The sequence below is a fragment of the Myotis daubentonii genome, chromosome 15 (genome assembly GCF_963259705.1).
Source record: "Myotis daubentonii chromosome 15, mMyoDau2.1, whole genome shotgun sequence".
NCBI lineage: Eukaryota > Metazoa > Chordata > Mammalia > Chiroptera > Vespertilionidae > Myotis > Myotis daubentonii.
In genome coordinates, this window is record NC_081854.1 from 52,329,591 (window position 1) to 52,399,570 (window position 69,980).

A 69,980-nucleotide genomic window follows, 5' to 3' on the forward strand; every position below is an offset into this window, starting at 1 on the left:
TTCCAAGTCACAGCCCCAACTTCCTACAAGCGGTAACCCGTTTTCCTGCTACACAGTATAACCATGGATTGTCTTTACCGATGGTCGCAGCCGCAGACAGGACAGGCTCATGCGGCCCATCAGCTAAAACCCAGTCTTCTCATGGCTCACAGGCCGACATGACCTGCCTGGGCCTCATCTCCTGCCACTCTCCCTACACCCACCGAGCCCCGGCCCCGGCCCCTCTCCTCCTCAGGTGCAGTCAAGGTCATTCCAGCCGCAGGACCTTCACCTTGGCAGCGTCCTCCGTCTGGACCACCGTTCACTCAGATCTTGCTTTTCATGTCTCAGCTCACATGTCTACCTCTTCACAGACACCTGCCAGCCCCTACTCCCTGCCCTGTTTGCTTCTTTCATGGAATCAGCAACATTTGCAATATTTCTTTTTAAAAAATATGTTTTTATTGGTTTTACAGAGAGAGAGGGGAAGGGAGAGGGAGAGAGAGATAGAGACACTGATGAGAGAGGAACATCAGCATCAATCAGCTGCCTCATGCACACCTCCTCCTGGGGATCGAGCCCACAACCTGGGAATTGAACCGTGACCTCCTGGTTCATAGGTCCATGCTCAACCACTGAGCCACGCCAGCTGGGCGGCAATATTTCTTTACTCCTCCTTAATCTGGTTTACTTCTGTCCCCTCCGTTGAATAGAAGCTCCAGGAGGGCAGGCCCCGTGCCTGTCTTGCTCAATGGGCCAAGGCTGGCACGCTGTTGGGCGCGGAGGAAGAGCTCGAGAAATACTGTGGATGATCAAGTTAGGCTCCCACCCCTTTGCTGAACATCCCTCTACCCCACCGCCCGTCTAGGTCCTGTCGCCTCAGCGTCCCTCTCTCCCGGGCCTCTGTCCCTCTTGTCCTCCTCCCCGAGATCTCTGTCTCCCCTCCAGGGTCCCACCTCAGTTCAGGGGGCCAGCTCACCCCCAGTCAGTCACCCCTCAGTCCTCCATCCTTCCTCAAGGCCTGGCCCTGGGGCCACAGCGGTTTGGGCAGAGCCCACGCAGGAGCTGCTGGGGCCCCGCCCCGCCCCAGCTGCCCGGGATTCGAGGGTTCGGGACCAGAGAGAATCCGCCTGAGTTCGGCCTTGGCGCTGGGGGGCTGGGGTGTACGACGGCCACTGATGACCGAGAGTGGGCAAGCCCCTGCCACTTGGAGGAGTCTCCCAGGATCACCCGGGAACCCCAAGCGGTCATTCTCTGACCAGCCACTCTGCAGCTTGGCCAAGGTATGTGGGGAGCCAGGCCCCTGGGCCCCCCGAGGCTCCCAAATCTGCGCCCCCCCCCCCTCCCCCAGACTCCTTGCTGGACTCCCTGAGCATCAGCCTCCTCCCCACCCCCATTTGGCACCTGCTAATCCTTTGCACACGGCCCTGTGCTGTGCTGTCAATTAAGGGGCCGCCTGCCCGGTGCTGTCAATTAATCCCTGTGTCTGAGAGGGCAGCTGTGAGTGGTGGGGAGAAGGCACTTCCTGGCTGGTGGCCGGCCGCAGGGCAGGTAAGTGGGGATGAGGTGGTGGTGGGCCTGCTGATGGGATCCCCATGCTCTCCTGCTCGCGAGGCCTTTAGACACGGAGAACCGCTGAGCACCCAGGGCTTCCCTCCCCCGGCCCTCCCCGCGCGGCTCAAACCTTAGCGTGCATCCGACTCCCAGGGCAGCTTGTGAAATGCAGATTCTAGGCCCGCAGAGGGCTTGGGGGCCTGGGAATCAACATTTTCACCAGCTCCTCAAAAGATTCTGAAAGGCTGGTCGGAAGGGGGCCCTGAGAGGGACAGCTAGGACCACAGCGGTGCCTGGGCCCCCAGCCACGGTCTATACCCCACCCAGCAGGGACATGGATGCCTGGAGGGGTCATGTCTGGCCCAAGTTCACTTTTTTGGAGGCTGAGCCCCTCATAGGGGAGGCTGGCTGCTGAGGCCGAGTGGGGACAGAAGTCAGAGCTGTGAGCAGAAGGAGGCAGCATGGCATGGGCTTTAGGGAGCAGGGCCCCGGGGCAGGGATCCTGGGCCCGGGCCTGCCCTTTCAGCGGGCGGCTGGGGTCCTTGGTGGCGCAGGGACAGAGGAGGCTGCCCAGGCTGGGGCGGGCATGGCCCGGAAGGGACCATTCAGGGCTGGGAGTTTGCACAGCCTCACCTGTGTGGTGCCGCTAGGGTAGGCCCTCCTGCGGGGATCTGATCACGAGGGAGGGGGCTCCCTGTTCCCCCCGAAGGTAAATGATACCAGAAACTGAACCCATACAGGGCAGGGCTGACCTATCCCAGTAAACCATGCACAAGGGGCTTCCCTGTCATTTTACTTTAAAACGTTGAAATCATGAAAATAGGTTAATTTTGTCTGTATTCAAACAGATTTCCCACTTACCTATTAGAATGCTTTTATAAAAACTTGCAAGGGGGTTATGCTGAACATGATATTCCACAACAAGCATTTTTACTCCAAATAACAGTCACAGCCGTTGATCAAGCTTCCAGTGTGTGCAACTCACTGTTCTAACCAGTTTATTTCATCCTTCCAGTCACCCCCACAAAGTAGGCACTTATACCCCATTTTACAGACAGGCAAACTGAGGGACTCTGAGTCTAACTGATTTGCTCATGACTAGAGCATGTAAAACTTCCCATGTTAGTGCAGACAGATCCACAATATTCCGTTACTGCATGGAGTGTAATTTATCCAACAGGTGAACATTGAGGTGTTTTCCAATAACCAGTCTCCTGCTGAGGGATATGTGAATTTTTTCATCTGCTGCTGTAACACTGATGTGATCAGTCTCTTTCTACACATGTGTTTGTGGGCCTGACTAGTGCTACTTGGAGATATAATTGCAAACATATATTTTTTTAAATATTTTTTTTATTGATTGTTTTACAGAGAGGAAGGGAGAGAGATAGAGAGTTAGAAACATCGATGAGAGAGAAACATTGATCAGCTGCCTCCTGCACATCTCCCACTGGGGATGTGCCCGCAACCCAGGTACATGCCCTTGACCGGAATCAAACCCGGGACCCTTCAGTCCGCAGGCCGACGCTCTATCCACTGAGCCAAACCGGTTTCGGCCTGCAAACATATTTCAAGAGGAGAGGAAAGGGAAATGTGTAATCCACCAAAGCGGCCCCCACTTGGTGGGGAGGCCTGAGGACTCTGTGCTCTCCAGGTGTCAGGATGTTGGGCTGGGTCCAGAGGGTGCTGCCTCAGCCTCCAGGGACCCCACAGAAGACCAGGATGGAGGAGGAGGAGGGGGCCGAACCAGAGCCGGAGCCGGACCTGGAGGCGGAGCTGGAACCAGCGCCAGAGCCTGACACAGCCCCCCGGGAGGCCAAGCTAGAAGGCGAGTGGCTGGTAAGAAGGGAAGGCGAGGGAGGACATGCTCCTCAGTGAAGATTTCAGGCTTCGCGGGTCATGCCATCTCTGGTCATTACTTAACGCTGCCATTGACGTGTGAAAACAGCCATCGGCAATACGTCAACGAATGAGCAGGGCTGTGTTCCAATAAAACTTTATTTACAAAATGCGCAGCAGGCTGAGTTTGGCCTACGGGGCGTTGTTTGGCAGCCTCGAGAGTCTAGAATAGAGCTGCCCAAGTAGCCAGGGCATGGGCTGTTTGCTACAGTCCACCCTGAGACTGGGAGCTTCTGGAATGAGTCTACTGCGTCACTGAGCGTGCTGCTTAGTTCAGTTGGTATTTGTTTGGTGGTAAGACTGTCTCAGTGGGGGGTGTGATAGGCCTGGGGACCACTGGGGGTGTGTGAGGGCCCCGCCCTGGATGGGGGGCCCTTAGGGCTGGGAGGAAGGGCGTGTCCCAGGGGGAAGGTGAGGCCGCCAGGATTTACAGAGACGATTATGAGGGTAGAGTTGTTTGGTCCCCTGGGAGGTGGAAGGGTCCCTTACGGGTGGGTCAGGGGCTGCCCCTGCCGGAACCAGACTGGCCTCTCGAGGGCTTACATGGTCCTCTCTGAACCCTCCAGCCTCCCGAGGAGCCATTGGAAGTGGAGGAAGGAGCTGTGGCTGCCCCCGGCCCGCAGGGTGAGTGCTGATGCCCAGGATGGCAGGGCCCAGCTGGGACGGGCTGTGTTCTCCCCTCAGCCTGTAGAGGAGCCACAGGCTGGCATGCACAAGGGTAGAGACAAGATAGATAGGAGCTGGGGAAACATTGCTGGGCTCCTGGGCACTTTGAGGCTGAGCTGAGCTGGAATCCCAGCCTCCTGACCTGCTTGGGGTTCCCCTGCCTCTGACTTGACCTCCCAAACAGGGTAGAAATGGGCTCTCCAAGGCTCCAGATCTTAAAGTGTGGGGGACTTGCCTGGCTGGTGTGGCACAGTGGTTGGGCACCGACCTATGAACCAGGAGGTCACGGTTCAATTCCCGGTCAGGGCACAGGCCCGGGTTGTGGGCTCGATCCCCAGTGTGGGGTGTGCAGGAGGCAGCTGATCGATGATTCTCTCTCACTATGGATGTTTCTATCTCTCTCTCTCCTTCTCCCTCTCCTTTCCTCTCTGAAATCAATAAAAAGTATATTTAAAAAATGAATATGAAGTGGGGGGGCCTCTTTTTCCAGAGACCCAGAAAGCCGCCTCTACTCCGCCCTCATCCCTCCAGGCCCAGCTTGCTGTGGACCCTGGAATGAACAGGTGCTGTACCCCTCCCCCTCCTGAGGGCCCACCCCCTGTCCAGCTAGGGAGCCATTGGAGTGGGGCCCACACTGTTCTCAGAGCCACGGTCACTTCCAGGACAAATGTGGGACATTTGGGGAATTAGCTGAAGAAAGCCTCAGGAGTGGGGGGCTGTCTCTAACCACATGGGCCACGCGACCAGGAGAAGTGAGGGTGGGATTCTCAGTGCCGGAGTGAAATGGCCAGCGCGGCCAGAAACTCCGACTTTTACATGAAATCTCTGCTCACAAGTTACCCAAGTGAGCACGTCTGCGGCTGGGGCTGGCCCAGGCAGTGAGCCCAGAACCCTCATATCTAGGATGACCAGTCTCGGCCACAAGGAAACCGCCGCCCCCCCTCCCGCCCACCAGAAACCCTCCACCCTCTAGAGCAGCGGTTCTCAACCTGTGGGTCACGACCCCTTCGGGGGTCGAACGACCCTTTCACAGGGGTCGCTTAAGACCATCGGAAAACACATATATAATTACATATTGTTTTTGTGATTAATCACTATGCTTTAATTATGTTCAATTTGTAACAATGAAATTGGGGGTCACCACAACACAAGGAACTGTATTAAAGGGTCGCGGCATTAGGAAGGTTGAGAACCACTGCTCTAGAGCATGGGATGTGTGCCAAGCGCAGGGTGGGGACCCTTGAGCCAGATGAGGGGGAGGCAGGATGATGGTGAGAGCTGGCTGCTCTTAAGCATGGGCTCAGGATGGCACCGGGCACACCCAACTCACAGAGACTTGGTGCCCCCACTTCCCAGGGAGGGAAGACAGCATGTCTGAAGTCTCCCGGGGGGAGATAGAGGTTTGCAATTCCAACCAATTGCTTTAGGTTGGAAAACCCAGGATCTTTATTTAGTTGTACGTCCACTCGGACCAGGCTGGGGCTGGGGAGGTTGAAGGTGGGCGTGTACCTCTGTCCCCCACAGTCCCAGCGCCTGGGTGCTGACCTGGCTGAGGAAGGGCGTGGTGAAGATCATCCCACAGCCCGTCCATAGCACTGCAGTCGGCTTCGAGGGCCCCGGTCAGGTACTGTGGGACTGGGAGGGTCGGGTACGGAGGGGGCCCTGGGAGGCTGGCGCACCTGGGCTCTCTGCCCACAGCTGTCCGTCTGTCCGTCCCCACAGGCAGGAGCTCAGATCCTTGGGCACTGCAGCACTGGGGCCTCAGGTAAGGCCAGGAGGGAGGATGGCTTTACAGAGGGGGGGCTGAGGGGCCATTAGCGTGGGCCTGGCCCTGGCTTCAAACCTGGTTTTGAGTTGGGGTGACCGGGGGGCTCTGGGCAGGCCTCTTGTTGCTGACCGCCATGCCTTCTTCTGCAGATGGATCCAACGAGGCCTCCAGGGCAAAGGACACTGGGTGAGTCCCCGGCTCTGAGCGCTGGTTTGGGTGCCCCTGAGCCTCATCTGTAGTGTGTGTGTGTGTGTGTGTGTGTGTGTGTGTGAGGGGGGCGGTATTGAGGGGGATGGGAGAGGGGAGCCAGTGTGTACAGAGCCCAGGGTCTTGTGTTTAAGAGCAGGGTCCACCACCACCTCAGTGTGTGACCTTGGACATGCGGTTGGTCTCTTCTGGGCCTCAGTTTTCTCATCCACAGAATGGGGCTATGGGTCCTGTGCTGCCCATGGCTTGTTGTGTTGATTCTTGTGAGATCCCCAGGCAGGGACACCTTCTGAGGATGGGAAGAGGTGTGGGTGAGCTCCTCACAAGGTGGGCTTCGTGTAGGCCAGTGGTCAGCAAACTTATTAGTCAACAGACCCAAATATCAACAGTACAATGATTGAAATTTCTTTTGAGAGCCACATTTTTTAAACTTAAACTATATAGGTAGGTACATTGCTATTAACTTAATTAGGATACTCCTAAGGCTTAGGAAGAGCCACACTCGAGGGGCCAAAGAGCCGCATGTGGCTTGTGAGCCGCAGTTTGCCGACCACGGGTGTAGGCGATGCCATGTGGAGCCCAGAGGCAGAGCCTGGGCCACCATGGGGGACATGGGGGCACCTAGGTTGGCCTCATAGTTGTCAACAGTGTGGAACTTGTCAGAGGTGGTTGAAGGGGTGGCTGCCTTGTCATCAGGGGGACAGGCTGGGTGAGGAGCCTGTGTCCTTCTCCAGGGAGGGGCCTGCTCAGTTCCAGGTGCCTCTGCCCTGTAGGAGTGCGGGCCCAGGGAGGCCAGATCCTCCAGTTTTTCAAGAGAAGCTAGAAAATACAAGTGCCATATGGTTTCCCTTAGATGTGGAATCAGAATCCTATCTAATAAAAGAGAAACATGGTAATTAGCGTACATCCGCTACCCTTCCCATTGGCTAATCCAGGTGATATGCAAATTAACTGCCAGCCAAGATGGCAGACGGCAGCCAGGCAGCTTGAAGCTAACATGAGGCTTGCTTGCTTCAGTGACAGAGGAAACCAACGTTCCCCGCCTGCCTTGCCGGCCTCTGAGCTTGCAGTTTGAAACATAGTTACAAATATAGAAGCTAAACAAAACCCCAGAAACCTGCTTTCAGCTGGCCCGGGATCTCAGAGCTGGAGTTATACATTGTTTCGATTATAGAACACAAACAAACCAGATACCTGCTTTCAGCAGCAGAGGCCTCAGAGCTGGAGTCAGAGCTAAAGCTGGCCCAGAATAAAAAAGAAAAAGAAAAAAAAGGAGCAGTTGGGAGCTTCAGTCACCCGCCAGCCTGAAAACAGCCCTCAGCCCCTCACCCAGACTGGCCAGGCACCCCAGTGGGGACCCCCACCATGAAAGGTGTGTGACCAGCTGCAAACAGCCATCATCCCCTCATCCAGGCTGGCCAGGCACCCCAGTGGGGACCCCCATCCTGATCCAGGACACCCTTCAGGGCAAACCAGCTGGCCCCCACCCATGCACCAGGCCTCTATCCTATATAGTAAAAGGGTAATATGCCTCCCAGCACTGGGATCAGCGGAGCCGCGAGGCCTCCTGGCACCAGGATCAGCGTGACAGGGGGCAGTGCCCAAACCCCCTGATCGCCCTGTGGCTCTGTGTGTGACAGGGTGCGGTGCCCCAAACGCCCCCCTTCCCCCCCCATGGGCCCTGCTCTGTGTGTGAGGGGGTAGAGCCATAACCTCCCCATCGGCCCTGCCCTGAGTGTGACAGTGGCGGCGCCCCAACCCCCTGATCCGCCCTGCTCTGTGTGTGACAGGGGGCAGTGCCCCAACTCCCCTATCGGCCCTACTCTGTGAGTGACAGGGGGGAGCTCCCCAACCCCCTGATTGACCCTGCTCTGTGCGTGACAGGGGGCAGCGCCCCAACCCCCTGATTGGCCCTGCTCTGTGCGTGACAGGGGGTGGCGCTGCAACCTCCCCATCGACCCTGCCTTGAGTGTGACGGGGGCAGTGCCCCAACCCCCCAATCGGCCCTACCCTGAGCGTGACTGAGGGTGGCATCACAACCTCCCAATCTGCCCTGCTCTGTGCATGACAGGGGGCGGCGCCCCAACCCCCCAATCAGCCCTGCTCTGAGCCCGACCAGGGGCTGCACCTAGGGATTGGGCCTGCCCTCTGCCACCCGGGAGCAGGCCTAAGCCAGCAGGTCGTTATCTCCCGAGGGGTCCCAGTCTGCGAGAGGGCACAGGCTGGGCTGAGGGACACCACCCCCCCCCACCTTGAGTGCACAAATTTTTGTGCACCGGGCCTCTAGTAACAATATAAGTGAACAACCAAAACAGAAACAGACTCATAGACACAGAGAACAGACTGTTGGTGGCCAGCGGGGAGGAGGGCTGGGGGACTGGGTGGAAAAGGGGGGGGGTTGGGAAGTATAGTTTGGTAGTTACAGAGTAGTCGGGGGCCAGCCCAGGGGAGGTAGGCAGTAGTATTGTAATAACCATGTATGGTGGCAGGTGGTACGGGGGGTTTGGGGGGAGCACTGGGTAAAGCACATTACGCTGTACACCCGAAACGAATACAAATAATATTGGGTGTAAACTGTAATTGCAAAAAAGGGGAGATGCTGGAAATGTAGGCTTTAATGTCAAACTGCCAAGTCATTGAAAAGTTGTCAGAACAGCGTGGGCTCCCCAAATAAGCCTGACGCCTCCAGTTCGCAATCTCTACGGGAAATCCAGTTATGGGTTCCTCTCCATTTACCCGTTCGTTCAGCCCTTCCCTCATTCATTCTTTTAAAAATATATACATATATATTTATTGATTTCAGAGAGGAAGAGAGAGGGAGAGAGAGGGATAGAAACATCAGTGATGAAAGAGAATCACTGATCGATTGGCTGTCTCCTGCATAACCCCCACTGGGGATTGAGCCGGCCACCTGGGCTTGTGCCCTCTGTGGGAATCGAACCGTGACCTCCTGGTTCCTGGGCTGATGCTCAACCACTGAGCCACACGGGCCAGGCCTGAGGTCCTTTGAGAATATTCAGTACAAGGCTCCCACTGGGCAGAATGGGAGCCGAGGGCTGGGAGGGGCTGGGTGAGGCGGTCAGGACAGCGTGGCTGGCCACTCCTCGGGCCACCTGGCTGACCACCGGCCGCTCTGCAGGCCTGTGCCCTGGCTGCTCAGGTGGTTGGAGCAGCACCTGGGGAAAGTGCTGCCTCAGCCTCCAAAAACGTCCGAGGTAAGTGGAAGAAAAGGGGCGGCAGGAAGCTGACCACCTGGGAGGGGCTTCTGGGGTCTCAGGCCGTCTGTCCCCACCCCGTCCCTGGAGGGTCCCTGATGGGAGGAGTGATGGAGGAGGGGCTGGATTCAGGGGAAGGGTGGGCGGGCGCACAGCTGGCCAGGGGAGGGGTGCGTGGGGCCAGCCTTGCTCCGTGACCTCTCTCCCTGCTTATGATCCAGGGCTGCAGAGACGAGCCTGCAGACGCTGCCTTGGGCCCAGGTACAGGAGGGGACCTGCGAAGGGGCTGTCTGAGATGGTCACAGGCTGGGTGGGGTAGCACTGGGCCTAGGGATCCTGGCTGGGGGGGGCGGTCAGGGCTTGCTGGCCTATTGTGGGGGCACTAGGACCCCCTCCCCAGGCCAGGCTGGGAAGCCAGTGGCCTGGGACAGCCTAGTGAGGTCTTGAACAAGTCCTTCTGCTCCCTGGGCCTCAGTCCCATGTCTGTCTGCTGATGGGGATGGTTGGGGGATCCCAAGGGGCTCCCCATTCAGTCATGGTTACCCCTCAGTCTGGTCCCCTGTGCCCTTAAGGGGTCCCATGAAATTTGAATCTCCTTCTCTCTGTGCTGCTTAGAGCCCCCAGGGTGCTCCTTGGAAACGGAGCCCGTGCTGCAGGCCCCGGAGAGTCCCCCCCTGCCCACTCCTGGCCCCCCGGAGCCCGAGGAGGAGCCCCAGGAGGAGCCCCAGGAGGAGCCCACTCCAGAGCCCCAGCCGGGCTTCCAGGCTTCCTCCCTGCCACCCCCTGGGGACACTGCCAGGTGAGCCCCCCTAAATGCCACACTCCCGTGGGGAGCAGCCCAACACCCAACCTTCACCAAACTCTTTTTAAAATTATAAAAGTGACAGATGCCCCTGGGAGAAAACTCAAAGGGGTTTCCAGGGCCCCTGCCCAGGGCCACCTCAGCAGCACCTTCTCAGCCTGGGCCAAAGGATACATGCATTTAAAATCGAGCTAGGGCCTGGCCGGCATGGCTCAGTGGTTGAACATTGACTTATGAACCAGGAGGTCACAGTTGGATTCCCAGTCAGGGCACATGCCCAGGTTGTGGGCTCGATCCCCAATCGGGGGCGTGCAGGAGGCAGCCAATCCATGGTTCTCTCTCATCATTGATGTTTCTATCTCTGCCTTTCTCTTCCTCTCTGAAATCAATACAAATATATACAAAAGATAAAATAAAATCGGGCTAGGTACTGACTAGTTCCCCGCCTGGCAATGGGTGAGGGGCCTAGGGGCACCTGCAGCGGGTTGGGGTGGGGGTGGGGGAGCCTGAGCTACCTGCTAGGGCCTGAGCAGTAGCCTGAGACTTGCCTAAGGAGGAGGGGGGGAGAGGGACCATGGTCTTTGGGGCTGGAGGCCTGGGTTCTAGTCTGCCTTCTGGGGGGCTTGCTGTCTGCCTGGGGTGTCACTTTCCCCCCTGGACATGGCCACTCTCTCCCACCCACAGGTTGGTGGAGTGGCTCCTGCATAGACTGCAGATGGCCCTGCCGCAGCCCGTGCTCCGTGGGAAGGCTGGGGAGCAGGTGGGTGCTGGGCTAGGGGAGGGAGGGCCGGGATGCGGGCAGGAGTGGGATGGTTGGTCTGTCTCAGGGGGGCCATCATACAGAAGGGAGAAGGGCACCGGCCACGGGAGCCCAGCCCGCCTGTCTGCCCTGTCCCGCCATTCTGCACTCTCTCAGGCACCGTGTCTGCGGGGCTGAGCTGGCCGGCTCAGCCCTGCCTGCGAGAGGTCACAGTCGGTGGGGGAGGTGCTACCATGGTGGAGCAGAGAGGATGTGGGGTGCAGAGGAGGAGCCTCCCGGGAGCATGACGGAAGGCTTCCCAGTGGAGGTGGCCTGTGAGCTGAGCCCTGAAGGAGTAGGAGGTGGGTGGGTGACAGTGAATGAGGGTGATTGGAAAGGGCCCTCAGGCAGAGGACCAGCCTGTGCAGAGGCCAGAGGTAAGAGAGGACCTGCACGTTCTGGGAGAATGGGCTGTAGGAAGCCTGAGGCTCTGTGTGCCTCCTGACAGTCTAGGACTCCAGCGTGGGTGGGTTTGGGGAACAGGGCCCCGGTCGCCTCTTCCCCTCCAAGAACCTGGCCCCTGGCCCTTCTCTCTTGGGGACAACTGGACACCTTCATAGAAGCACCTGGAACTGGGGGTGGGCGGCCTGGGTCCCGTCCTGCTGCGGTAGGGAGTGGAGAGCGGCTGGAGCAGAGCCGACCTCGGAGGCAGGGAAGCGTGGGGCCCGGAGCAAGGGGATCTTCTGCGTGGACTGGGGGCGGGGCCGGGGGGGGGGAGTGTCCTGGTGGGGAGAAGGAAGGTCTCTTGCCCCTGCGTGTGCGGGAGGGACCGTGGAACCGGGGAAGCTGGTGGGGAGGCCACATGGTTTTCCCCTTTCTCCCCCTGCAGGAGCCTGATGCCCCGGGGACGTGTGACGTGCAGACCAGTAAGTGACACGTTGGTGGGTGCTCCCCTGCATCTCGGGGAGGGTTGCTTGGCCTGAGCGCGCAGGGAACGTGGGCTGTCCCCTGCCAGGCCTGCACTCGCTCGGGGGCACAGTCAGGGTTTCCTGAGGGAGCCTGTGCTCCGAGGCCCCGCCTCAGGTCAGCCTGGCCAGAGAGCCAGAGCCGGGCCCAGAGCAGATGGTGGCTGGAGGCCCTGCTGGAGGCTGGGGAGGGGGAGGAGGGGATGAACTTGGCCTGTCTTGAGCTTCCATGCAGAGGAGCCCGTCCTGCTGGGACACCCAGAAAGAGCCCCCCACTGCCCCTGGCAGCTGGGCCGGCGGGTTTGGCCAAGCAGAGTTCCTGGTTGAGGGGTGAGGGGAGACGGACAGGGAACTGGACCCCACAGACTTCAGCTGCCTTGAGCTGGGAGGGTATCCCCTTACCTGTGACCAGGTTAGGTAGGTGAGTGTGTTGCCTTTTGTCTCAGACCTGCATCGGGACTCGGGGAGAGGCTGAGGCAGGAAGGGTGGGCTAGGGCCCCAAATCTGCTCGTCTTTCATTTTGTGGCCTCAGGAAAGGCCTGTGGAGGACAGGGCATTCATCCATCCATCCATCCATCCATCCATCCATCCATCCACCCATCCATCCATCCACCCATCCACTGACCCATCCATCCACCCCCCCATCCACTCATCCATCCATCCATCCATCCACCCACCCATCCATCCATCCATCCATCCATCCACCCACCCATCCACCCATCCACCCATCCACCCATCCATCCATCCACCCATCCATCCATCCATCCATCCATCCATCCATCCATCCATCCATCCACCCATCCATCCATCCACCCATCCACTGACCCATCCATCCACCCCCCCATCCACTCATCCATCCATCCATCCATCCACCCACCCATCCATCCATCCATCCATCCATCCATCCATCCACCCACCCATCCACCCATCCACCCATCCACCCATCCATCCATCCACCCATCCACCCATCCACCCATCCACCCATCCACCCATCCACCCATCCATCCATCCACTCATCCATCCATCCATCCATCCATCCATCCATCCATCCACCCACCCATCCACCCATCCACCCATCCATCCATCCACCCATCCACCCATCCACCCATCCACCCATCCACCCATCTACCCATCCACCCATCCATCCATCCATCCATCCATCCATCCATCCATCCATCCATCCATGCTCCCATCCATCTATTCATTCATCTGCTCATTCACTCGTTCACACATGTAAAGGAGGGCCTGCTATGTGCCAGGCCTGTGATGAATGCTCGAGGTGGGCAAAGCGGCGCTCAGGCCCTGAGGGCGGTGGCCTTATTCCACCTGAATCCGGGCACTGGGACTGCAAGGCTCAGGGCCTCCCAGGGCTGCTCTCACAGTGTCTGTGAGGCTGCGTCCCACCCCAGTCTCAGTAGGCTGTTGGTGGTCTTTATGAGAACTTCGAGGCTGGAACGGCTGCTGTGGCCTGGGGCACAGACCGGCCAACTGACTGTGGAGCTCGGGTCTGACAGCGGCTGTAGGGGGCGAGGGGGTCTGTGTGATTGTGTTGACATTGGCAGGGAGGCCTCAGAGCAGGACTCCACAGTCTTGTGGAGCTCATGGCCGCCCTGGAGGACACAGAGCGGGGACCCCCATCTTGTCGGGGCAGGTAGCGCTGTGCCCAAGGTCACCGGACAAGTTCTTGTGGACTTTCGGAGACGAGAGACCACGTGGCCTGGCAGCAGCTTCTCAGTCCGGCTGAGGTTACCGCACGGAAAACGTGCCCTGGGACAGAGACCCCTCCCTGGGGTGGCTGAGAGCTTTGAGGGTGGAGCCCCTGGCTCCTCTTCCCCCTAAATATGTTTTTATTGACAGAGAGAGGAAGGGAGAGGGAGAGAAAGATAGAAACATCAGTGATGAGAGAGAAACATCATTGATCAGCTGCCTCCTGCATGCCCCACACTGGGGATCGAGCCCGCAACCTGGGCATGTGTCCTGACTGGGAATCGAACCGTGTCCTCCTGGTTCAATGCTCAACCACTTAACCACACCAGCTGGGCCCCCTGGCTCCTCTTAACCTTCTCTCTGCTCCTCTGGAGGGAGGCAGAATTCTCAGCCAGCCCACACAGGGCCTCCCTGTGTGCCGGAGCGTGGGGGTCAGGGGTCAGCAGAGGGCCCTGGGGCCGCCAAGGGGCAACTCAACACCCCTACCAGGGACCCGGTGTTAGTTGCCGGGGGCTGCAGACTGGGTGCCTTCCAGCAGCAGGATCATGCCCTCCCCCAGTTCACGCGGCCAGAAGTCCAAGGTCAAAGTGCTGGCAGGGTTGGCTCCTCCTGGGGCTCTGAGGGGCACACCGTCCATGCCTCTCTCCCTGCTTCTGGTGGCTGCGGGCAGTCGGTGCCTGGGACTTGCAGCTGCCTCCCCGGCTCTGCCTCTTCCTCTGTCCGCTCACCCTGTGTTCTCCTATAAGGGTACAAGGTCACATTCACAGGGGACAGGAGTTAGGGCTTGAGTTATGTTTTGGGGGTCCTGCGGGGCTGTGTCCCCCTTCTCGCCACTCTGCCCCAGCCTCCCCAGCCTTCACCCACTCAGGCACTCACTCATTCAGCCCCTCCGCCTGGCCACCTAGCCACCCACCCTCTGTCTTCTCCTTTGTTTCAGGGGTGGCAGCAGCGGGAGGCCTCTGAAACAGGGGAGGAGGGAGCCTGGGAGAGCACAGATGGACAAACGGACGGATGGATGGAAGGAAAGAAGGGAGTCCTGAAGAGAAGACCTGCAGGGACTGGGAGTGAATGGCCATTGATCCCCCAATCCTCCTTGAACAGTGACCCCTGGCAGGACGAGGCGGGGATCAGAGTCCTTTCCACTGTCCCAGAGCTGCCTTTCGGGGACACCAGAGCAGGGGAGGGCCGGGGGCACAGCCTGTGGCATTGAGGCTGGACAGCAGGACCCCCACCGGAAGGCTGGGGAGGCCCACAGAGGACTGTCTCAGCACAGAGCCTGTCACGGAGCTGGTGTTCCCATGGGACACAGGTTTTCCCAGGAGCCGTTCTTCCTAGGCTTGGCCTCAGGGTGGGGACCGCCAGTGGACAGCAGCAGATGCTCTCATTGACATTAAAGAGCGTAAGCAGCCAAGCTGGCGTGGCCCAGTGGTTGAGCATCGACCTACGGACCAGGAGGTCACGGTTCAATTCCTTGTCAGAGCACATGCCCAGGTTGTGGGCTTGATCCCCAGTGTGGGGCGTGCAGGAGGCAGCTGATCAGTGATTCTCTGTCATCATTGATGTTTCTCTCTCTCTCTCTCTCTCTCTCCCTTCCTCTCTGAAATCAATAAAAAACATATGTAAGTCACCATTAGTCATGCGTGCTTGGCATGAGGGCCACCTAGACCCCTTGAGCTTTTTGGAAACACCTGGTATCCCAGTAACCTCCCCCTTTCCTCCTTTCCCTGCCTGGGGGTGCGCTTAGGTTCCTGATGAGTCTCCCCTGCACCCACGTCCACCAAGCTCACAGCCCCCAGTTTTCACTGTCAGGGGCCAGGGCACACGGAGAAATGTGGAAAGCTGCAGATTCTCTCTGAAGGGGGACCACCTCCATGAGAAAGTTGGGACCACCTCCATGAGAAAGTTGGGGGGGGGGGGCGTGGAGCCTCTCGGTCCAGGAAGGAGAAGAAGACGCCCAGAGGCAGGTGCTGAGATGACAGGCGGGTACTGTGCCGTCACCAAGGGGCGGCGCCGAGAGAGCAGGCAGCGGGCAAGCGCTCTCTGCTTCGTGGGGACATTCAGGCTCCCCGCGCCTGGTGTGCAGGGGGACCTCGGGCCTCGGTCTTTGGCATCACCTGCCACACTGTGGTGAGAAGCGTTGTTTCTGCTTCTGCACAGACGCCAAGAAGGAGAGACACAGACTCGCTGTAACGGAAGCTCGGCCTCACGAGGAAAACAGATGGCAGGAGACAGGGTGACGGATCGCAGGCTGCAGCCCATCACTTAGCCCCGATCCGGTTGTTAACGGTCCCGCTGACCATGGTGCCGTGTCCACTGCTAGGCTGAGAGCTGGCGCATGGCTGGCGATGGCCGGGGCTCCCTGGATGGTCCCTGGGACTGAGCCCCAAGCCCACTCTCCCCCACACCCTGTGTCCCCTGCAGTCAGCATCCTCCCTGGAGGCCAAGAGGGGCCCGGTGATCTCATCCTAGAAGAGGTCGACCCTCACTGGGAGGAGGACCAGGCTCAGGATGGCAGCGCCAGCCCGCAGGGAGCAGCAGCGGTGGCGTCAGCTTACGCGGAGGAGAACAAGGCTGGGGAAGAGACGTCCAGGTGGGAGCCAGGGGAGGCCCGGAGGAATGACTGGGAGGACAACAGGCACTTTAGTACAGAACCTCAAGGACTTAAAAGGGCACAGAGGGTGGGCCAAGCCTGCCTCTCCCTCCCCCCTCCCCCCTGACACCCATCCCTTCCCCAGGTTCCTCTGTGCCATTCCAGGGACCATCTGAGCACATGCAAGCTTGGACCCCCCCCTTTTATTTTGATTTTTATTCACAAAGCATAGCATGCACCTACCTAGCTGCACTTTGCTATATTCATTTACCCATTTATCTTGAGATCTTTCCCCTTCAGTACATAGAGATTGCTCACACTTTTTATTTTTAAATAAATGCATCCTATTCCGTCATACGGATGTGCCCGCATTGATTTAACCTGTCTACTATTGATGGACATTTAGGTTGATTCCAAAAATTTGTTGTTGTAAGTAATTCTGCAACATGCACCCTTGTGCATGCCCGTGAGTGCATCCACAGGAAGTCTCAGGTCCTTAGCCCTGCGCCCTGCATTGCACAGAGGGGGAAACTGAGGCCCAGAGAGGATCAGGGGCTGAGACAGGCCCCTCGTGCCATGTTGTTAGCGAGAGCCTGGGGCTCCTCGGGTGGGGGTTCCCGGGTTGATTCTTGGTTGAGGGGTTCAGGTCTGATCTCAAGGGGTCACAGGACATCTTACTGAAAATTGGGGCAGGAGGTGGACTCGGGGTGCATCTTCAGGGGGGCTCACCTCTTGCCTCTGATCTCATTTCAGGGAGTTTTCCTGGATTCAAGAGGACAAAGAAGATGAGGAGGATGGGGAGGAAGAGGAAGATGAGGAGGAGGAGGAGGAGCCTGAGTAAGGCGCTATGCCCTTGGCTCAGGAGTGGCCCAGGGAGGTGGGGCTATTAGATGATAATCCTTCAGAGGCAGTGGGCCGTATTGTAAAGGCCTTGAACTGAATTTCCTGGGAGCAGTGGGGAGCCATTGCAGGTTTGTGAGCAGGGGAGGGGCATGATCTGGCAGCAGCGTTGTGGAGAGATTGAGGCAGGAGGAGCCTGTATTCCCATCAGGCCAGACTGATTGAATGGCTCCCTTGGCTCCACCCCCGGCACTATTCCCAGTCACTCTGCCCTCTGTGGTACCCCCTGGCCCACATCCTTCCTCCCTGACCTGCCCCTCTGGCCGTGGCCTGGGGCAGGGTAGCCCATGAGTGTCAGGGGCACAGGCTCTGCTGCTCTTAGGGGCAAGGACATCCCTGCACAGAGCTTCTCCCCACACCCGTCAGGTGGGGGAGAACAGCAGCGCCCTGCAGGGGGTGGTCACGGCCCGGCTGTGAGAATGGGGGCGGCAGGATGTTCGAATCCCCACCGAGGGTCATTTTTAGTCCCTGCCAGGAAAGAGTTAAACCCTGAGGCCAGCATAGGAGCCTGCTCAGGGTCATCTACATTTAGTCTACCCTTGCCCGGGTCGCATGTAATCTTTTCATCCTCGGCCAGAGGCCACACAGCTGTTTGCTTTCCTCCAGTGATGGGGAGCTCACCACCTCGCAGAGGCTGTGCATTCATTCCATCCCTATGCACCCCTGGCTTATGAAGTGATTTCTTCCACCAAAACTAAGCATGCTTCCTTATGATTTCTGTCACCTGGTCCTAATTCTGCCCTCTGGGCCCCCGAGCCAGGCTGCTGGCACGGACAGGTGACCGCTCTTGCCCTGGGTGAGGACCTTTGAGGCTGCCAGCTCCCTTAGTGCAGCCTCGTTTGCCTTCTGCCTTCCACCTGCCTCTGTGTGGAGCACGTAGTGGGGGAGTTGTTCCCCCATTACACCTGCGCACCCAACACTCAGGCCTGAAAACCCCTTTCTGTGCCATGGCTCTTAAGGCCAGTGATCCAATGTGCTCACACACATCTACATGCGCTAACTACATGTATTCTCATGCACACAGGTACATACAGGTGTCTGCACTGTCACACACACCAGCACACAGGCACAGACACATAAGTCTGCATACATACACAACACACACATGTCCGCACATGTGTGCTCACAGGCACACATGTACACACTTGCAGATACCCACATGGCACCCTGCACGCATGCTCATGCACACAGCACATGACTACAGTTACCCACAAACGCTGCAGCTGCATACACGCGCCTACACAAATGTTTACCCAGAGTTTCAAACTCAGGGAAGTTTCAGGCCCGGGCCTCAGGCAGGGATGGAGGCTCTGTGGTGAGAGAGCGAGCGATCCCAGAGCCAGGGCCAGAGGGGTCTGCGTGGGCAAGCCGCTGGGCTGTCACTGGTGGGGGAAGGATGCTCTCGGCCAGCTTTGTGGAGCCACAGGGGTGACTGATGACGCTGGCAGATGGTCGCCTAGCGACCAGGTCTCTGCCGGCAACAGCTCGGCTCTTCCTAGCAACCACAGCCTTTTGGTCCCCACCTGGCCTCCCTGGGGGCGCTTCTGCAGTCACCCGCACAATCTGATTAGAAGCAGGAAGAACTGGTGGCTCATCCGCCACCCGGGTCGCACTGGCTCCAGAGCCAGCCTGGCAGGCGCAGGCTCGCAGGCTCGGGCTGGTGGGCTGGTAGACTGTCCAATTCTCCACTTGTTCGTGCTGCCTGGAGCCCTGGGATGAATGGCACCGCCCCCCGCTGAGCTCCTGCACCATGGCTGTCCTGGTCGGCAAAGCCAGTGAGACCCAAGTAGGTGCCTGCATCTCCTAAGGGCTCCCCCTTCCTTCTTTTGGGGTTGGGGTGCCATGAAGAGTCTGCGGAAGGCGGAAGGTGACTGTGAGGACCTTAATTTGGGGGCACAGCCTGCTGGGTGACTTGGGGGAGGAGGGGGCTGGCAAACCCTGGCAAGTTGGCTGCCTTGGCTCCTCCTTGCACCTTTAACCCTTTCACGTAGAGAGCGGGGAAGGGGGGGTGGCTCCTCTGGGATGCCCACCTTCGCCCGTCTCTTTGACCCTCCATGTAGAATTCCCTGGGATTTGGGAACCTTCCAGAAGTTGATAGCCTGCTGCTTCCGGGCCCAGCAGAAAGGGATCTTGGCAGGCACTGAGCACACTGCAGGCCAGAGGCAACCATGACTGTGGGTACATAGGTCCCCCAACAGCCCTGGTGGTGCTGGCAGGGCCAGGGTAGGGCTGGTGAGGTGTCTCAATAGCTGGAGATGTTTGTGCAAAACGTTCCCCAATCCACGGGGGTGACTCCTAACCCTGCAGAAGGTGCTCCTCTGGGACTAATGGTAATGATGACAAGGACGAGCCTAAGAGCAGCTGCCATTGGACTAGCACTGGTGTTCTGTGCCGGACGCCGCACTGCAGCGTCTGTCATTAATCCCAGCGCCCAGGTGAGAGGCCCGAGGCTCTGAGATGGGTGTCTGCCAGCAGGTGCAGAGCTGCCCGTCCCAGGTCAGGCTGGCTCTGCGCTCACACTTGGGACCCCAGACCAAGCTGCTGTCCGGTCGTTAGAGAATCGAGAATGACCCCTGACATGGGGAATCTTTTTTGACTTTTCCCTGAGATTCTCAGGGGCCCTCTGAGCTCACCCAAGTAAGTCAGGCTGTTCAGGCTGAGCAGGTCCTACCCATTTGACAGGCGAGCAAATAGAGGCAGCCAGAGGGCGTCCCGGTGACTTACCCACAGCCACACGTTGACTTCCCGGCCTAATTCTGGAAAGGCCAGGACCCTGGGCAGCCCCTGTCTGGGCCGTGGGAAGTGCATTTCCTGGGCCTGTGTGCTCTGAGGCCCAAGGAGGGCATAGTTTCCACAATACTTCTAGGGGATCCTATCCTGCAGTGGAGCTCTGAGCTCACAGGTGGGAACGAACGCAGGGCCTGTGTTTGAGGGTTTGTGTGGCGTGTGACAATTTGCTGTGTGATTTTGGCCAGGCCGGTTCACCTCTCTGGGCCTCCCTTTTCTCAGACTCCCTGCCCTGCCTGCAGCACCAAGGGAGCCGGGAGACTTCAGAGGGACATGCTGGGCACCTGTTGTGAACACTGGACAGTGCCCTTGGATCACACCCAGAGGACAGTTCCTAAGCCATCCTGCACACTTCCCTTTGCACATGCTGTTCCCCCGTCCTGGACACCCTTCCCCACCTATTCCTCGTGGTTCATTCATCATCCTTGAGGTTGAGCTCACAGGCCACCTCCTCTGGGAAGCCCTCCTTCCTGGGCCGAACTGTGGCCGTGGCCTTCACGGCCCCTTGTCCCAGCACATGTCTCAGACTCGGGGATCGTTAGCAGGACGTGCGTCTGCCGCCTCCCCGTGTGGGAGTCTCACTAGGGGAGGACCTATTCGAGGGCATCTTGGTGCCCCAGCTCCCGGCACAGAGCGGGCACTCAGCCTGACCCAGCCCTTTTCCCTCCGGGTCACAGTGTCCTGCTGGATAGCTGTCTGGTGGCAGAGGCCGGCGCGGACCTGGGCGGCATAGACAGGACGGTCACCCAGAGGGATTCCTGCCAGGTATGGAGCAGCACCGGGCCTGGCCCCGGCGGCCCTGGGGTGCAGGCTGGCCTCGGTGGAAGGGGCTGAGACCTTGACTCCTTCGTTTATGGGGGGTTTTCAACGTGTGAGATGCCCGCCAGACAGAGGGAGCAGGGTGGTGGGACTGCAAAGCCCGCTGGTACCAGGGGTCAGATGGTGTTAGGAGGGGCCTTTGGTGGAGTGGGTGAGGAGCCACTGGACCTGCACTTCAGTCCTCACGTGGCTGTGTGACCCTGGACCAGTCACCGCCCCACTCTGGGCCTCAGTGGCCACCTCTGTGAAATGGGGCTAATCCCTTCCCCCTGCAGGCTGTGCACAGTTGTGCACTGTCCATGGGGAGGACTGTAGTGGCTGCTCTGGTGCCTGTGTCCCCCCCCACACAGGGCTCATTACATGTGACAGGTCGGGGTGGGGCCTGGGGCTCCTGTGTGCACTGCCTCTATGAGGTGGAGGCCACCTCCCCGGACTCCCCAGGAGAAGCGCTGGACAGGGCTGGTGGGGGGGCGGGGCGTGGCTTGCTGGTCACAGCTTCTGTTTCCACTGTCTATTTTATAGGAAGAAGCCGCAGCCGCCAGCTCAGGAGGTAGGTAGTGGTGGGTAGAAGGTGGCAGAGAGTGTGCAGGGCCACCCCCCTCCTCTCCCTCCGTCTCCACCATCCCTGTCCCCCTCCACCTGCCCCATCCTCAGGCAAACCACCCTCTGTGCCCTGGACCACATCATCAAAGCGGGTGATGGAGTTCAAGGGCCCGGGGGATTGCACTGAGGCCCAGGACTCCAGCAGCCTGGGGAAGCCTGCTCCCAGCCAGCCGCCCCCCTCCCACTGCCCAGCCCTCTGGGCTGCCACCCAGCAGGGGCTTGGCTCAAACGTGTAACATATTACAGTGAAAATTAGGACCAGAGCTTGCTAAGGGCACGTCCTAGACTCCATGCCTCTTCTGAGCTTTTATTAAAAAAAATATTTTTATGGATTTCAGAGAGGAAGGGAGAGGGAGAGATAGTAACATCAGTGATGAGAGAGAATCATGAATCAGCTGCCTCCTGCATGCCCCACACTGGGGATCGAGCCTGCAACCCGGGCATGTGCCCTGGCCAGGAATCAAACCGTGACCTCCTGGTTCATAGGTCGACGCTCAACCACTGAGCCGTGCCCGCCCGGCTGATCCTGACTTTTTTGAGCCTGAGTGGGAAATGCTCCCGGGGGTTGGTTAACAGAGTGCAAGGAGTTAAGGGCTGCAGGCTGCCCCTCGGAGCTGTGGGGAGGACCAGCCACAACACGTGGTGATGCATTTGGCATCGAGTTCCAGGGACAAGAGTGATGCTCCCGATTTTGGGAGCAGCTGCTGCAGGTGCAGCCGGGCGCCGGGCTGGTCTGTGTTGGCGCCGGTGGGGAGACCCCGCTCCCCTGCCTCCCCCAACTCTGTGCTCCTCATTGCAGTCCCCAGGGTCCCGCCTCTGCCTGAGACCCCCCTGGCCCCAGCACCATGGCTACCCCAGGCCAGGACCAGCCGCCTGGCCAGGTGGCCCCCCTAAACCCGGTGGAGCACCTCCCCAATGTGCCCAGCTACTGCCCCCCAATCACCCGCATCCCCGTCCTCGTCTCCCGGAGGACGACCTTGTCCAACTCCAGCTTCGCCAAGGAGACCAGGCGCTCCGTCCGTCGCCTAGGTAGCGTGAGCCCGCCCACCCAGCATGCTCGCTCCGTGATCTGTGCTTCTGCATGGCCTGGGCTGTTTCCCAGTGTGGGTGCCGCGGTCAGCACGTGGACCACTAGTTGGGCTCGTGGGAAACCACCCTTCCGCTGCTGACCAATGCCTTCCTCATGCTTTGTGGTGACTGGAGGGGCCTTAGTCTCCTTCTCCCTGTGCCTCAAGCCCCACAATTAGCAATTCATGTCTTGGGGTTAAACCGGTGATGGCGAACGTTTTGAGCTCGGCGTGTCAGCATTTTGAAAAACCCTAACTTAACTCTGGTGCCGTGTCACATGTAGAAATTTTTTGATCTTTGCAACCATAGTAAAACAAAGACTTATATTCTTGATATTTATTTTATATATTTAAATGCCATTTACCAAAGAAAAGTCAACCAAAAAAAATGAGTTCGCGTGTCACCTCTGACACGTGTGTCATAGGTTCGCCATCACTGGGTTAAACATTGCTTTCTCCAGATCTTCATCATTTGTACAAATAGTCACTCACACGCTAGTGTAAACAAGCCACTCAGATCCCCAGGCCCAGAGACTGGGGGCAGGGAGCTGGGAGGGGGGAGAGGTGAGTGGAGGGGAAGGGAGCAGGAGAGGAATGTGGAGTCTGTTGCAGACAGAATCTTCCGACCTTGAGAGTTTGCCGGGAGCTGGAATTTCCGAGGACCGTTGGTATCTGCCCGGCAAATTCCATGTCAGGGAAGCAGAGGCCCCAGGTGCCGGCAGGCAGAGCAGGCAGCGCAGGAGGAGTGGCCTCCCCGGGGGCCAGTGCGGAGGGCGGCCGCCCGGCTCTGCTCCATTGTGACAAGGTGCCCTCCGTGGCCGGCAGGCCTGCTACTTGCTGTCTAGTGACCAAGTGCTCAGGGACACACCGACCCCTCCGGGCGGACCCCTGTCATTTTCTGCCTTAACTCCAGCCCACCCGCCCACTTGCCTTTTCGATCTGTGTGTGTTCGGCTGGCACGGGGCGGGCTGCCTCCAGGTCAGCAAGCAGGGGGAGCGCTGGACGTTTCATGAAAGAGACCACTGTTCTCTCCTGTTCCTAACGTGGGGTGGGCAGAGCAGGCCGAGGGGGTACCAGTCGTCCTCATGACAAGGGGTGATGCCCCGCTGCCGTCTTCTGGGCAAGCCCTCCATCCACTCACTCCAAAGGGTCCCCGACTCCCACCCTCTATCACTCCCGGGTTTTACGCGGGTCTGTACCAACTCTGCTTTGATCTCCTTACTGTTTTCCTCCCAATCGACGCGCTTTTTAATGTAATGAAGTGTATTTAGTTATTTATTTTTAAATATATTTTTATTGGTTTCAGAGAGGAAGGGAGAGGGAGAGAGAGATAGAAGCACCAACGATGAGAGAAAAATCATGGATCGGCTGCCTCCTGCACGCCCCCTACTGGGGATCGAGCCCGCAACCCAGGCAAAGTGCCCTGACCGGGAATCGAACTGTGACCTCCTGGTTCACAGGTCGATGCCCAACCACTGAGCCTCGCTGGTCGGGCTTAATGAAGTGCATCTAAGCAGGAAACTTGCCTTTACTCTAACAATGCAAACCGGCCCGCCTTACCGTAATAGAAGGCACAGATAGAAAGAACCACGAAGACACTGAAAGCAAAGCAATGTTGGCAGTTTTCAGTGGCACAGGACGGCCGGCGGGGCTCGGGCGGAGACCTGCTCCAAGGGCCAGAGGGGAGGAGAGGGACCACACAGGTGTAAGGCCAGAGCAGCGCTAGCCCCCACTCCCTCTCGGCACCCAGGGCCTACAGAGCGTTGACGAGAGGAAGATCCTCATACTCTGCTGTCCTTTGCCTGCCCTGTGCCATCTCGTCATCTTGTGTCCTCCCTGGTCCCGGGAGCCCCACACCCTGAGAAATATTCCCAGTGACACCCGGGACAGTGGACACCCGGCTCCGCAGTCCCTGGGGTGGGGGAGGGAGCCTGAGGTGGGGCCACACTCAGGCTCCCAGGGAGGACCAGTCTCGGGATGTGGGCCTCTCAGAGGCCGGGAAGGGGTTGGGTTGATGAATTTGGGGGGCTCCTGGCATGTATAAAAGCAAGGAAATACCGCCCGGCCAGTGTGGCTCAGTGGTTGAGTGTCACACCTATGAACCAGCAGGTCACGGTTCGATTCCTGGCCGGGGCACATGCCCGGGTTGTGGGCTCCATCCCCGGTGTGGGGCGTGCAGGAGGCGGCCGATCCATGATTCTCTCTCATCATTGATGTTTCTGTCTCTCTCTCCCTCTCCCTTCCTCTCTATGAAATCAATAAAAATATATTTAGAAAGAAACAAAGAAATACCCAAACGGGTCCCCCAACAGCAGTAACGCTCACGACAAAGACAGGCTGTTACCCTTGACTGGAGGACGCTCCACGTAGCTCCCTGAGGCCTGGTGCCTTCTCCTCCCACCCCCGGGCCTGGGAAGGCATCACCCGCTTCCCTGGGATGGGGAAACTGAGGCCCAGAGAAGGGAAGCAGCTGAGCCAGGCTGTGCTAGGCCAGGCGCTGGGACTGCCCCCCCCCCGCCCCCACCAGGCTCCCCATGCCTGCTCTGAGGCTGTACCCCCACCCCCTGCAACCCTGGGTCCTTGATGCTTACCAGGCCAGGGAATCCCGGTGGGACTTTGGAGACCTGGACTCCAGGCCGTGTCCCGGGGCTCCGGTGGCTTCTGTGGCGTCACGGCTGCCTCTGTGGGTCCTGGCTGGTGGCCGGGGTCACGTGGCTCTCAGAGGCCTCTGGGCTCTGTGCCTTGCGCATCCTGCATGGAGGTCTGTGTGGGCCCCTTTGGGAGGTGGCTGCCAGCGGCTGCTCCAAGCCTGCGTCTGTGGCCTCTCTCTCTCTCTCTCTCTCTCTCTCTCTCTCTCTCTCTCTGTCCCCTCCCTCCTCTCCCCAAGTGCCTGCCACAGAAGAGCACCCGGAAGTGCAGGTGGAAGACACTGATGCTGACAGCCACCCCCTCATCGAGGAGGACAAGCCACCCTCACCCGAGCGGCTGCCACCGTCTCCTGCCAAGTCCGACACCCTCACAGTCCCGGGATCGGCCGCGGGGACCCGCAGGTCGCCTTTTATGCTTCTCATGGGCTTTCCGCAGCACCGTGCCACCTGCCCATTTGGCAGATGAGGAGACTGAGGCCAGAGAGGGGAAGCAGCTGGCCCGAGGTCACTCAGCGAGTTGGGGTTAGAACTGGGACTGTGCCCTCCCTTGCTGGTTCTCCTAATTCTCTATAGAGGACCCTCCAGGGAAGCCCTGTCCCTACTACCCTCAACTGCATGTTAGAAGGGGGTAGAATATGACAAGCCTGAAGTCTAACTTCCCTTTTTTAACATAATTTAAAAAAATATGTTTTTATTTCAGAGAGAGGAAGGGAGAGGGAGAGAGAAAGAGAAACATCAGTGATTGAGAGAGAATCATTGATGGGCTGCCTCCTGCACGCCCCCTACTGGGGATGGAGCCCACAACCTGGGCATGTGCCCTGACCAGGAATTGAACTATGACCTCCTGGTTCATGGGTGGATGCTCAACCTCGGAGCCATGCTGGCCGGATGAGGGCAGTGACTTTAGCCTGGGATGGGAAGGGAGGAGGATGCTTAGGCCGAGGCCCGGCTGAGAGATCAGGTTCTTCTTGTGCTGGGTGGGTTTAGTTCCATTTTACAGAAGGGGAAACTGAGGTGGCTCCGAGAGTTTAAGTCACTTGCCAAGGCCACACACTGGGAAGAGGCAGGGCTGGATTCGAACTCAGGTCTGCCCGAGACCAAGTTAATGCTGCTGTTTTTATGCTCAGCCATTGAACGGATGTGGAGACCGAGGTCAGAGGGCAGCTGCGAACCTCTCCTACCCCTTTCGGTGTCCCTGCAGGGACGTGAGGAGCCTTGGGCAGCAGCGTCTCCTGCCCCACCCCCACCCAGGATTTGGCTCTGGGTGATCTGCAAGGGTCCAAGTCGGCTCCCTCCTGCCGGGGCCTGACCTCGCTGAAGGCCCCTTCCATACTGTGTCCTCGCAGGAAGAGGCTGCCCTCCCAGGATGAGGAAGCGGAAGAGATCAAGGAGCTGTCACCGGCCGAGACCCCTGTGGTCGCCTGGCCCGACGCCCCCACCCCGCAGGGCACAGAGTGAGTGGGGGCCTCGCCTGGGGTCTCAGAGAGTCAGAAGGCTGGGGGATGGGTGGGCAAGAGGAGGTGAGTGGGCGGGGGGGGACCCTGGATGCTTTAAAATGTGTGTTTATTGATTTTGAGAGAGAGAGAGAGAAAGAGGAAAGGGAGAGCAACATCCATGAGAGAGAAACATCATTGATTGGCTACCTCTGTACGCCCCACACGGGGGGTCAAGCCCACAACCTGGGCAAGTGCCCTGGCTGGGATTGCACCATGACCTCTTGGTTTATGGGTTGACGCTCAGCCACGGAGCCACGCCAGCCAGACACCACAAGGCAGCCTCTGCCAGTGACTTCCAAGAAGTGAGACGAGGCTGGGTCTCCAGATCTGAAAACACCAGAGTTACACTCAGCTCAGCGAGGGGGACAGGGAGGCCACTCAGAGGAGAGCTGACTTACATGTCTGTGTCCAGGCACCCAGGGCCCTCGCCACACGCTGAGTGGAATGTCAGGCAGACTCGTTCATTCATTCGTTCGTTCGTTCATTCATTCATTCATTCATTCATTCATTCATTCATTCATTCATTCTCTTTCTCTTGCTGTGAGTTCATAGTTTAAATTCCTGAAAGTTAAAAAGATATATAATATATCTGTACTGTTTTCCCCACCTCCAGCTATTTCTGAAGCCTAAATAACTAGCCCTGCCTGCCCCTGCCCCCCGATCCGTCCCAGACTCGTATCTCAGGTGAACCCCACACTAGGACTGAAGGCCCTGAGCTGTGTTCACCCCTAAGTCACAGTGGAATCACAGTGTTTTCAGAACTGCCCATCTGACTTGGAGCCTGCATGGTACATTTTCTTTTTTAATATATTTTTATTGACTTTAGAGAGGAAGCAAGAGGGAGAGAGAGAGAGAGAAACATCAATGACGAGAGAGAGTCATTGGTCGGCTGCCTCCTGCACCCCCCACCCTGGGGATGGAGCCCGCAACCCGGGCATGTGCCCTGACCGGGATGTGAACCATGACCTCCTGGTCCTCAGGTCGATGCTCAGCCACGGAGCCACGTTGGCCAGGCTGCGCAGCGCCTTTTCTGAAAGCTGGGCCCGGGGCCTCACTCCCAGGCGGGACTTCCTGCCAGGAGGTGGCAAAGTGGGCTCTGACGCCCAAGGGGTTCACCTCCGCAGGCCAGGTGGGGGTCAGCTCTTGCCGGGGGCACAGGGGCCCCTTCCCACGTGGTGTCTCCATAGCGACCAGGACCGGGCGTCCTCCTCCGCCAGCCAGAACAGCGCCGTCATCAACGAGCGGCTGCAGGAGCTGGTGAAACTCTTCAAGGAGCGGACGGAGAAGGTGAAGGAGAAGCTCATTGACCCCGACGTCACCTCCGACGAGGAGAGCCCCAAGCCCTGTGAGTCCAGAGCTGGGGCCACCCAGTAGGGGTGGGGCGGGGCCCCTAAAGCCTGTTGACTCATGGTGAGGGTGGCCCCCCAAATGACTGAGGTGTTTGAGAGCAGCCACATCCCCACTGCGTGGATTTTGGGGTCCTGTAGGTACAGGCTTAGCTATGTACCCAGGGGAGGGGAGAAGGGCCCAGTTCTGACCAATGATCTAGTACTTGGCTCCCCTGTCCGACAGGGCAAGTACCCTCATGGACTCTTCTTTTATTATGATTAAATATATTTTTATTGATTTCAGAGAGGAAGGGAGAGGGAGGGAGAGAAACATCAATGATGAGAGAGAATCATTGATTGGCTGCCTCCTGCACGCCCCCTACTGGGGATCGAGCCCGCAACCCGGGCATGTGCCCTGACCAGGAATCGAACCGTGACCTCCTGGGTCAGAGGTCAATGCTCAACCACTGAGCCCCACCTGGCCAGGCAACCCTTCTGTCTTTATCCCCCTGGCGTCAGGTGGTCCACCTTGGGGCGTATCTCGGGGTCTTACAATCAGATGGTGTCCATAACTCACTGTGGAACCAGACGGTCTTGTCTTTCAGATGCCTCACTAGCAATACTCTCATGGGGCTACCTGAACATCTTCTGCTTTCAAGGTGCCAGGAGGAAATGAGGAGCCTGCTCTGTTGCGGGGGGGTGGGGTGGTGGGTTCTAGGTCTTTCCAAAGGAGGACCGTGCCTTAGAGCTCACGGTGCCAGCAACGAGCCAGCAGAGCCTGCCTTTGCCATCCTACTGCTAGGAACATGGCCATGTTGCCCCTGTAAGAGCCAATCTCTAGGTCACCCTCCTCGCCATCCACTGGCTGTCATCCATTCAGTGTCTTGTTTTAGAGACAAAGGAGCTGAGTTTCCTGCTCTGAGGAACCTAGAGCAATGTTGCCCTGTTTCTGACCCTGGGGGGTGGAAGTCCTGGGTCCGAGGCGCTCCTGGCCCTGCGGGGGGAAACCAAAGGATCCAAACAGATGCACAAGCAGACACTCAGCTGACACATCAACTGGCCCAGCAGCGCCTCCTGTGGGCAGTTCCACATTGGTGGCTGCTGAGCGTTCCTGGACGGGGCCCAGTCGCTGTGAGGAGGGAGCTTAGGGTTTTCCCCCAGGAGAGCTCCCTGGCGTCTGCCCACAGAGCTGGGACGGGGCCAGGGTCCCTCAGCCCCAGTGCGGGGTCTGCAGCTGGGAGCCTTCTCCCTGCATCCCCTGCCTGAGCCGCAGGGCTGGGTCCGGGGTGACCAGCGTCATCCCACAGCTCCCGCCAAGCAAGCCCCGGAGCCGGCCGCGGGCACGACGCCCGCCGGGGAGGCGCAGGCGGAGGAGGAGCACTACTGCGACATGCTCTGCTGCAAGTTCAAGCGCCGGCCCTGGCGGAAGTACCAGTTCCCCCGGAGCATTGACCCGCTGACCAGTGAGTCCTGGCTGGGCCGTGGGCATGGCTGCCACGTGACACGAGAGGACGGGAGAGCGGGACGGGATGGAGGGGCTGAGCCAGACGTGGGTTGGGAGGCCGTGGGCATCCAAGGCTGGGACCCCGAAACAAACACACACATCCCTGGAAGGGAACGCACGATCACAGCCGTCTGACAGACACGGGGACAGAGGCACAGAGAAGTTCGCCGCCGACACACACAGCTAGTGCTGGCAGCTGGGCCCCTGACAGCTGACCAGGTCTCTCTGCTCAGTTCTTGCTGGCTCCTTCCTGGAGATGCTGCTCTGAGCAGAAAAGGGAAGAAGTTCTTCCCACATCTGAAGGGAATCCCCTCTTTTAGCCCATTTACTATTCCTCAGGAGTGACAGTCCTTCATGTGTGCACGGCTCTTTACAGTTTACAGAGAATCTTCCTGCCTTTCTTATCTGAACTCTTAGGCCTGAGCCTCAGGGCAGGGCAGGAGCCACAGAGGGACTTCCCCAAGGTCACACAGGCAGTCATGTGGGGGACACTGGTGTCCACTGGGCCTCTAAAATGACCAGGTGACCTATGGTATCCATCCATCCATCCATCCATCCACCCATCATCCAACCATCTATCTATCCATTCATCCATCCATCCATCCATCCATCCATCCGTCCATCCACCCACCCACCCATCTGTTCATCCATCCATCCATCCACCCATCCATCCATCCATCCATCCATCCATCCATCCACCCATCCATCCATCCATCCATCCACTCATCCATCCATCCATCCACCCATCCATCCATCCACCCATCTATCCATCCATCCATCCACCCATCTATCCATCCATCCACTCATCCATCCATCCATCCATCCATCCATCCATCCATCCATCCATCCACCCATCTATCCATCCATCCATCCACCCATCTATCCATCCATCCATCCATCCATCCATCCATCCATCCATCCATCCATCCATCCACTCATCCATCCATCCATCCATCCATCCATCCATCCATCCATCCATCCATCCACTCATCCATCCACTCATCCATCCATCCATCCACTCATCCATCCACCCATCCATCCATCCATCCACATGTCTGTGTATCCATCTGTCCATTTTCGGTGCATTACGTACTATTGTGTATTTACTAAAGCAGGAACTAGATTCCCCACTCCGAGTTATAGGAGTGTCACACGTACTTAGTGCTTCTAGGAAAGTGCAGACAGACAAGTGGAACACAGAGGGCCCCCCCTGATCGCACTGGCTGAGGCTTGGGCCCGCCCCGGCCCCTCTCGCCCGCAGACCTGATGTACATCCTGTGGCTGTTCTTCGTGGTGTTGGCCTGGAACTGGAACTGCTGGCTGATCCCTGTGCGCTGGGCCTTCCCCTACCAGACGCCGGGCAACCTCTACTTCTGGCTGCTGATGGATTACCTGTGCGACCTCATCTACTTCCTGGACATCACTGTGTTCCAGATGCGCCTGCAGTTTGTCAGGGGCGGGGACATCATTGTGAGTCCCGGCAGGCGGAGCGGGTGGCTGGGGGCTCCCCCTCCCCACCTGGGAACCTGGAGGCTCTCCCCAAGCGCAGCTGCTCCATTCTGGCTCCTCCTTGTCCAGGGGCTACAACTCTGATAGGAAGGGGGTGGTCATTAGGGACTTCCATCGCGGCTCCCCATTTCTCGGTCATGATTCCATTTCCTTCCAGACAGACAAAAAGGAGATGCGCAATAACTACCTGAAGTCTCCCCGCTTTAAGGTGTGTGCAGGGATGAAGGTGGTACCTCAGGGGGCCCTGGGTGCTCGGGGGCAGGTGGGACGTGGCTCCCCGGGCTGGCACGGGCTGGGCAGTCAGCAGCCTGTGGGTGGGAGGCCTTCTGCTCTACGCTTAGGCCTCCTGAGCGCCCCTGTCCGCTGAGGGGAGAAGCCCCACTGCTCACCCCCTCCCAGCCCTGGGTTTCCTGTTGCACACGCTGTGCTGCCCGCTGGGATTGCAGATGGACCTGCTGTGCCTGCTGCCCTTGGACTTGCTCTACCTGAAGTTCGGCGTGAACCCCCTCCTGCGGCTGCCCCGCTGTCTGAAGGTAGGACCGGTGGCTTCGCCCCGGCAGCACCGGGAGCGGGAGGCGCGGGGAGGGTGTCCCCCTCGGAGAGGCAGGGCGAGTCCGATCTGGGTTCGAGTCCTGGCTCTGTCACTTCCTGCCTGTGTGCTTTGGGTAAGGGCTGAGTGCGTTTCCTCGCTGCGAAAGGAGAATGCTAATACATACCGCACATGCAAAACATGTGCTCAGGTAACATATCTATCGCTATAGAGACAGATATACACATGTATATATAGCTGACCTTGAACAGCACGGGTTTGAACTGCGTGGGTCCACTGATATGCAGATTTTAAAAAATAAATACATATATTACTACAAACGTATTTTCTCCTCCTTACGACTTTCTTAATAATATTTTCGGTTCTCCAGCATCCTTTATTGTAGACATACAGTGTATAATACATACAACGTACAAAATAGGTGTAAATCAACTGATTATGTGGTCGGCAAGGCTTCCGGGCAAATAGGCTGTTTGTTAGTAGTTCAGTTCGTGGGGAGCCCAAACTTACACACGGATTTTCGGCTGCACAGGGGTCTGCACCCCAACCCCCACGCTCATCACTGTACGGTGCGGTGGTCGAAGGTGCTCAGCACAGAGAGCGGCTGTGTGGTTACTTTTATTGTTACAAAAAAAAGGGTGTAAGTGAGGGGGTTAGGGACACGGTTCGCTATGAGATGGTTTTCTTTCGAAGGTAACACTGACAACAGTTCCTTACCTGGGACACAGGGGCCCCTCCAAGGCTCATGATCAGAGTGAGAAGGTCTAGGAGGCCCCTGAGATTATGCTGTCAGGACATGATGACATGAAACTTCAGAGGAAGAGATGCCATGGTTGCCGCCGGATTAGTAACTGGAGTCTCTGGCCCTGACCCTGCGAGGACTCAGGACCTGTGATTTTTAAAAAAATATATATTTTATTGATTTTTTATAGAGAGGAAGGGAGAGGAATAGCGAGTTAGAAACATCGATGAGAGAGAAGCATCGATCAGCTGCCTCCTGCACATCCCCTCCTGGGGGTGAGCCTGCAACCAAGGTACATGCCCTTGACCGGAATCAAACCTAAGACCCTTCAGTCCCCAGGCCGACGCTCTATCCAGTGAGCCAAACCAGCCAGGCAGGACCTGTGATTTTGAACGTCCCTTCTCCAACCCCCTCCCGAGTCCTGGCACCCCCAGGGGAACTGGGCTACTGTGTGAGGGCGGGGTGTCACCCATGGACCGAGGCTGCCCTGATGCCTTGTTCTCTCTCCAGTACATGGCCTTCTTTGAGTTCAACAACCGCCTGGAATCCATCCTCAGCAAAGCCTACGTTTACAGGTGAGAGACACGCACACACACGCACACACACACACGCACATACACACACACCCTCCACCCACGCTTCCCCTGGCCTGCAGGCCTCAGCACGGCCGGAAGCCGGGCCCCTTCCTGGCCCTCCTCGGGGGATGTTTGTGTTTCAGGGGAGCAGGGATGTCCCGTTTCCCGCGATTGTGAGAAGGGAACACCTCGGTCGGCACGCATGCCTCACCCGTTTCCAGGGCGAAGCCTCATGTTGGCCTCAGCTCAGGGAACTGACCCCCCCACCCCAATCACTCAAATCCTGGGGGACGGGGAGCAAGGACACAGCGGGCCATCGGGTGGTGTCCAAGGATGGCCAGCCAGGGCAGGTCGGGGACAGGCCCTCTCCCCTCTCTCGTGGACTGGCACTTCTGCACACCCTGTCCCTCCTCTGCCCCTGCCCACGGACGCACTGCCCAGGACTGTGTGCACAGGCCGCTCTGGGCCAAACCAGCCCTGGTCTTGACAGCGCTGTCCTGAGCCACCACTCCCAGGGCGCAGTCTCAAAAGAGCGTCCGGTCGGCTCCGTGCATTGGCTCCTGTGCTGTCCCTATTGGCCAGTGACCGCCCCCAGGCAGCTGGGCGAGGCCACGCAGCTCCCACGGGGGCATCTGTGGGGTGGGTGCCGGAGAGGGGAGGTCGGCGTGTTTCCTGCGCGCCTGCCCCTGGTGAGATGTCACGGCCACCCTCCCCACTGCATGTTCACGCCTCTCCTTCCCTGGCAGGGTTATCAGGACCACCGCCTACTTGCTCTACAGCTTGCACTTGAACTCCTGCCTGTATTACTGGGCATCGGCCTATCAGGGCATTGGCTCCACCCACTGGGTGTACGATGGCGTGGGGAACAGGTGAGCCAGCCTTCCTCCCGGGCCATCCTGCCCGCCCAGGGACTCCCACACAGCCCCATCCCCGCATGCTCCCCAGGCCTCCTCCATCCCAAGGAACCGCCACCGTGATGAGGTTGAGGGGCCAAGTCTCCTGTCCTCGCTCAGCGAACATCTGAGCCCCTGCCGCGTGCCAGGCAGAGGGGCACAGCCCTGAGCCAGACCCGCTGGAGAGACCCTTTGGGATGCCGGAGTCTAGCGGAGTTGGCAGAGTCCCCGCACGTGTGCATTGGAGTGGGTGCCCTAAGGGCACAGCTGAGCGGGAACGAGGCCACAGAAATCTCAGCACAGCTCCCGGCTGTCCCTGGCCCCGCGAGGGTTGGCCAACAAGGCAAAACCTACTTGCCCTTTGGGCGGCATGGCTCAGTGGTTGAGCGTTGACCTTTGAGCCAAGAGATCACGGTTCGATTCCCTGTCGGGCACATGTCCAGGTTGCGGGCTTGATCCCCAGTGGGGGTGTGTGTGCAGGAGGCAGCCAATCAATGATTCTCTCTAATTATTGATGTTTCTATCTCTCTCTCCCTCTCCATCCCTCTCTGAAATAAATTTTAAAAAATATATTTTTTTTTTAAAAAAAGAAGAAACCTACTTGCCCATCCAGAGAGCTGTCATACACTGTGGGACATGATCAAATGATGATGTTGATGGTGATGGCAATAATAATAATAATAATAATAATAATAATAATAATAATAATAATAATAATAATAGCAGGAACCGCAGAGCAGTTATAAGGTACCAGCCCCGCTAACACAGTCACTCACTTAATCCTCCCAACAATCACACAAGAGAGGTGCTGTCATTGCCCCGTTTCACACGAGGTAACAGGTGTGCAGTGACCTCTGAGGGCAGCGCAGTTCCTAAGTTAGAGAGCTGGGATTTGAGCCCAGGCGGGGTGGCTACAGTGTCACAAATGTCTGCCTGGGGCTGCGGAGGTGGAACAGGTCAGTTCTTGGCCTTGGCAGGTGGAGAGGAGGGGCAGAGGATGCCCGGGGGAGGGGGCACCGTGAAGACAGGTGCGGAGTTGCAGGACAAGGGAGTTAAGGAGCTGCGTGCGGTCTGTGTCCTCCGAGGGGGCGGGGTGTGGAATGACCTGGGAAGGCAGGTGGGGCCTGGTTGCCCAGCAGCCTCCCTACCTGATCAGTTCCAGCCTCACCTTCTAGCACAGTGGTTCTCAACCTTCTGGCCCTTTAAATACAGTTCCTCGTGTTGTGACCCAGCCATAACATTATTTTCGTTGCTACTTCATCACTGTCATGTTGCTACTGTTACGAATCGTCATGTAAATATCTGATATGCAGGATGGTCTTGGGTGACCCCCGTGAAAGGGTCGTTCGACCGCCAAAGGGGTCGCGACCCACAGGTTGAGAACCGCTGTTCTAGGTAGGCCCTCTCTGTCCGATACTGGAGCCACTAGCCACACGGGCTACTGAGCACCTGAGACGCAGGTGCAAGTGAGATGTGTGGGACATACTGGCTCTTCGAAGGAGAAGTCCCTGGCTTTACTAAGATTCTCAGAAGCGTCTGTACCCCAATAAGCTATGGACCCACGTCCTGGGGCTGGGCCTGGCACCGCCATCGTGGGCACAGGGGAGGAGTGGCCAGCAGGGAGCGGAGAACAGGGCCTTCCTCCAGTAGGGCCCCCGGGAGCTCTCGGTGCTCAGCGTGGAGGGCACCCCATTTTTGGCAACACTGCTCTTTTCCAAAGGAAATCCTACGGGGAACCCCGATACATGGCCAAAGCACAAGCAGCAAAGGAGGACTCCCCTACAAGTCCAGAAGCCCAATACCATGGATAATTATAATACTCAGAACAGCGACCATTTGTCCAGCGTCTGCTATGGGCTGGGGCTTGAGGACCCAACATATCTGGCCCTTCATCCTGCAGGGTCCCCACAGACCGGGTAGCATGGAAGACAGGCTTCAGGGAGCCCCCTGAGATGTGCCAGCCAGTGGACGGTCCCTCCCGCCAGGAAGGGTTTGGGGAGAGGCTGAGGCTTGCGGACATCACGCCTGTTTTCTTCCTGTTGGCTCAGCAGCTCCCCGCTTCCTTGCTCAGTCCCGCTGGCTAAAGGCTGTTCCTGCGCCCTCTGGTGGCCAGGACTGGTAGGACAGGGGGCCTCTCACAGGGCTGGCCGGTGTTGTCCGGCGATTCCCCTGCACCAGGTGGAAATGAGGGACAGGGCGGCTCAAAGCCCTGCCCAGGCCTCCAGCTGGTCAGAGCCAGAGAGCCCTCCCTACCATCGCCGACCACCGCTGCTTCCCTCCCCCATTACGGGTTTGCTTGCCTGTCCCCACTAGATGGTGAACTTCTTGAGGTCCCGGGAGTCTATTGTTCCCCGAGCAGGCACGTGACGGCTGGCACTTACCGAGAGCCCACCTGGGCCAGGTGGTCTTCTAGCACAGCGGTTCTCAACCTGTGGGTCGCGACCCCTTTGGCGGTCGAACGAGCCTTTCACAGGGGTCACCCAAGACCATCCTGCATATCAGATATTTACATGACGATTCATCACAGTGATGAAGTAGCAACGACAATAATGTTATGGTTGGGTCACAGCATGAGGAGCTGTATTTAAAGGGCCAGAAGGTTGAGAGCCACTGCTCTAGCACCTCAGCTGTCCTCACGGTCACCTGTGACGGGTGTTGTCTGTGAACACGCCCACTGGAGGGAAGGAAGCTGGTGCTTGGTCCAGGTTTTGCAGCTGGAGGGTGGCAGCGCTGGGTTTGCGCCCGGGAAGTCCAGCTTCAGGGCCCGTGTTCCATTTAAAATATATATATATATATATATATTTATTCATTTCAGAGAGGAAGGGAGAGGAAGAGAGAGATAGAAACATCAACGATGAGAGAGAATCATGGATTGGCTGCCTCCTGCACGCCCCCCCCCCCCCCCCCCCGCCCCTACTGGGAGTCGAGCGTGAATCTGGGCATGTGCCCTGACCGGGAATCAAACCATGATCTCCAGGTTCAAAGGTCGATGCTCAGCCACTGAGCCACCCCGGCTGGGCAGGGTTACGCTGTCAGGGCCAGGCCACCTGGGTCGGGGGAGCAGGGCCTGTGATGCCTGAGCCGCCCTTCCTCTTCCTCCCTTAGTTACATCCGCTGTTACTACTGGGCTGTGAAGACCCTCATCACCATCGGGGGGCTGCCCGACCCCAAGACGCTGTTTGAAATCGTCTTCCAGCTGCTGAACTATTTCACGGGCGTCTTCGCTTTCTCCGTGATGATCGGACAGGTAGCTGGGTCACGGTCCGGCTGCCCACGCCTGCCTGCGGGAGCGTGCCCACGCGTGCCTGGGCCTTTTCGACTGAGCCTGGGAGCCTGGGCTTGGGGCCCCTCCCCTCCTGGTACTGGTTTCCCTGGGAAATGCCCCTCCTCTGGGAAGTCCGAGAGCTGGCTGAATGGTTTCTGCAGGGGCTGAGGGACTGGGCCTTTGAAGAGAGCAACCCCTGGGGCGGAGGTTCTGATGTGCTGGGCGCGACACTCAGCCGTCCTCAGAGTTACCTTTGAGGCCCCGCGCCCTCACCGGGCATATTTCCTGCAGCCTGGGGTCCCAGTGCCCCTGGCACCAAGCGGCTGTGTGGTATCAGCATCAGCCCAGCCCCTGGGACCTGAGGCCGCCCAGGGGGCCAGCAGCCTCGCCCCCCATTACCCTCCCTCCCACCCCCCGCTGGAGACAGAACTCCCCACCAGCAAATCCTTCTCAGGTGGACATGGGCCTCCCTCTCTCTGAACCCCCACTGCACCCTGGTCTGTATGAAGTAAACATGCCCGTGTCCCACGTCCCCAAAGCCCATGGAACCGCCCCATTCCGACCCAGCGGCCTCCTCGCCCCCCCTCTTGCCCCAGATGAGAGACGTGGTGGGGGCCGCCACAGCCGGGCAGACCTACTACCGCAGCTGCATGGACAGCACCGTGAAGTACATGAACTTCTACAAGATCCCCAGGTCCGTGCAGAACCGCGTCAAGACCTGGTACGAGTACACCTGGCACTCCCAAGGCATGCTGGGTAAGACTCCCCCTGCAGGCACCCCGCCCTCCTGGGCCTGCCCTTGTCCTGTGACCCGGAGGCCAGCCTGGGGCCTCTGTTGTCTGCGTCCCTACATCTAAGTGAGAGGGGCCAGAGAGGCCGGTGGGGCGCCCGGGGCTGGGCCGTCAGGAGGCCCTGGGGACTTGAGGGGCCTGTCTTCTGGGGGCTCTGCCCACCTCACTTCACCCACCTCGGAATGGGTGCTCATCGGAGATGGGAGTACAACCGAGTCAGGAGAAGAGGAAGCCTCTCTCTCTCTCTCTCTCTCTCTCTCTCTCTCTCTCTCTGTCTCCAAATATAGACACACATATGTATAGATTTCTTTGTAAATTTGCTGATGTTATGCTTTGCTTCTGAAATTATTTGGCTACAATTAGTTTAATTCACTACTGTTTCTTCATTCTTGTCCGTGTCGGGGTGTGGGGTGTGCTCAGCAGTTCTTACAAAGTGGGAGAATCTTACCTGAAATTTCTTGCAGATGCAGAAAGGTTTTCACAAATTCTAAAGGGAACCCTTAATGGAATCTGAATATGCTAATCATATGTTAATTATTTAAATTTTCCAGTTTCCTTTTTATCTCTGCGAGCTAGTCATTTTGTTCTCAGAGCCTAGACGTGATTTTGGAGGCCTCTGGAAAGCCCGAGAGCCACCCTATTGTGCCTTGGAGCCCCCCAACTTCTCCAGCCAAATAAAAGGGCCCGTTGCCTCTGGTCTCAAAGAAGCCGCACCTGAGCCTAAGGTCGTGGCGGTCTGTGGCCACGAGGGTCAGGATCTGGTTACTCTCCGTTGCTAGTGCTGCGACTCAACAGTTTACAAGGATGCTTCCCTCATTCCCCCCAGTGACAGCTTCGTGACATCGGCATCTCACCCCCTTTCCCAGGGGGCACATTGCCAGAGGGCTCTGCCGGCCCAGGCTCCATCAGAGCTTGAGCCCATAAATCATCGGGTGCAGTGGGCGGGGCATCAGGGTGGGGACCCGTAGGGCATTTCCTGTCTCCAGGGACCAACAGCCATCCATGCCTGGCTCTCCGCTGGGCACCACAGACCTCCTGGTGGGCAAAACAGGCTCGGCCCTTCCCTTCCCGGGACAGACTCTGGCGCCCACGGCCTGGGTGGGCTCCTGCGTCCATCCGCTGGGCTTCCCCAGCCTCCCGGTCCTGGCCTGAAAAGTGGGGGTTATAGCAGTGGGCCTCTTGGGTTGCTGGAAAATGACTGAATCATCTTCGTAAAGGATTCTGTAAAACAGCGCTCCCTCTCGGTACCTGAGGTCTTGCTGATGTCATAGTGTGAGGAGGGAAGATAGATCACGTACAGGCAATTGCAATGAAGGGTGCAGTGTGGACGGGGCCAGGTGCAGTGTGGATGGGGCCAGGTGCAGTGTGGATGGGCCGGGTGCAGTGTGGATGGGCCGGGTGCAGTGTGGACGGGGCCGGGTGCAGTGTGGACGGGCCGGGTGCAGTGTGGATGGGCCGGGTGCAGTGTGGACGGGGCCGGGTGCAGTGTGGACGGGCCGGGTGCAGTGTGGATGGGCCGGGTGCAGTGTGGATGGGCCGGGTGCAGTGTGGATGGGCCGGGTGCAGTGTGGATGGGCCGGGTGCAGTGTGGACGGGGCCAGGTACAGTGTGGACGGGCCAGGTGCAGTGTGGACGGGGCCGGGTGCAGTATGGACGGGGCCGGGTGCAGTGTGGACGGGGCCGGGTGCAGTGTGGACGGGCCGGGTGCAGTGTGGACGGGCCAGGTGCAGTGTGGACAGGCCGGGTGCAGTATGGATGGGGCCGGGTGCAGTGTGGACGGGCCGGGTTCAGTGTGGACGGGGCCGGGTGCAGTGCGGACGGGGCCGGGTGCAGTGCGGACGGACCCGGGTGCAGTGCGGATGAGCCAGGTGCAGTGTGGACGGGGCCGGGTGCAGTGTGGACGGGGCCAGGTGCAGTGTGGACAGGGCCGGGTTCAGTGTGGACGGGGCCGGGTGCAGTGTGGACGGGGCCCGGTGCAGTGTGGATGGGCCGGGTGCAGTGTGGACGGGCCGGGTGCAGTGTGGATGGGCCGGGTGCAGTGTGGACGGGGCCAGGTGCAGTGTGGATGGGCCGGGTGCAGTGTGGACGGGGCCAGGTGCAGTGTGGATGGGCCGGGTGCAGTGTGGACGGGCCAGGTGCAGTGTGGACGGGGCCGGGTGCAGTGTGGACGGGGCCCGGTGCAGTGTGGATGGGCCGGGTGCAGTGTGGACGGGCCGGGTGCAGTGTGGATGGGACGGGTGCAGTGTGGACGGGCTGGGTGCAGTGTCGACGGGGCCGGGTGCAGTGTGGACGGGGCCAGGTGCAGTGTGGATGGGCCAGGTGCAGTGCGGACGAGCCGGATGCAGTGTGGCCGGGCCGGGTCCCGTGTGGACGGGCCGGGTGCCGTGTGGACTAGGCCCACGAGGTGGGGAGGAGCCTGGCTGAGCCTCTGACTGTCGCCAGGGTCTCGTTTCCAGATGAGTCGGAGCTGATGGTGCAGCTTCCAGACAAGATGCGGCTGGACCTGGCTATCGACGTGAACTACGACATCGTCAGCAAAGTGGCGCTCTTCCAGGTACCCCCCCCCCGCACCTCCACCCGCACCCCCGGGCTCTGGGAGGCCCGAGCCCCCACCTTCCTCTAACCGGGCTCCTGGCTGCTCCCCACCAGGGCTGTGACCGGCAGATGATCTTTGACATGCTCAAGCGGCTGCGCTCTGTCGTCTACCTGCCCAATGACTACGTGTGCAAGAAGGTGAGGGCCGAGGCGGCCACGGCGCCGGCTGGGATTTACCCCCTGCCCTTGGCTGTCGGCTGTGGAGAGCTGGGCTGGGGGGGGGGGCGCCTGTGAGGGCCCAGGGAGGGGGGGCCCAGGGATGGGGGGCCCAGGGAGGGTGGGATTGGCAGGGATGGGAAGAGTGGCCATAGCTCTGTGCGCTGGTCAGCCGGCCGCAGGGATCCTGGTTCCGTGGCACCGGAGGCTTTGTCCGGCTCCAGGCACCGAACTCAGGTGAGTCTCAGGCTTCGCTGCCTGTACATGGGATCGTGGGGGCCAGGACGAGGAGCCCCACTATACAGAAAAGGGACATGAGGAGCCTGAAGAGGGGCAGGGCCATAGCTGTGGATGGAACTGTTGCCAGGATCTTGGTCCTGCGACGGGGGAAAGGGGGCGGGAGTAGAGGTGGGGCAGGGCAAGGCTGCACATGATACTCTTGCATGGCTGTTTGTGGGTTTCCCACCCAACCTTTTGTTAAAGGTTGTTTTTTTAATATATTTTTTTGTTGATTTCAGAGAGGAAGGGAGAAGGAGAGAAAGAAATAGAAACATCAATGATGAGAAAGAATCATTGATCGGCTGCCTCCTGCACGCCCCTCACTGGCGATCAAGCCCACAAACCAGGCATGTGGCCTGACAGGGACTCGAACCGTGACCTCCTGGTTCATAGGTCCATGTGCAACCACCGAGCCACCGCGGCCGGGCAGCTATCAGTTTATTGTCTGAGGCACCGCGAGACTGTCCGAGGCCCGGGCCCGCATCGGGGTGCATAACGGGAATTTGTAGAGCACGGCTACACCTGCCCCATGACAGCTAGCATTTCCGTCACCCACTGACTCCCCACCGCCACCCTGTCACTGAGGCAGGCCGAGGGGGGGTCGTTCTCCCCAGTCCACAGATGGAGAGACGGCCCGGTCCTGCTGTGTCTGTGGCCGATTTGACAATGACAGAGGGACGTGCCCCTTCTCGGTTTCAGGGGGAGATAGGGCGCGAGATGTACATCATCCAGGCGGGGCAGGTGCAGGTCTTGGGCGGCCCTGACGGGAAGTCCGTGCTGGTGACGCTGAGAGCTGGATCCGTATTCGGAGAAATAAGGTCAGAGGGGGCGGGCGGGGGGAGGGCCCCTGGGTGGGCCTCATCCTCAGGCCCCTGGGGGTCAGAGGGAGCCCTGTGGATGCCGCCCCGGCACCTGCCAACAGATGCAGGTGACACGCTCTCACCGGCGTGGGGCGGACACAGGGGTGGAGAGGAAGACTGCAGGGTGTGCAGAACCGCAGCCCCGAAGGGCCTCACCCCCTCCTCCCTCACCCCAGCCTGCTGGCGGTCGGAGGCGGGAATCGGCGCACGGCCAACGTGGTGGCCCACGGCTTCACCAACCTCTTCATTCTGGACAAGAAGGACCTGAACGAAATCCTGGTGCATTATCCCGAGTCTCAGAAGTTGCTCCGGAAGAAGGCCAGGTATTTTCCTTTCTTTTTTTTTTACTGACAAAGTCCATGGAGCCCTGGCTGGTTTGTCTCAGTGGATGGAGCGTCACCCCTCGGACTGAAGGGTCCCGGGTTCGGTTCTGGTCATGGGCACGCACCTCATTGCAGGCTCGATCCCCGGCCCTGGATGGGGTGGGGCACATGCAGGAGGTGACCGGTTCATGTGTCTCTCTCTTAGGTGTTTCTCTCTGTCTCCCCCTCTCCCTTCCACTCTCTCTCTCTAAAAGAAAAAAGTGCATGGATGCTTTCGTGTGCAGTCCTGAAGGACTAAGACTTCCTCTTCCATCGCTGTGGGACCTTCTGTGTTTCCTTTTGCAAATACAGGCCGGTCCGCAAATGGGTTCTGAGCCCTGTTTCTGCCTTGCGCGGAGAGCGGCTCACTGTGGGTTCTCTCTGCACGTTGCTTTTTCGCACACGGCGCCACCCTGCCGCCCGGCCCCTGTGGGTCCACAGACAGGCGCTCACCCCCGTGGGCAGCGGCAAAGCGCTCCTGTGCGTGGCCACTCGGGCCGTTTCCGGGATCTTGTAGTAGGAACAGGGCTGCAGTGAGAACCTGTGCACCTGTATCGGGGATTGTCAGGGAGCAGGTGATTTCTTAGGAAAGCGTATTTTTGCTTTTAAAAGATCGGAGTTTTAATTGCGTGTCGGAGGCCACATGGTCCGGTGGAGGACCCCAGTCGGCGTGGGGGGGCTGATAGAGCTCAGATCTCCTCCAGGTGTGGTACGGGCTGTGTGGCCTTGGGAAAGTTTCTTAACCTCTCTGGTCTCGGTCTTCTCCCCTGTAAACGAAGGGTAACCATAACTCCACCACTGTGTGCGTCTCCAGCAGGGTGCCCGGCCTGTGGGAGGGCTCAGTAAGAAGGTGAATAATGATGGTCCCTCTTGATCCATTCAGTTCCCTCTATAATTTTCCCATTGGATACTTTCTAATGCACATACCTGGTGTCTGCCCTCCCTTGCCATTTATTGCATATTCTCCTCTTCCCCTTCATTCTTTGAAATAACACCACGCACAGAGCGTGGTCCTGGTAAAAGGAACCGAGTCTCCAACATCTGTTCATGCAGCACAGTCATTTATTGAGGACGTAGTTGGAAGCCCTGGGGACACAGCTGGCGACCGTGTCGCCCGCTATCTGCATCCTATTCGGGGGTGGGGGACCGACGACGGAGAAGTGAATGATTAGGTGATGTGTCAGCCGGGGACAAGGGCTCTGCGGAAACACAAAGCCACGGGAGGGGACACGCTGAGGGAGGGAGCTACTGGGACAAGTCGGCAAGGAAAAGCCGTTCAGAGCAGGTGGCATGTCCACGGAGACCTGCACAGAGGAAAGGCGCGAGCTGGGGCGCTGCCCGCAGGGAAGAGCATGCCAGGCAGAGGGAACAGCATGTGCAAAGGCCCACGGAGGTGCAGGCTCGGTGTGTATGTGTGCAGACCAGCAAGAAAAGGAGCACAGCTGGCTATGGGGTTGGAGGAGCGAGGGGCTGAGGCTGGGGAGGGCCTGTAGGTGAAGCCTGGTGATGGCTCCGCCCGCGATGGGGTGGGGGTGGGGGGTTAGGGGGTGGGGAAGCCACTGGACCCTTCCAAAGGCTGGTGAACCTGAACTTTCCCCACAAAATCCCCCACTTCCCCTCCTCTCCTGAGGGCCGGGGGAAGTACGGTCAACACTCACTATTCTTGGACCTGTATTTGTGACTCGCCTCCTCGCTAACATTCATTTACAACCCAGACCCACACTCAGGGGCATGCGTGCATGGTGTTGGCAGGCCCTGGGGAGCAGGGGAACATCTGAGTCGCCCAGAGCGCGTGTTCCAAGCTGAGCCGGAGCAAGGGGCGCTCCGCCCTCTCCTTCCAGCTCCTACTGGACTCAAGTGTCTTTTTTGGTGTGGGGTCTGCTCTGTGCCCCGGTTTTTACATTTCCGTGAAGTTTTTTGGTGACCTCGCTACTTAACAGGAGGCTGGGATGTGCCTTCGTTCAGGCTCGGGGTTTGGAGCCGGCCCTGGGCTCGTTGTGAATGGGTCGGCAACAGGATCAGTGAGATGGCTTTAAGCAGGAGCACACCGAGGCAGGTTAGGCGTTGACCGGCTGATGAAGATGTTGTGTTGAGAGGCACACAGAGCCCTCATCCCGAGTCCCCCAGCGGCGACGGTCCGGGCGTCACTGATTCCGTGTTTGCAGGGATGCGTAGAATTTACCCAGGTAATGGGAACTGACTGTTTATGTCTGAGAACTGGCCCCAGGGACCTCCCCCTCTTTTCCTCCCGCTGCAGGAAGGCTCAAGTGGCATGCCACCCCACCAGCCGGGTTAGGTGAAGCTTTGCCAAATTGCCAGATCCCGCAGAGGCCTCGCTTCTGAGCTGCCTGCGGGACAGGGGGTGGGGGTGGGGGCAGCCGGAGGAAGGAGGAAGGGCTGATTCTGGACAAGTTTGAGGAGAGAGGCAGGGGGCCATGTAGGAGCGCTGCCCATCGAAAGAGAGACGAGATCGCCTGGCCGGCGTGGCTCAGTGGTTGAATGCTGACTTATGAACCAGGAGGTCATGGTTTGATTCCCGGTCGGGGCACATGCCTGGGTTGCTGGCTCAATCCCCAGTAGGGGGCATGCAGGAGGCAGCCGATCAATGATTCCTTCTTGTCATTGATGTTTCCATCTCTCTCGGCCTCTCCCTTCCTCTCTGAAATCAATTTAAAGAGAGCGAGATGGGCTCTGAGAACCCCAGGGCCTGGGGGTGTCTGACTTGGTGAAAGCCACATGTGGGGTTCTGCCTGAGCTCCCCACTTTATGGGAGACCCGTGGCCCCAAATAAGCGAGGTGCTCAGCTCTTGGACTTGGCCTCTCCAAGAAAGGGGGCCAAAGGTCTCACGCATGCCCCCTCCTGCAGGGGTGAATGCTTGATCCTAATTATAGTGGAATGCATGCCACCCGAAAACGAGGCTCCGTTTCCTTAATCCGGAAGCGCCCCGGAAGCCCGCTCAATGTTTCAAACCAGAGCCAGCGCCAGCCCTCCGTGAAGGTCCTGTGGACAGCTCCTTCGTGTCGCCTGCGTCCCAGGCCGAGCCTTCCTGCAGACGCGTGTGCTCGGAATTACGGACTCAAATAACACGGGTGCCGGTGCCGGGCTCGGAAGAGCCCTCGATGAAGGGTCACGTGGGCGTTCTCTGGGGGCAGCCCCAGCTAGCACATGCACGTCTCGGGCAATTAATATCGATACGCACAATTCCAATCCCTTGCCTCTGATTAGAGAAGCAGCCAGCCAGGGCCTCCTTTGTAAACAAACACGGTTTGCTGGAAGCCCGAGGAATGAATGGGCCAATTAGCAGCCTCGGCTCTGCTCGATCGCAGGCGAAATGCATTTGCTCCCGAGCCAAACCGCTCGTCATAAATGAGCAGCGTGAAGAATTCCTTATGAGAGGCGGCGGCTCCGTTAGATGGAAAAGTCTCTCCTCGTTTAGGGAAGCCGGGTGACATGCCGCATTTATTCTGGGTTGTTATTCTGTCTCGGCCACTTCCTAGCAACCTTGGGCACGTCAGTCCCCCCTCCCCCGCTTCTGGGACTCAGTTTCCCCAGCTGTCATAGGCACAGTAATCCCAGCCCTTCCCGTGTCACAGGAGTGCTGTCAGCATCCAGGAAGAGCATGCCCATGAAGTTGCTGTGATCATTAAGGCCTGGCACGCTGGGGTCAGGGGTGTGGGTTTGAATTCCAGCTCGGCCACTTCCCAGCTGTGTGACCTTGGGGAAGTTACTCGCCCTCTCTGGACTTCCATGTCCTCGTTCGAAATGAGGGGAAATAGCAGGACCTACCTGAGGACCCCGGGGAGACTTAAATGGCAGAGTGCGGTGTCAGTTATCGCTGCTGCCTAACAGTATTACCACAGACACAGTAGCCTGAAGCCACACGTATTTATTATCTTGGAGTTTCTATGGGTCAGAAGTCTGGGGATGGCTGGGGCAGGCCCACTTCAGGGCTGTAATCAAGGTGTTGCCAGAGCTGGGTTTCCTCTCAAGTTCAAGTGGGGAAGGATCTGCTTCCACGTCACGTGGTTGTTGGCTGAATTCTGTGCTCGTAGTTGTAGGACTGGTGGCTGCCCTCAGGGTCTTGTCCCCTCACTTCCCCCCGACGTGGGCGCTGGCTTCAGCAAAGCCAGCAAGGCTTGTCCTTGCAGATCATGATCCTGTGTGATGTGTTCATAAATGTGACAGTTGACCACCCTCGCCGTGTTCTAGTGATTGAAAGTAGGTGGCATGTCCCACTCCCCTCCAGGGGCGGGATCACACAGACAGAGGCAGGAAGGGGGACCGCAGAGCCACCCAAGAGCACCTGTAGAGGACTGAGCACAGGGCCGGACACGTACAGACGCTCAGTAAGGGCTGAGGTGGTGCTGCTGCTGCTGGTGACGTGGCAATGAAGCCAGAGAAAGAGAAGCAGAAAGCTTTGGGTCCTTTTCCATCTGGGCCTCTTATTTCTGATTCCATACACAGAAGTACCTTCGTTATTTCCTGTGTGACCTCAGGGAAGTTGCTCAACCTCCCTGAGCCTCCATTTCCTCCTCTATAAGGTGGAGACAATAAGACCCACATCTGTTGTTCTGATCGCTCAGCGAGATGCTATGCACGAAGCCCTTAGCACTGTGCTTGGCTCAGGAAATACACTCAGAAATGGTTTGCCAGCCCGGCCGGCGTGGCTCAGGGGTTGAGCATCGACCTATGAACCAGGAGTTCACGGTTCGATTCCTGGTCAGGGCACATGCCTGGGTTGCGGGCTCGATCCCCAGTAGGGGGTGTGCAGGAGGCAGCCGATCAATGATCCTTTCTCATCATTGATGTTCCTCTCTCTCTCTCCCTCTCTCTCTCTCTCTTCCTCTCTCTCTCCCTCTCTCTCTCTCTCCCTCTCTCTCTCTCTCCCTCTCTCTCTCTCTCTCTTTTCCATCCTCTCTGAAATCAATAAAAAAAAATATTTTTAAAAAAAGGGCTCGCCAAACAACCACCACCATACAAGTCCAACTCCAAAGGCTCTGTACAAGCAAACGTTTCCTCTGTCCCTGAGTGTGCTGGGGACATGAGCAGAAGCTGCGTGCTGGGGACATGAGTGGATGCTGCGTGCTGGGGACATGAGTGAACGCTGTGCTGTGTGCTGGGGACGTTAGTGAATACTGCGCTGGGGACATGAGTGGATGCTGCATGCTGGGGACATGAGTGAACGCTGTGCTGTGTGCTGGGGACGTTAGTGAACACTGCGCTGGTGACGTGAGCGGACGCTGCTCTCTTGCAGGCGCATGCTGAAGAGTAACAGCAAGCCCAAGGAGAAGAGCGTGCTCATCCTTCCTCCGCGGGCCGGCACCCCCAAGCTCTTCAATGCCGCCCTGGCCGCAGCGGGAAAGATGGGCGCCAGGGGGGCGAAAGGCGGCCAGCTGGCCCACCTCAGGGCTCGGCTCAAAGAGCTGGCTGCGCTGGAGGCGGCTGCCAAGCAGCAGCAGCTGCTGGAACAGGTAATGTGGCCGGGAACCCGGCCACCGATCCGCGTCACCTCTGTGCCAGGCAGAAGGAAGGCCGGGGACCTCCGCGAGGGGACCCACGGTCCATCCTAGGGGGTGCTTTCCCTCCTTCCTGTCCGCAGGGCTCCTTTGGTTGCAAGGGACAGTGCGAGCTCATATTCACTTGAGGAAAACGGAGTTTATGGGGTGGAGTAATTAAAAAGTCCGGGCAGGTGTTACCGGGAAACCCCCGGGTGGGCTCGGGCTGCCTGTCGCTGTGCCCAATAAGGAAGGCAGGTTGAATTATACTAGGCGTTTATTGGGAAGGCCAGCCCACCAAGACAGGGTGCTTACAAGCATCAAACCCTGCCTTCCAGCAAGGTGCAGGGGGCAGGAGTATAAAGGGGAAGGGGCCGGGGTGCTACGTGCAGCCCCGGGGGTCCACAGACATCAGCTATTGTCTTCCGTCATTGATGAGATGATGTTTTGATTCCTGGTGGGTCAGCCTGACCCTGCTTATCGGTTCTGCTTGCTGGATTCACAGCTGAGTCACCTCCTCCATCGCTTTGCACAGGCCTTGAAAAGGAAACTTTAAGAAAAACTTAACTCCCTATTCTCATATAAGAAACGTAACCCCCTATTCACATAAGCATATGTGTTCTGAGATTTAAAATATTATTACTTTTCAGATGAATTCAGGGGATAAGTCCCCCTATCACAAGGCTGAGTCCAGAGCTCAGATGATGCCAACAGGGCGAGGTGTATCATCTCTGTTTTCCTGGGAGATGACTCCACTCCCGGGCTGGCCCCAACAGAAGGTGTAGCAGCTCCAACAGAAAGAAAGCACCTCCTTCCCAGGAATTCCAGCAAAAATCCCAGGGCTCGCTGTCACTGGACAGAATTGGGTCACATGTCAATTCCTGAGCCATTCAGTGGGCGCTCCACCGAGGCCTGGCTCACATGCCCCGCCCTACGCTGAGGCGGTAGAGTGGCTTTCCCAAAGGGAAGTCCTGGTGTGGGCAGCGAATGTCCCTCCCTCCCCAGATAAGAGTGATGTTCTCCTAGGTCATGTTGTGTCTGTTGAAAAGATTTGCAATTTAAAAGATTTGGAACGGCGACAGGCCCTGTGCAGGCTGCTCCCGCCCCCATAAATCTAAAGGGAATTTTCAAATTAGTTCTGGGACGTTTTTTCTGTGACTAATGCCCAGAATGCCAATTAGAGTGATTGCATTAATTATGGCTGCTCATTACGGTCCTGCAGGGAGGCTGCCGGGAAATGGGGGGATGGGCTTAGGCAGGAGCTCGGTGGCAGGGGAGGGGGCAGCAGGCCATGGGAGACAATTCGGAGGAGGCCAGTGCACTCGGGCTCAGTGCAGGCTGGCGTCAGAGTCCGGGGACCCGTCAGAGGCCAGGGGACAGCGGGATCTGAGGAGTGATGCCTGCGTCTCCAGAGGCAGTCACACTGGCCCCAGGTTGAGGACAGACATGACTGTCTGGCTCGCCGCCTGGCAAGGGCGGCATCAAGCCGGCTGGTTGCGGTCTCTAGGGCCGGCTGAGCTGACAGGCGCTCCCCGAGTGTCCTCAGGACAGTGACCAGCTTGATCCGAAAAGGGCTCCTAATGTTAGCTCTTCACCGAGGCAGCTTGGAGACGGGAATTACATGTGCACGCGTCTTCCAATAAAAGGCATTTCCCCTGCAATTCAGAACCAGGGCAGAGTGCAAGGGGCTCTTCCATAGCCGTCCAAAGACACAGGTCCAAGCCTCGGCCCTGTCACCGCCAGCTGTGACGGGTATAGCTCCTCAAGCCTCCTGAGCCCCTGATCCCTCCGGGTCGCCACATGGGGTACCAGGGATGAAGCGGGAGACCCGGGATGCCTTTTACGAAAGCATCTGGACCAACTGTCCCATGATCCTTCGGGTCCCGTCAAAGCAGGATGCTTCAGGAGGCCCCCTAGGGGGCACCATCTGGGCATCCCGCCTTGGGAGTGCCTGTCAGAGCTTAGCGTGGGCAGGGGAGGGGGAACAGGGGTGACAAGCCTGCAGACACATGGGACAGAGGGAGGGACACATCCCCCAGGACGCCTTGGGTTCTAGGAGCATCTTGTCCCCCACCCCCTGCTCCCCTTCCTTCAACACCTTGTGACTTGAGCCAACTTCAGGGGTCTCTGTCCCTTTAATTCCGCATGATGACTGCTCTCCCTTTAACTCGGCACCATTTCAAATGGGACTCAGACATCCCCTGGGCTTCCTGGTCTGGGGGCTGCTCCCTCCAGGAGGGGCCATGGGTACCCACAAAAGCATGGGTTTTCAACCAATTCCCTATGATACACAGACCATGGCCAGTGTCCACGGGGGCCCACAGGCTGGAGGCTGGAGGTACCTACCAGGTCCCCAGACGTGGGGCTCAGCCCAGCCTAATGCCAGGGGCCTCTGTGGATCTCAGCCTTTGAGACCTTCCAGAAAGGGGGGCAGGCCACAGCTGCTCCAGCCCTCATCGGCCCTTCCCTCGTCTGGTTAGTTTTTCTCATCCCCCAAGGAGCGCGCAGCCCTGGGAACTGGGTGGGCAGGGAGAGGCTCAGCTCTGAGACGCAACAGAGACCTAACATCTCTCCCCAGGACCTTCCAACCAGAGATTTTAATCCGTCAACGTCCCCCATAATATAGCGTCTCCATAACTAACCCTGACGCGGCTCCTCCCAGCCCCCCACCCGCTAGCTGCACCTGCTGAGCTCGCCATCCTTTTCCGTGGGGTCTGACGTGGGGAACAGGGAGGTAGCTAAGATCCCTTGGACATTCTCGGCCTCACCAGTCACCCTTTCGGGATTCCAGGCCAAGAGCTCGGAAGACGCGGCGGGAGAGGTGGGCTCCGCTGCCCCGGACCAGCCTGCGCCCCAGGAACCCCCAGCCCCAGGCTCTCAGCCTCCCGCCTCGCCCGGGGGCGCCAAGGAGGAGGCAGCTGGTCCCCAGGAGGAGCATTCGGTGCGGATCCGCGTGAGCCCCGGCCTGGACCCTGGCGAACAGATCCTGTCAGTGGAGATGCCGGAGGAGAAGAAAGAGGCGGAGTGAGGGGTCCACCCCCACCCCACCCAGCAGCCCAGCAGCCAAGACGCTGGTCCACAGTGGTGGCCTGGGGGGCCCTCGGCTAACTGCTGGCCCTCATTCCTGCTCCCACACCAGCTTCTCCCAGGCTGGTCTTGACATCACCCACTTCCCTAGTGTCCCTAAGTCCCACCGTCACCTGAGAACCCTGCCTCCCTTGACTAATATTTTCAAGGACAAATACAGTTTTTTCTAGTTTGCAAGTTCATAGGCAGAGGCTAGAATGGGGCTTTAACACCAGGGGACGCTTTGCTGGAGGTCAAGGGTTTTGAATGTTGGGGGTTTCCCTTCAGGAATCTGTCTTCCATGTTCCAAGGACAGGAAATGTCCAGCAGAAAGGTGGGCAGTTGTACTGTCCTTTTTTATTTTATGAATTTTTTAAAACATATTTTTTATTGATTTCAGAGAGGAAGAGAGAGGGAGAGGAAGAAACATCAATGATGAGAGAGAGTCATCAATCGGCTGCCTTCTGCACACCCCCTGCTAGGGATCCAGCCCACAACCTGGGCATGTGCCCTGATGGGGAATTGAACCATGACCTCCTGGTTCATAGGTCAATGCTCAACCACTGAGCCACGCCGGCCGGGTGAGCCACTGTTACTTTTCACTTGATTTATTTGGGAGTGTCTTCCGTTTCAGCACATAAAGGGCGTGCTTGTTTTGTTATAATTGCACTCTAGTCCGTATCTGGAAATAGCGTAACATTGAATTGCTCTACCATTGACACGCATTTGCATTATTTCCCATCTTATGCCGTTAAACAGAACGCTTCAATAGAAAATCGCACACAGACATCATTTCACTGGTAAACACTATTTCTAAGTAGGAGAAGTCTGGAGGTTTGGGCTAATTCTTTTTCTTCATCATTATTCCCATTTATCATTCTCATATTTCCATTATGTATTCTAATAGAGGTCCAAGCATAGAGAATGCTTTCATCTTGAGCAAGTACTGCAGATATATCAACACAGTAAGCGTATTGCCCTTCAGTAGATGACAACATGTTTCAAGGTCACCCTCTCTGTGAGATCCTATTTTATGAGGATTTGTTTGTTTGTTTTTAATATATTTTTTATTGATTTCAGAGAGGAAGAGAGAGGGAGAGAGATAGAAACATCAATGATGAGAGGGAATCATGAATTGGCTGCCTCCTGCATGCCCCCTACTGGGGATGGAGCCCACAACCCGGGCATGTGCCCTGACCAGGAATCAAACCGTGACCTCCTGGTTCATAGATCAATACTCAACCATTAGCCATGCCAGCTGGGCTATGAGGATTTTTTAATATGAATGTACTTATTCTTTTAGATCTCAACCCTTGAATATATACTGCTTATTATATAAAGCGAGAGATTTGTGAGGTTCCCAAGAATTGTCCTGGAAAGAAAATTGATTTTGAGACGAGATTAACAGTGTCTTAATTTCACTGAGCCATCCTCATTAAACTGGACAATATCACAGAACCTTGGATATTAGGTAGATTGAATTGGAGGCTGGCATTATTCTCCAAATAGAATCGGATGGGCTGATTGCCCAGGTGTGGATGGAACAACTCAGAAACACTAATTCTGCCGCTGAACCGGGACCTATATTTATGTCTGTGGAATCTCGACTAATTTAAAATGTCTCAGCGTTTCCTGCATTCGGGTAGGAAATGAATAGCAAGCTATTTTTTCTAACTACATAAACATTTTAAATAAAATTAAAACCAAGAAGCTGCTTAAAATTCCATTATCAAAATGCGTTCAGCTCCCTGGAATATTTTCAGCTGTTTTCTTAGCAAATGGGAGCCCCGCCTTTCGCGCTCTGGCTTTCATCCCATCCTGGCTGGTGGATTCATTTCGGAAACTGGCCACGCACGACAGACACTTTTGTGAGGAAATCTCCACCCGCTGGCCTGGCTCGGGCTCCCTGGCCCGTCTCCACTGCCATCCCGGGGGCCGCCCTGCGCCTGCAGTCCCGGGGCTGAGTGACATCCCGGTGCCATACCTTACCATCCCCCCTGGGCCCTAGGATTCTAAGACCCCCCCTCCCCCCAAATACCCAGCCCCTTCATATCTGGTCTCACCTATTGGCCTCACCAAGCCCATTGGACTCATTCAGGGGTGCAGGGTGCTGACTGCCTAGCTTCCCACCCCAGCGGGACCATGTCCGTGGACAATGATGGGCTGCTCTGAGCCCCAACGACCTCATCTGTAAGATGGGGATAACACACTCACCGCACGGGGCCACTGAGGCGATCAGATGGGAGACTGGCATTGCCCGTCGGAATGGGCATGAGGATGCAGGCGACTTCCATCCCCGTCTGCTAAGCTGGGAGGAACCCCGGGAGCCCTGTCTTCTCTGACTTCTGCCTCCGCCCTGGGTTACGCATAGAAAGGGCGAGATCGGTTCTTTCTTTGCTCTTGAATGAGAGTTAGTGCTGAGGCCTGGACACATGTTAATTACAACAATCCAAGTCACAGCGTTCCCCACTGGCCATGAATGTATTTAATCCAACTTCATACCCCCCCCCCCTCCTCCCCAAAGACCCTAAAACACCTTCACCAAGGCTCCCTGTCCTGGGCCGGCCACTCTGCTCTGAGCGAGGCCAGGGCGGGTTTCATGGGCGGGTGACCTGGTGCTCCGAAGGGCCCTGCGCTTGAGTGCCCTGCTGTCTCCGTCTTTAAGTTCTGGATAATTCTGGACGGCAGGGCCCCTCCTGGAATACCACCTGCCGTCTGGACAGGCCAGCAGGAGAGGAGGTACAGTGGGCCTCGCAAGCTCAGCCTCCACCTCCCACCTCCCAGCCACAGGGTCCTGCTTCTGTGGAAATGGTCCCTGTCAATCACGCATCGTGACTCAAACACGGTGCCTCCAGCCAGGCCCCCCGGCCCCACCGGCCTCTCTCGGTGACTCTCCCGTTCAGTTCGCCTCCTTGCTGGGTATCGAATGTTGAGCGCGACTTCCTCGCTAAGGGAACCCTGCTTTGGGAAGGCAACTACCCAGCCTTGGAAACGAGGCCCTGGTGTAGCCGGTCACTGCTCTTCTGACCCCTTATGCCCGATACTCACTTTCCCAGCCTATCCTGTGGCTGGGGGTGGACCTTTGACCCGGTTCCAACCAATGAATTACGAAGGGAAGGATGATGGGAGGCCTTCCCAGTAAAGGGAAAGCCCCTATTCCCGCTGTCCGCCTCTTTTCCTGCTCGAAGTCCCGCTGGGAGACTGTACCTGGAGGTGCAGCAGCCGCCTTGTCACCAAGCAGCCAGAGGACGGGGGACGCAGATGCCCACTCGTGAGTCGCCACCCCAACCCCCAACCCACTCATCTCCGTAGACAGTGAAATGCCTTTATTGCTGAAGCTGTTCTCAGGCACCATCTCTGTTACCCGCCGCTGAAAACCTCCCGGCAGGAGGGCAAAGGGAGGGAGGAAAGGGAGAGCGGGTGGGCACATGTTCCGTCCATGACTCATACACGCTGTGGATGTCACTCTGTGCTGGGTTCCTCCAGCACCTTCAGAAGAGGAGAGAGAGGGCTGAGCGCCCTTTTCCCTTTACCCTTTTGGTAGGCACTAGGTGTCCTCAGCCGGGGCCTTCCCAGGTCACCAGTGCCAGATGTAGCCAATAAAAATGCAGGTGCCTCCGTTTCAGATCAACAGTAGGTGGAAGGTTTTCCTTGTTCCGCATAAGTATGGCCTGCTCACTATTTGGGGGTCTCTTTATGCTAAAAATTATTTGTTGTCGATCCAAAATTCACATTAAACTGGGTGCCTTGTCTTTCCTCTGGCACCTCTCGTGGGCTGGGGTGGCGGTCTCCTGGCGGGCCTGGGCCCTGAGGCATTCCCACTCTTCCCCTCCGGGAAAGGCTTTGGATTGGATGCCTCGCTCCCTCCTTCTCCAGAGCGGGTCGTGATTGGCGGAGGAGGAGGGACAGGACCCGCCCCCTTCTGTTGGCTGGTGTTTGGGTTTTAATATTCATCGTTATTAACTTTATTCTGAATGCACAGAGGAGGTGTTCTACAGATTTCTTATGACAGTGATGGCGAACCTATGACACGCGTGTCAGAGGTGACACGCGAACTCATTTTTTTGGTTGACTTTTCTTTGTTAAATGGCATTTAAATATATAAAATAAATGTCAAAAATATGTCTTTGTTTTACTATGGTTGCACATATCAAAAAATTTCTATATGTGACACGGCACCAGAGTTAAGTTAGGGTTTTTCGAAATGCTGACACGCCGAGCTCAAAAGGTTCGCCATCACTGTCTTATGAGTTACCTTAATGTAAATAATACATCGCCCCACCCGCATATCCGAAAAGCCAAGGATCCACGCGAGCAGCCAAACACTGCATAGGTGAGGGGCGCGGAAAATTAGCTTGTCTGCTCCTGAAGGGGAAGGAGGTTGCTGGTCCCTCCCTTCCCGAATCGCTCTCCCCAGAAACCTGGGGCCTGGCACCTCCCTCCCACCCTTTGGTGTGCAAACAATCTCCCCTGAAGCTAGACAACCCGGCGGGTGGGGGGTGGGCGGGGTTCCCCATCCCTGCCTCCTGGGGTCTCCCAGTCCTGGGACTGCACCCCCTTTGATGTCATTACCTATGGGGACAGTGCTGGGGGCTGCTGACACCTGGAGGCTGGGGCCCAGCTGCAGCCATTTGGCCCTCTCCCCACCATCAGAGGAACTGGATCACCCTTTCGGAGGAGAGCAATTAACTAGACAAACGGCTGCAGATCTAATGATCACAGTTGCTGCAGGAGGCTGGGCCTTTCCCTGGGACGCTGAGAAATCCAGGGCCCTTCTGTTTCCCAGTCAGTCCCTATAAAAATGTGCATGCAGACCCCCGGGTCACCCACCCCTCACATTCCTAGATTTCTGAAACCAGAAGTGCCCTGCTCCTTTAAGACTGGGAAGGGTTTCCAGACAGGACCAAGACAAGAATTCAGGCGAGACCCGAAAACATCCCTATAGAAGCCGAAGGTTAAGCAAACGGTTTTAAAATCAGATCCACCTCGATTCCGTGGAGGACACGGTATCGGATGATTGTTGGCAGATTAGCAATGCATAGCACCCCACCTGGAAAGAAGCTGCCAGGGAGGAGTATGAGCCCCAAAAGTTGGTCCCCAAGAAATAACATGTTGCATACTGTCGGCATCTAAGTTTACTCACAGCGGTTCTCAACCTGTGGGTCGCGCCTCCTTTGGCGGCCGAACGACCCTTTCACAGGGGTCACCTAAGACCATCCTGCGTATCGGATATTTACATGACAATTCATAACAGTAGCAACATTACAGTGATGAAGTAGCAACGAAAATAATTTTATGGTTGGGTCACAACATGAGGAACTGTATTTAAAGGGTCAGAAGGTTGAGAACCACTGACTCAGAAGTTTAGAATTGAGAATGTAGGGAGAGCCTGTCTGAAATTACCCCCAGAGAAACCTTACATGATGACTGTGGAGAAGAAAAATTTGAAGACCAGAAAAGGAGATCCAAAACTTTGTGTGATTCCGATTTGAATGATATTCTCCCCTGAGAACAATGAACTGAAATGAAAAATGATGCCTGTTGAATCACAGGTGTCCTTCGGAGGAAATGAAAGGGCACCCACCCACCTTTCAAGGCAGGACCCTGCATGAGATTGCTCATATGAACGAAAATAGGAATATTTCTCTTAAATTTGTCAGCAGATGATATGACTTTGAATGGCAGAACTAACAAACAGCACTCAAACAGCCATGTATGCTTGGTGCCTTGGAGCTGTCCTACTTAGCAATTTCGTTTTGATCTTTTTTTTTATTGTTTAAAGTATGACATATGTCTCCTTTTCCCCCTATTGACCCCCCCCCCACCACTCCCACCTCCGAGGGCAAGCCCCCACCGCCCCAGTGTCTGTGTCCATTGGTTATGCTAATGTGCATGCATACAGTCCTTTGGTTAATCTCTACCCCACCACCCCCCACCCCTTGTCTCTGGATCTATTTTTGTTCATCAGTTTATGTTGATCATTATATTCCACATATGGGTGAGATCATGTGATATTTATCTTTCTCCAACTGGCTTATTTCACTTAGCATAATGCTCTCCAGTTCCATCCATGCTGTTAGAAAAACGGTAAAAGTTCCTTCTTTTTTTATAGCGGCATAGTATTCCATTGTGTAGATGTACCACAGTTTTTAAATCCACTCATCTGCTGATGGGCACTTAGGCTGTTTCCAAATCTTAGCTATGGTAAATTGTGCAGCTATGAACATAGGAGTGCATATGTCCTTTCTGATTGGTGTTTCTGGTTTCTTGGGATATAGTCCTAGAAGTGGGATTACTGGGTCAAATGGGAGTTCCATTTTTTTAAAAATATACTTTATTGATTTTTTACAGAGAGGAAGGGAGAGGGACAGAGAGTTAGAAACATCAATGAGAGAGAAACATCGATCAGCTGCCTCCTGCACACCCCGCACTGGGGATGTGCCTGCAACCAAGGTAAATGCCTCAACTGGAATTGAACCCAGGACCCTTCAGTCCTCAGGCCGATGCTCCACCCACTGAGCCAAACCAATCAGGGCTGGGAGTTCCATTTTTAAATTTTGAGGAAACTCCATACTGTTCTCCACAGTGGCTACACCAGTCTGCATTCTCACCAGCAGTGCACGAGGGTTCCTTTTTCTCCGCACCCTCACCAGCACTTGTCATTTGTTGATTTGTTGATGATAGCCATTCTGACAGGTGTGAGATGGTACCTCATTGTCGTTTTGATTTGCATCTCTTGGATAATTAGTGACTTTGAGCATATTTTCATATGTCTCTCGGCCTTCTGTATGTCCTCTTTTGAAAAGTGTCTATTTAGGTCCTTTGCCCATTTTTTGATTGGGTTGTTTATCTTCTTTTTGTTAAGTTGTATGAGTTCCCTGTAAATGTTGAAGATTAAACCCTTATCGGTGATAACATTGGCAAATATGTTCTCCCATGCAGTGGGCTTTCTTGTGTTGTTGATGGTTTCTTTTGCTGTGCAGAAGCTTTTTATTTTGATGTAGTCCCATTTGTTTATTTTCTCCTGAGTTTCCATTGCCCTAGGAGATGTATCGGTGAAGATACTGCTACGACATATGTCTGCTCTTTTGCTGCCTATGGAATCTTCTAAGATTTTTAGGGTTTCCCGTCTTACATTTAAGTCCTTTAACCATTTTGAGTTTGCTTTTTCGTTTTGATGTTTGTAGAATACCTCTCAGAAGAGATAATTGCTCTTTTAAGATAACAGACAAAATAAGGAAGTGGTCAGCTATAGATACTTTGTGCCTTTCTTTAATGCTTTTTAAAAATATATTTTTTTATTGATTTCAAAGAGGAAGGGAGAAGGAGAGAGAGAGATAGAAACATCAATGATGAGAGCGAATCATTGATCAACTGCCTTCTGCACGCCCCCTACTGGGGATTGAGCCTGAAACCTGGTCCCGATCGTGCACCAGTGGGGTCCCTCAGCCTGGCCTGTGCCCTCTCGCAATCCAGGACCCCTTAGGGGATGGTAGAGAGCCAGTTTCGGCCCAATCCCTGCAGGCCAGGCTGAGGGACGCCACCTGTGCACGAATCCGTGCACTGGCTTCTAGTATATATATATAATTTCCGTAGGCATTGAAAGAAGTATTTTTTGCTTTTTAAATTTGGGCTCCTGCAGAACATTGGTACTTTTCTATATTTACGTTATGGAATAGGTTTTTGGGGATAGTCCACTGTTTTATAACTTTGGGACCACTAGTCTTCATAATCCCCTTGAAATATATTCTACCCAAGTGGTCTCGCCATTTTTCAAGGATATTGTTGGTCTAGAACAGCCGTGGGCAAACTACGGCCCGCAGGCCAGATCCGGCCCGTTTGAAATGAATAAAACTAAAAAAGAAAAAAGACCGTACCCTTTTATGTAATGATGTTTACTTTGAATTTATATTAGTTCACACAAACACTCCATCCATGCTTTTGTTCCGGCCCTCCGGTCCAGTTTAAGAACCCATTGTGGTCCTCAAGTCAAAAAGTTTGCCCACCCCTGATCTAGAAGCTTGGAGTAGGTCACAATTCTGTGCATGTATAATCTGAGTGCTTGGATTCTTCCACGGAAGTGGAATTTGACAACATAACAGCACATACCAAGTGAACTATCTAAGCATACAACCTATCCTATGTCTTTGACTTACTAAAGCAAAATATTTTTATTTAATGATTATTTTCCCCCCTCTCCAACAGCTATTCTTGCAAGGCTTTTATCTCCCAGTGGAATCTAGAAAAAAAAATAATGGTGTTTATATTGATCTATATACATTGATCTCAATGGTTGAGGAGCAGTTCAGCTGACAGAGTTAAAAAAAAAAAAAAAAGGAAAAAAATTCCACCCGAAGCACATTATTTGAACAAAAGAAATGATTCCTATCAAATTATATAATTCAGTGATCTGCTCTATTGTGACTTTTCTCATTCTGAACCGAACGCAAAATGAAATGCTAGGTGCAGCGGGCGGGGGCGCAACGCTCACACAGCGGAAGTGCTTGGACAACGGGATAAGAAGTGACATATTTTAGCTGAGCCTTTGTTGTGTGATACCAGCTCATCGAGTTGACAGGCCCATTAATCAAGGGGCACTTCCATCCCGCAAGCTGGAAAGACGGGCTTCCCTAGCTGAGTGTTCATCACGGGGAAAAATAACTCGCACGGGAACCTCGAAGCAGAGCGCCCTTATCAACACAACGGAGCGGGGGTACGCGCGGGATTTCCAAATGGAATTTCAGGACAGAAAGAAGGGGGGTGGCGTTTGGAGAAGAAGAACACATTTACATTTCAATGGGTGCCAGTGCGGAAGGTAATTTTCCACTATAACCTAATACATTGTAAATCACCGTGAAATTAATTGCAGCGTTTTCCTTTTTTTCGGATTGTATCAGGCAGCTGATGGCTTGGCGCACTGGGCTCCCGGACCCTTCTCCCGGAGGAAGCGTGATTACACTTTAGCATTTTTATTTAGTTAACGTTTGTTAAATAAATGCAAGGGAGCCAAATACATGGTGATGGAAGATGATTTGACCTTGGGTGGTGGGCACATGTGCACTATGCATACAGATCATGTGTCATGGACATGCACACGTGAAACCTACATGATCTTATTACCCAGTGTCACCCCAATAAACTGAATAAAAAAGTTGTCTTTCAGCTCTGTATGTCTGACACTCTTTTTGAATTTGCCAGATAAAAAAAAGAACATATCCTTCTTTATGTAACTGTATTCAGCTTAAAAGAGGTGCTTACTAATTGAGCCCCATCACATGGCTCAGTGGTTGAGTGTTGACCTTTGAACCAGGAGGTGACAGTTTGATTCCTGGTCAGGGCACATGCCCAGGTTGTGGGCCTGATCCCCAGTGTGGGGCGTGCAGGAGGCAGCCGATCAATGATTCTCTCTCATCATTGATGTTTCTATCTCTTTTTCCCTCTCCCGTCCACTCTGAAATCAATTTTAAAAAAAAGAAAAGACAGCTTACTGGTCGAGGCATAGATTTAAGGGCAGGTAGAACATAAAATCAGGCCCAGACCTGCCTCACAGTCCATCACTCATAACTGGCTACATTCTTTTATGCTGCGAAAGCCTGAAACGCCAGTGCCTGGAGACTCACCCCCTTCCTTCAGAGCTCCCACTGGATTCTGATTCCAGTCATAAAAGCGCTGATGTGTTTTTCCTTCTGTAGTTTCTGCTGCTTTCAAACACGTCTCGATAAATTTCCCAAGACAGAGAACCTAGAGGTGATAAGTGTTGGTAATCTCGGTTCCTCCTTTGTCTCTGCGTGCACATTCTTGTCAAGTGGCCTTATTTTTGGTCCAGGGAAATGGTCCGGTTTCAGTGTTATATGTGTTTCTGGGACATGCAGTAATGCCGAATGCATAGGTAAAGTTTCAATCAATAGTCACCAAGACCCTACCGGACCCCAAGGAGGTATCCTATATAATAAAAGGCTAATATGCAAATCAACCGAATGGCAGAATGACTGGTCGCTATGACGTGCACTGACCACCAGGGGGCAGACGCTCAACACAGGAGCTGCCCCCTGGTAGTCAATGCACTCCCAGAAGCCGGGTTCACAGCTGGCGAGCGCAGTGGCGGTGGCAGGAGCCTCTCCTGCCTCTGTGGCAGTGCTAAGGAGCAGCGAGCAGGTGGGCGGTGAGGAGCAAGGGGTCCCAGACTGCGAGAGGGATGTCCGACTGCCGGCTTAGGCCTGCCCGGAGAGTGGGCCTAAGCCGGCAGGCGGACATCCCCTGAGGGGTCCCGGACTGCGAGAGGGCACAGGCCAGGCTGAGGGACCGTCCCCTCAATGCACTAATTTTGTGCACCGGGCCTCTAGTGATGTATAAAAACAGATTTATATAGCCATGTGCTTGATGCAGGTTGCTATTGTTTGCTAATATAATTAAGTACCATAATGGCATCTCCCTTGAGAGATGGTGTAAATGTAGGGCTGATATGCCTCCCCCCACCCCCCGCAAAGGCCCTATTTATGTAAGTGGCTACTGAACATCCACCCTTTGCCCAGGAAGTGGTCTCAGGAGCACGGCCCTGGGGGACAGATTATAGCAAAAACGGTGTCATTCTCCATTCAGAAAATGTTCAATTTTTAAAAAAAATTTATTTGTTCATTGGATTGGCTTACTCTTATTTTTGGCAATTAGAAAGTCACTTAGAAATCAGATATCAGGTTAATAAAAATTTTTAGGTCAGTTTTAATGGAACTTATTTCGATACAAGTATTTTGTGACTATTTTTGCTGCTTCTCTCTGAGGCATCCTTAACATTTTCCATAACGTTAATTGGCCATATGTGGATTTTTAACATTTCTTATCACACCCTGGTGAAGGTTTATAAAAAAGGGATATGAAAAATACATATATGCTCTTAATTAATACTTGATTTGAGGTTTTATTGGATTATTAGAGTTCTGTGCAGTGGGGTCTTCTGAAGGACATTTTCTCTCGAGGAAGACGCTTAGCCGGGAAAACACAGTAAATTGATCAGGGAACGAGAGGACCACCGGACACAGCAACTACTGCTGCCTTCCTCATTGGCGCTTCCTACAGGCGCTGAGGCTCATCAGTGAATTTATCAGGAGGACAAAGGACTCAAAGTCACTGAAGTCTGGCCTCTTGGTGTAACTTCACATGTGGCCTCATTTCTACCGCCTCCTAATAGGTGGAAGCTTGGGGTTTCCTTCTGTTTACCCGGCCCACTCCCCCGCTTTTCTCCCCCACTGCTGCTGTGCCTGGTGACCACTAGGTGGCGCTAAGACTCGGGTTATAGCTGCCAGAACCTGGGGGGGGGGGGGGCGGGGGGGGCGTGGGGGAGAGGAACTCGTGATCCTGGAGCCCAGGGGCTGGAATTCAGGGACTGGATGATCCCTTCAAAGCTCATCTGAGCAGCACATTTGTTTTACAAATGAGGGAACAAACTCAGTGAAATTAAATAATTTGTCCCATAGAATTTCCCCCCTCCTCCCCTTCCTCCACCCTCTCCTCCTCCTCCTCCTCCCCCTCCTCCCCCCTCTCCCCCTCCTCCCCCTCCCCCTCCCCCCTCCCCTCCCTCTCCTCCCTCCCCCTCTCCTCCCTCCCCTCCCCCTCCTCCTCCTCCTCCTCCCCCTCCTCCCCCCTCCTCCCCCCTCCTCCCCTCCTCTCCCCCCCCTCCTCCTCCCCTCCCCCTCCTCCTCCCCTCTCCCCCCTCTCCTCCTCCCCTCCCCCTCCTCTCCTCCTCCCCCTCCTCCTCTCCTCCCCTCCCCTCCTCCTCCCCTCCCTCTCCTCCTCCCCCTCCCTCTCCTCCTCCCCCTCCTCCTCCTCCTCCCCTCCTCTCCCTCCTCTCCTCCCCTCCCCTCCTCACCCTCCCTCCTCCCCTCCTCTCCTCCTCCCCCTCCTCCTCCTCCTCCCCCTCCTCCTCCTCCTCCCCCTCTCCTCCTCCTCCTCTCCTCCTCCCCCTCCTCCTCCCCTCCCCCTCCTCCGCCTCCCCCTCCTCCTCCCCCTCCCCCTCCCTCCTCCTCCTCCTCCTCCTCCTCCTCCTCCTCCTCCTCCTCCATCATCTTGTTTGTTAATAGCTCCCAGTGTAGCCTCATCATCTGAGAAGGAGCCCAGGAAGGAATACAGCTCAAAGGGACGCACTCAGATCTGCTTTGCAGAAAGAGCTCTCTAGCAGCTGCAGGGTACCATCCATTCATTCATTCATTCATTCACTGATTCATTCATTCATTCATTCATTCACTGATCCAATCATCCATCCTTCCAAGAAGCAATTTTCAAATATGTACTTTTTGCTTTGCACAGCGCTAGGCACAGAGAATTAAAAACAAATAAAGCAGCCCGGCCAGTGTGGCTCAGTGGTTGAGCATCGGCCCATGAACCAGGAGGTCACCGTCGATTCCCAGTCAGGGCACATGCCCGGATTGCGGGCTTGATCCCCAGTGTGGGGTGTGCAGGCGGCAGCCAATTAGTGATTCTCTCTCATCACTGATGTTTCTGTCTCTCTCTCTCCTCCCTTCCTCTCTGAAATCAGTAAGAATATATATTTTTTAAAAAATGAAGCAAGGGCCTTAGGGACTCACACTCTCTTAGGGTATACAGAAATGGGGGGAAAAATCGCACCCCTAAATCAATGATGCTGCAATAGAGGTGATTGGTTAAGGGACATGCTGGTCCCTTAGTAGAGGAATTTGAAACCAGCTGCAGGCGGCATCGAAAGGGGAGATTTCCGTGAGATAACGTTAGAGGCTGAGGGACACGTGGGGTCTGGGAGGCTGAGAAATGGGAGGAAGGACTTCCATGCAGAGAAGAGAAGGGCTCGCTGGGGAGCAGCTGGTTGTGGCAGATGCCCAAGGGCACTGGGCAGAGGGGCGGCTGTGACCTGGAAGAAGGGAACAGGCTGGGAAGGTCTGGTCCACGGTGTTACCCTAAGGAAGGTGGCCTTTATTCTGAAGGCCCTGGGACAGCCCGGGAAGAAGTCCTATATCCCAGCAGATGGCTCGGGCTGGTGGCTTTTCAGAAACTGCACCCTGGTGGCTGCGGGCAGGCTCAGGGGCAGGAAGGCTCCGGCTGGAGGCTGGTGTCACAGAGCAGGGCCAGGTGGGGGTGGGGCCAGGTGGGGGTGGGGCAGCGGGGACAGGAGAGGAAGGCATGAGGGTGAGAGATCTCAGGAGTGGAAGCAGCAGGCTTCTTCTCTCTGGAAAACAGTGGTTGGGACCGTAACCAGTGTCCTTAGACCAGCTGTGGGCAAACTACGGCCCACGGGCCGGATCCGGCCCATTTGAAATGAATAAAACTAAAAAAGAAAAAAAGAAAAAAAGACCGTACCCTTTTATGTAATGATGTTTACTTTGAATTTATATTAGTTCACACAAACACTCCATCCATGCTTTTGTTCTGGCCCTCCGGTCCAGTTTAAGAACCCATTGTGGCCCTCGAGTCAAAAAGTTTGCCCACCCCTGCCTTAGATGGTTGTCCTGATTCCAGTGCTTGAATCACTCATAAAGCATTGAAAAAAATTAAGTTAAAAAAACATATATATATTGTCATTGATTTCAGAGAAGAAGGGCGAGGGAGAGAGAGATAGAAACATCAATGATGAGAGAGATTCATTGATTGGCTGCCTCCTGCACGCCCCACACTAGGGATCGAGCCTGCAACCCGGGCATGTGCCCTGACCGGGAATTGAACAGTGACCTCCTGGTTCATAGGCCGATGCTCAACCGCTGAGCCATGCCAACCGGGTGAAAAAGATTAAGTTTTAATTAAATGCATATATTCCTTGGATAGCACCTTTGAAATTATTTTTTTAAAGTAGAACTTCATGGCATTCCAAGTGGCGGTAGATCAAACCCTCCAATAAAGGCACCCTCCCCCTACGCATGGGGTCTCCAACCCACCTCCCCGTGCCCGCCCTCAGCGCTGACTGGTGAGGGTGCTGAAGAAGCAGCCCTCTCCTTGGCACCTTCCCCATCCTCTTCCTGTCCTGGGACACGTCACTGACGTGCTCCTTCTGACTGTCCCAGGTCTTTGTCACCAGAGCCCGCTGCTTCTGGCTGCCTCCACGGATGATGGCTGAGGACCCTCTAGGACCCGGTCCCCAAGGCCAGCCTGGCGTGGCCTGTTGGGGGGGTGGTGGTGAGGGGGAGCGGTGCCTCTCCTTGAAGCTGGAAGAGCACTTGGGGGGCTGTTGAGGGGGACTCCTCTGAACGGCCACTTTCCCCGGAGGACCTTGTCTTTTTAAGAATTTCCAAGTCCAGAACCATCCCGCTTTCCTTTTGTCCCTCAGGCACTAATTACATCTGTGATTGCTGCGGCGCATGGCGGTGGCAACACAATGAAAAGTCCTGAGGGTTGGATTGTATTGCAAGTGTATCCCCAGGACTGTGAGTGCCAGGAGGTGCAGCAAAGTCCTGGGGGAAGGAGGTCCCTTTAAATGTTTGAAGCACATGGTCATTTCTTTGTTTTTGTCTGCGTTGATGTCCAAGTTGGGGGTTTTCTTGGAGAAATAAAGGCTCCCATTTACTGAGAGCTTCCCACGTGCCTGGCAGTTTTAGTCTTTTGTTGGGAGTCCTCCAGGGTCCTCCCCTGCCAGGAGAGCCTGGCTCAGCTGCCCTCCTTGGCTCCCCACGGCCCCCAGAGCCCCCCTCTGTGCCAGCTCAGCCTGGGGCTCAACGCAGGAAGCTGCAACTCAAGCCACGGGCTCTGTTTCATTACTGAGGTATCTATAATAATAAAAGCGTAATATGCTAATTAGACTGGACGTCCTTCTGGACAAAGCCAGGGCTGTGAGGGAAGCTCAGGTCCTAGATGCCTGCCGGCGGCCAGAGGGAAGCCGGTGCCGGCAGCCAGGGGAAGGAAGGCCTACTCTTGCACGAATTTTGTGCATTGGGCCTCTAGTCTATACATATAAAAGCCTAAGCAACTAGCCGACCAGTAGGTATGATGTGCACTGACCACCAGGGGGCAGACGCTCAGTGTAGGAGCTGCCGCGTGACAGGCAATGTGTTTTGAAATGAAACCAACAGTTCAGTTTTCAGTCCCCTGCAGAGTTACCCTCCCCATTGTAGCTGTCTTTAGGGGGTGTGTGTGTGTGGGAGAATCATGCTGTAGAGGTCAATGTGGATAACGTAGCCTTGGGGGCTGTGGCAGCTCAGTAGGGGTGGGTGGGCCCCCTAGTGGAGTTTCTGAAAATCGCTGTATTTAGTATCTAACATCCTTTTTACTCCCAACTGGAGCCATTCATGCCATTTGAACTGCTCTAACCACATTGGGGGGGGGAGGGGGGGGAGGAGGCAGGAATGCAGCCTTTTCTTAGCTTTGGAAGTGGAAACAGGGAAAAGAGCAGAGAATACACATTAGTAAGCCATCTATTTTGTGGAAAAGAAGTGTTTTTAGCTGAGATATTTCTGGGCAGGCTCTGTCCTTCCCCTTTGGGACCCGGCCTTTGATACCGTCTTTGCTGCCCAGCACAGCAGGAAGCTGTAGGGCAGGCAGCTTCAAGGAGCTCCGACTCTGACTTCTCCAGAATAGAAACCGACTCTTCTGAAATAGATGGTGGATATGGTCCTGCGTGCTATTTTAAGATACTCAGAGTGTCCTTTTTGTTTAGTTTCTTTAAATATATATATTTGTATTGGTTTCAGAGAGGAAGGGAGAGGGAGAAAGAGATACAAACATCAATGATGAGAGAGAATCATCGATATGCTGCCTCCTGCACATCCCACACTGGGGATCGAGCTCGAAATCCGGGCACGTGCCCTAACTGGGAATCGAACCGTGACCTCCTGGTTCATAGGTCGACGCTCAGTCGCGGAGCCAGGCCAGCCGGGCTGCTTACTGTCTTTTGTCATAAAACCGAAGAATACATCATAGGGTATTTTCTATGCATCTGTCCGTCTTGATACACCTGGGATTAGATCTGCTCTGAGAATTCAAAGAGGTGTTTTCATTTAAATTCGTGAAGGGAGGGGAGGGCACGGAAAGGCATGCTTGTGAATGAGCGAACAATAGTAAGTAAACGGCATTTAATTACACACGTGGGACAGATCACCGGGCAGAGACAATGCTGGCTGCATCGTGTGCATTCTCTTTTTCTATGAGCGGCACCCGAAACTTTTACATCACATGCCTTTCTGCTATTGAAGTGTGACAGGAAGGAAATAATAGAACAAGTGAGACAGAAAGCAAAAACAACCCCAAACGAAAACTTACTTAACACTGGCTTCAGGCGCCTCTGTGTTCTGGGAGGAGAGGGCTTCTCCTAGGGAGCAAAGGTCTTTGCCCTGGGGAGACATTATTTTTTGGGGGGGGGGGGTGGGGAGACATTACTGAGGGGCCTTTGGGTGGGCAACGAGGCTCTGGGACTGAAAGTGGGTAAATTTCTCTGCTTACTAAGTACCCGGAAATTTGCAAAGGGAGAGAGAGGATGCTGGGAAGGGGCCTGGGAGACGTTGGGAAGTGAGAAGTGAGAGAGGAGGCTCAGCGGGCCAGGGTGAGGCCAGGGGACTCGGAGCAAGGCTTTCTCAGGAGGGAGAGCTGGCGTCTTAGGGATGGTGATGCCTGCCCTCCAAGTTCACTGTTTTCTGGGGAGGTTGGCAACAACCAGCAGCATACGCCCTTCCTTCTGGGGGTCCTCAGAAAGGCACACAGCACACGGGGAGGGTGGCCTGTGCCGCTCTGCCTTTAAACTAAGGCCCTGACACATCTTTCGCGGATGGATTTTGTGATGCGTGGTCAGTTACCGGCGTTACTATTATCAACACATCGGGCTCGTTGGTATTGGTAGTGCTGACCTCATCCCATGAGTCGGGAGGTGTCTCTTGTCTGTTTATTGGAAGAGATCGTGAGGAACTGGTAGTGGAACTTCTCCAGATAGTTGGTAAAAGTCACCGTGAGACCCTCTGGGCCTGGACTTTCCTTTATGGAAAGCATTTGTCAGTGAATTCAATTTTTTACAGCAGTTATAGGACTGTGTAGTCTATCCATTTCTTCTTGGGTGCATTTTAGTCGTTTGGGCTTTAAGGAATTGGTCCATTTCATCTAGGTTGTCAAACTTATGTGTGTAGAGTTATTTGTATTACTTCCTTAGTATCCTTTCCTGTGTTTGAGGCTTCTAATTGCAGCCACTCTTTCATTTCTAACAGTGGCAATTTCTTTTCTTTTTTTTTAAATGTCATTGATTGATTGATTGACTTTATTGATTTTAGAGAGAGGAAGGGAGAGATATTGATGTGAGAGAGACACATTGATGGGTTGCCCCTCTCATCGCTGCAGGTGGAATGTAGAAATCTTTTCACCATATACGTTCCTTCACTCTCCCCCCCACTGGGTTCATTGCACAAAAGCTCTTGAAGTAAGTACCAATGGGCAAGACCCCTAGCCAGGCAGGGGCCCGGAGCACAGGGATTTATTTCCATCCATTCCTGGACCCAAATGAAATGACGGTACAGGATTCAAAAAGTAAAAACCTGCCCTCGCTGGTTTGGCTCAGTGGATAGAGCGTCAGCCCGAGGACTGAAGGTCAAGGGCACCGTACTTCAGTAGCACGTTTGTCCCCGGCGCCGGTCGGGGCACTTGCGGGAGGCAACCCATCAATGTGCCTCTCTCACTTGGATGTTTCTCTCTCTCCGTCTCTCCCTCTCCCTTTCACTCTCTCCAAAAAAATCAATGGAAAATATCCATTGATTAACAACAACAAAAAAGTAAAGATCTACAAGAATGAAGATAATAGAAGAGGAAACAGCAGTAGATGGAAGATGTTGAGGAATCTGGACGTAGAGACAGAGAAGGGGGCTGATGAACAAGGATTATGTGAAACTTGGACAGTGAGACCTCCAGCCTCCTTCCCTCTCTTAGGGCTCAGAATATTGGCAGCTAGGATTATCCCCAACCTACGCAGGAGGTGGGACTTTTCATTCCTGGGGAAATTGATCGCTCTAGAGAAAAGACCTCATAAAATTGGCAACGAAGGCCCTCCAGTGAAAGGTTCCAGTCCCCGCTCCAGTACCTGCGGGGAGTGCTCCAAACACAAGCTCTGCCCACACTCATGGCTTCCAATCGGCTTTGTCGTGCCCCATCCTTACACATGAACAGGAAGTCAAGAACAATCTAACCGGAAGTCTCTAAGTGAAAAGGAGAGACCAAAGCAAAACATACAGCGAAACTGGCATCTGAAAAGATGGTCAACTTCATTAGTCATCAGGGAAATGGAAACTAAAACCACCGTTCATGGTCGGACCGCAGCATGGATGGACCTCAGGGACGTTAGGCTAAGTGGGGGGTGGGAGAAAGGAGTGAACAGTTTTTGTGTTAAATAAATGGAATGAATAAATAAATAACAGAAAGGATGCAAAAGGAGAGAAAACCAGTCAGGCAGCAAAAGAGAGGGAGGGGAAAAACAGACCCTATAATTAATAGTCCCAGAGAGATGGGATGCAATCTCGCTCTTGAAATGCTATTGATAAATGAATGGGGAGGGGAAAAAAACCCAACAAGAAAAATCTCTGGGGAATTAAAAATAGCACATGAGGGGGGAAAAAATCAATAGGTGGGTTGGAAGATCGAGCTGAGGAAATTTCCCAGGAGCTAGAACAAAAGGAGAGAGGTGAAAAATAGAAGAGAAAAGCAAGGTAGCACCGAATCAAGAATTCCAAAGAACAGACCCCAAAGAATTCTAGCGAGAACCAAGAACATGGAGGGGAGGGGAAAATATTAACTAACACAGGAAATCCGCCTCGACGGAAACAGGCGACGTTCTGGATTGAAAATGTCTTGGAGTCTCGGAGCTCACATGGGCCTGGGTACTCGCACAGTGTGTTTTACTCGGGGATTTTCACCACGAAGCGAAGGAGACACAGTTTCTCCCTCCCTTTATAAAGTTTCCTCTTCTGAAAAAGTCTACTGACGTACAGATTCCCGGGGAAGCGCCACCACATACTCACCGAGCGCTTCAATCAGTAAGTGCTGGAGACTCAGTCTGTCAGTAACCAGGACGGAGTGAGTGCCTTTGCAGGTACAAACCCGGAGAAATTTATCTCCAGCTGTCTGATGTGTGTGTGAGTTTGCGCTGTCATTATCTGCACGGTAATTTATCTCAATTAAGCTGGTGGGTGGGGAGTAGATTGACCAGTGAAAGCTGGGTTTCCTTGTTTATCTACCACTGACCTCTTAGATCGAGGCCACCAATTACCAAGAAACTGCCGTGGGAGTCGCCTTGAACTGGTGAACCGGGTTTTTGTCTCCGACAGTGGGGCCCGATTTCAGACGGCAGGTATATAAATCTCTTAAGCTTATTGCGAAAGTCCCTGCTAATCCCTGTGCCGTCGGGTGGCTGGGTACCGTTGTTTTCTGCTAGTTAAGAAGCGCGTGAAAGTGGGCGACTTACCGTGACATCTGAGGGAGACCATTTCTAGGGTGCTAGGATTCATCCTTCGTGGAGCGGAGAAAAAGGGAGACAAAATGTAAGTCATTGTAGACGTTCTCTCACAAAGCCTAATTTCATCTGAATATTTTCTCCCTTGAAAACAAAACAGGTTTCAGGTCGCTGCCTCCAGGGAATCGAACGTCATTTGCTTTTTTTTTTTTCTTTCCTAACAGAATTT

General features: G+C 55.8%; 1 protein-coding gene across 1 annotated transcript; it reads left to right on the forward strand.

Moving 5' to 3' along the window:
• The first annotated feature begins 1,422 nt into the window (after positions 1–1,422).
• On the forward strand, positions 1,423–52,193 carry CNGB1 (cyclic nucleotide gated channel subunit beta 1). The gene is made up of 34 exons (XM_059665449.1): positions 1,423–1,530; positions 3,188–3,372; positions 3,999–4,056; positions 4,589–4,661; positions 5,623–5,722; positions 5,821–5,863; positions 6,016–6,052; positions 9,213–9,288; positions 9,510–9,549; positions 9,904–10,087; positions 10,775–10,850; positions 11,719–11,755; positions 15,923–16,091; positions 16,845–16,928; positions 20,456–20,543; positions 21,120–21,147; positions 22,059–22,229; positions 25,140–25,317; positions 26,262–26,369; positions 27,599–27,756; positions 29,047–29,202; positions 30,505–30,713; positions 30,910–30,960; positions 31,199–31,285; positions 32,555–32,619; positions 33,366–33,488; positions 36,618–36,759; positions 37,374–37,533; positions 40,025–40,122; positions 40,218–40,301; positions 41,298–41,416; positions 41,635–41,781; positions 47,076–47,292; positions 50,108–52,193. The coding sequence occupies exons 2-34, from the start codon at positions 3,196–3,198 to the stop codon at positions 50,342–50,344; spliced, it is 3,780 nt and encodes a 1,259-aa protein (XP_059521432.1). The 5' UTR covers positions 1,423–1,530; positions 3,188–3,195; the 3' UTR covers positions 50,345–52,193.
• Positions 52,194–69,980: the final 17,787 nt, after the last annotated feature.

Coding starts and splice junctions, on each gene's coding strand:
- CNGB1 (XM_059665449.1), top strand. CDS start 3,196: ATGTTGGGCTGGGTCCAGAGGGTGCTGCCTCAGCCTCCAGGGACCCCA. Junction 5,723..5,820: donor GCTTCGAGGGCCCCGGTCAG/GTACTGTGGGAC, acceptor CCGTCCCCACAG/GCAGGAGCTCAGATCCTTGG. Junction 11,756..15,922: donor GACGTGTGACGTGCAGACCA/GTAAGTGACACG, acceptor TGTCCCCTGCAG/TCAGCATCCTCCCTGGAGGC.